Below are 60,948 nucleotides of genomic sequence, written 5' to 3'. Positions count from 1 at the left end.
GAAAAGATGCGTATTGACGTGTCCTAATGACGTAATTGGTCGAACAGGCGAGACAGTTCCACGCGTGTATGTCCACGTAGGTATCAAGTGCGATCAATCGTGCGCTTATGTCGCGGGATCCTGAAAGGTCGACGAGTAATAACGTCAAGATCGCCGGTATTGTAATGAGGCCGTGAAAAAAGTGTCGGTTGTCCATCGAGCAATGAAGTCGAACGTAGGTGTGCTGTTTCTGCTATTGTTCCTGGTGTCGTGTCTCCAGTCTAACGCGGAATTGGAGAGTACCGCGAAGAAGCGCGGTGACATTACGCAAAAGTCGAATTCCAACGATGAGACGGAGGAGGATGTCACCAACGAGGACATGGAAAATGCCTTCGAGCAGCTGCGCGAGCTCAGGGCACTGCGGGAAACTATACTGAAGCTTGTGCCAGCATCCGACTCGCTTATAAATGAAAAAGTTAACAACAAGCATAGGAAAGAGGATACGGATGGCAAGGTGGATAGTGTGAACAAAGAGCCTCTGGAGAGTTCAGGAACAAGCAATGTTTGGATGAAAACTATGATAGCTCAAACAAAGGACATGGATCCTTTGGATATCAATAGTAAGCAGTTGGATGAAGAGGATATGGAAGCCTGGGAAAATCATGAGCAGTATGAGACACTCGAAGAAGAGGTCCAAGAGCCATTGTCACTGGAACAACAGGCAGGTAAGTTATAAAATATTTTATTTTCAACATGTTATAGTATTAAGCTTTGTGACAATGCATATATTTAGCGCTCTAACTATTCACTGAGTACTCAGTGAGCTCTTGAGTTCAGTGTTTTATTGTGTTTCCAAATTTGACTGAGCTTTAAAAATACAGACTAATTATCCAAGAGCTTGCTGAATATTCAGCAGATGGTTAGATAGTTTTAGCAAATATTTTTTTATCTATGGAATTGAAATATCTTTCAGCCGAACAATTATTCAAGAATGCTCTGAACATTTTAAATGCAATGCGTGCCAACAAGTCTGCGGGTTACGAATTGCTAATGGAAGCAGCACAGTTGGGTCATCGAGAAGCCAGATCTCTGTTAGCTTGGGGAAGATTGCTTGGCTCTCGTTTAGATCCTGCATCTTCGAGAGTGTCTATCGATGACATACCCAGTATATTTGAGATATTCAAGGAACTTGCAGATACAGGACTTCCATCGGCCCATATGGTACATACATACATAGCTTAAGTATAGAAACTGATAAGAATAAGAATTCTGTAGATACTTGATTATCCCTTTTATTTAGGTTGTTAAGTATTAGGAATAATAGAATAAATATTGTATTCACACAGGGAATGGGATTTTTATATGCAACTGGTATTGGTGTTAATGCATCTCAAGCAAAAGCTCTACTTCATTACACTGTAGCTGCTCTTGGTGGCGATACTTGGGCGCAAATGGTAATGGGACACCGTCATTGGGTAGGCGTGGCGACAATACCCTCGTGCGAACGAGCATTAGACTATTATCGAAAAGTAGCGAAGAAAGTCGCAGAGGAAGTGTCATTCAGTGGTGGCCCAGTCGTTCAGCGAGTTAGGCTGTTGGACGAGCATGAGAATCCGGGATACAGTTCTGGAATCTTCGATCAGGATTTGATAGAGTACTATCAGCTGTTGGCCAAGAAGGGCGATACACAGGCACAAGTTGGACTTGGTCAACTGCATTATCAAGGAGGTAGAGGAGTTCCTTTAGATCACGAAAAGGCTGTACAATATTTCCAACATGCTGCTGACGCTGGCAATCCTGTAGCTATGGCCTTTCTTGGAAAGGTAAGAGTATAAACCTAAAACAACCTAGAAAAAATAATACAATAAAGCTATTACTCTTTTAGCAAAATTATTCTTTTGAATTAAAATCGCAATATTAATTTCAATAGAAAATATCCGATATAACTATGCCATATATGTTTCTTGTTTCTGACTTTGATATTTTTCTGGCTTTTTACATATATTTACAGATTTATTTAGAAGGAAGCGAGATTGTGAAACAAGACAATGAAACAGCATATAAATATTTTAAAAAAGCTGCTGAATTAGGCAATCCTGTGGGTCAAAGTGGTTTGGGCCTGATGTATTTATATGGAATGGGAGTGGAAAGAAATACTGGTAAAGCATGGCAATATTTCCATCACGCTGCAGAACAAGGCTGGGTCGATGGGCAACTGCAATTAGGCAATATGTATTTCAGTAAGTATTTGTATTTTTATATGTGACATTCATAGCAGTTCTTATAAGATATAAGACTGTTCTAATTTATCTCAAAATGTCAAATAAACTGTTTCATTGGTTGCAAAGCATCAGAAAATAAGTTAAAGAAAGATAATACCTTTGAAGATCGAAAAATCGGTCTATTGTTAAAATCTGCTAATTCAAGGACTGAACAAAACATTTGGAATTTTGAGATTTAGATTTTACTGTTTCATAATGAAGACGGTATAGAAATTATTCGTAGATATCAATTTTCTTGAATGTTATAAATAATCATAGTGACTGACATAATATTTTTACTTATGATGTGTATGTATTAAAATATTCACTACAAAAACTTAAAGAAAAAAAGAACAGATTAGCCACAAAGAGAGAGATATGCCTATAACGTGTCGGAAATAGAATTTGCAAAAACAAGTTTATTTTAATTTTATTTACAAAACTGTAAACTGTCGTATATTTTGTATAACATTAAAATCGTAACATTATTGAATAATGAAAAATATGTGTCATAACTGAATTGTATAGAAACAATAAAATATAAGATATTATTTGGTTTGAACATTTGATTTTGCATGTTTTGCACTTTATATCTTGACAAATGTTTCCAAGAGTGTAAAGAGTTAAAATTCTACAACTATGATTTTCAATACTATCATAGAGTTTTCGACGGAATAAAGCTGTCTGCACAACTGTAGCTCTATGCGCTTTTTTCAGCTGCTATTCGGGCAATTTTTGAAATTTTAAGATGTAACAAAATTTAAAATATATAGGGAAGATAGTTCTGTGCGATTATATGTATAAAAAAAATCAAAAATTTATTTTCTAAAAATTTTAAGGATACTGTCCCTTAAGACGATTTTAAATATGAGATTCAGTTATGAATACCAGTTTAATAAAATATGTCCGTGCTTTTTTACATTTATATCGCATTGCGATTTATATTAATTTACCGATCAGTGCTCATTGCTGACTTTTATAGATGATGTTAACTTCACTTTTTAGGTGGTATTGGTGTTAAACGAGATTACAAAATGGCAAATAAATATTTTAATCTAGCCAGCCAATCAGGTCATGTGTTAGCATACTATAATCTTGCTCAAATGCATGCCACTGGCACCGGCATGGTGCGAAGTTGTCCCCCGGCTGTGGAATTAATGAAGAATGTTGCCGAAAGAGGAAAATGGAGTGACCAGTTGATGATGGCGCATACCGATTACAGAGAAGGCAAAGTGAACGAAGCATTCCTAATTTATGCCTTATTTTCCGAGATGGGTTATGAGGTTGCGCAGAGTAACGCGGCGTTCATTCTAGACAGAGGAGAGACCGACGTTCTGTCGGAAGAGGAAAGCTTAGTCAGAGCTTTAGCACTGTGGACACGAGCTGCTACACAAGGATACTCTGCGGCACAGGTATATATAAAAATATTCTTTATTAATGAGAAAACAAAAAGTGAGAAAATTGTTTACTAAAAGTAATTCGTTAGCGTCACTCCGTTATTCTTTAAAGAAGAAGTAATAATATTATTAATGATCATTATTACTCACTTTGATAAATAACTCATTATCATTATTGTTACGCGGAAAGAAACTAACTGTTTTTACCTTTTGTAATTAAACGATTTTTTAGTTAAAAAGATCCTGTTTTTACGATTGGCTGCCGCCTATCCAATATATTGGGTTGTTCGGGAAGTAATTTCGGTTTTTTGCATGAAAATGAAAAACAATATTTTTAATAGAAAGAAAAGTTTTATTTTGTTAAATATTGACCATTTTATTCTAATATCTTTCACCATCTTTAAGGTAATACTATGATTCCACGCTCGTAGAACTTCTGATCCTTATTGGCAAAAAAACTGAATTAAGTGGTTTTTGATACCTTCATTTGAATCGAAACTTTTACTATCCAAAGAATTTCGCAGTAACCGAAATAAGTGATAATTGAATAATGTCAGATCAGATAAATATGGTGGATATAGTAGCAAATCCTATCTAAGTGCTAACAGCTTCTGGCGAGTCATTAAACTTATATGAGGTCTGGCATTATCATGATGAAACACAACACTTTTTCTGTTCGTCAATTCTGGTCTCTTTTGTTTGATGGAATCATTTTGGAATTTGTCCAATTGATGACAATACACATTCGAATCAATCGTTTGGTTGTTTGTGGTAACAGCTCCAAAAAATCATTCCTTTCCAATCCTACTAAGCAGAGAAACATCACTTTCTTTTGATGGATATCAGCTTTCAATATGCTTTGAGCTGATTCATCACGTCTATTCCATGATCTTTTGCGTTTAATATTGTTGTACACAATCCATTTTTCATCTCCAGTTACGAATCGCTCCAGAAATGAATCGTTTTCCTCACGTTTCAACAGCAAATCGCAGATGGTAATGCAACGAATCAAATATCTTTCTTTGAGAATGTGTGGAACCCAAATATCAAGCTTTGAAAAGAAACCAAGTTTCAGATGCTTATACACAGTCGAATTCGATAAATTCAATCTCAGCAATTTCGTGTTGTTAAATGACGATTTGCATCCACCAATGCTTCTGTTTGGTTTTCATCGGCTTCAATTGGCCTTTCAGAACGTGGTGCATCTTTGAGATCGAAATACCCAGAACGAAATTTCGAAAACCAACGTTTGACATTGGCGTTTAGTCAACACATCTTCATACACGGCACACAATTTTTTTCTTTCTTGCGTTGCATTTTGGCCTTTATGGTAATAAAAAAGCAAAATATGGCGAACATACTCATGTTGATTTTCCATTTTTGATGCAACGCCAAACAAAAATAACCTGAGAGATTTCAAAACAACTTTTTTTCAAATGAAGCTTGAAATGTGCGTAGTAAAAATGTAAAATAATTTTCTGGTTTAGAATAAGATTAACTGCTTAAAAAGACAACTAACACCATCTATTAAAAAAAAGCCAACTTATTTTCCTATACAGGGTATCCCATTTTAATGTCCAACCCCAAATAACTCTTCAGTATTGAAGTTTCAAGGAAAATTATCTGAATAAAAGTTGTAGGGATTTAAGTAAGCTACCTTATGATCACCTTGACTTTGACCTTGACCTCTATTTTCAAGGTCATTTGAAGGTCAACTTGCGTTTTTTAAATAGGAACCCTTATTTTTTATTACACTGTTTTCTTCTACTAATTAATTTGAACAACTTTTGTCTAAAACATTTTTCTATTTGTCTAGTATTTTCTGAGATATTTGAGGAAAACTTGATAACTTTTTCAATATTTAACTTATGATATCTCGCTAACTATTTGTCCGAAGGAAAAGTGATACTAGACTTTCTTGCTTTATTTAGTCTCAAGAAAATATTGTTACAATAATGCCTTGACTTATGTTAATTTATTGATTTTTGGAAATTTCAAAATCATCAAATTAACAAAATATACATAAAAAAAAATATACATATATATGTGTGTGTGCATGTGCGCGCGCGCGCGTGTGTGTGTGTGTGTGTACTTTTTTTGCATATGTGCAAAATAATGATAAAAATAATACTAATGAAAAAAAGTTGTAATTTGCAAAATACAGTTGCATAATAGTTACGATTATATAACTATTTACAATTTACTCTCCAACCTCACAAAGATATACAAAGCGATCCATATGAAGGGTTACTTAAGAACTAGACTGCCAGAAAATCCTAAAGAACCTTTGCCATATACAGCAGGGTGTCCCATTTTAAAGGACCTACTCAAATATCTCAGAAACACTGCGTTAAATCGTTTAAAAATGCTTAAGACAAAAGTTGTTTAGCTTGAAGGGGGACATAGGACAGCAATAGCATTTTGTTTATGGATGGCTCCATTTTCGAGATATTTATTGATTATCAATTTTCTTAAATGGAAACCCAAACTTTTATTATATTTTCTTTTCTACCAATTAATTTTAACAACTTTTGTCTGAAACATTTTTTTATTTGCTTAATATATTTTGAGATATTTAAGGAAAACTTGGTAACTTTTCCAACATTTACCTTACGATATCTCACTAACTATTCGTCAAAAGAAAAAATGGTATTAGACTCTTTTATTTTATTTATTATCAAGAATGTACTACTATAATAGCCTAACTTTTATTAATTTAATTTGAGATTTCCAAAGGTCGATAAGTTAATAAAAGTTAGAGCACTATTATAGTAATATATTCTTGATAGTAAATAAAGTAGAAAAGTCTAAGACTATTTTTTCTTTCGACGAATAGTTAGTGAGATATCGTAAGGTAAATGTTGGAAAAGTTACTAAGTTTTCCTTAAATATATCAAAATATATTAAGCAAATAAAAAAATGTTTCAGACAAAAGTTGTTTAAATTAATTGGTAGAAAAAGATGATATAATAAAAAACTGGGACTTCCATTTAAGAAAATTGAGTGAGTATCTCGAAAGTGGCGCCATCTATAAACAAAATGCTATCGCTGTCCTATGTCCTCCTTCACGCTAAACAACTTTTGTCTTAAGCATTTTTCGATTTAACGCAATGTTTCTGAGATATTTGAGTAGATCCTTTAAAATGGGACACCCTGTATATTTTTTACACAAGGTAACTTCTCAAATCATAAAATATATGTAAGAATTAGATTAATAATGATGTCATCTGCTAGAGTTTATCTGTTTGAAACTTTAAACTTATCTTTACTATACCCTTTAAGCGAGATGGATGAGGGCATAAGTTTGAACATAAATTTAAAGATACTTGGGATCTATGAAACATAAGACTAGATTAAAATTGATCGCTTAATTCTCGAGATACCAAGTTATTAAGACTTACGTGGATCATGTTGTATAAACAAATGAAATTTGTATTTGTATTTTTGCATCGGGAGTTAACGAGCTCTGTGTCGTTTCAGGTGAAACTTGGTGACGCGCATTACTATGGCAGAGGAACCAAAGTTGATTACGAGGCTGCTGCAGGTTACTATCGTTCGGCATCCGAGCAACAACAGAATGCTCAAGCTATGTTCAACTTGGGTTATATGCACGAGCGTGGCCTAGGTTTGGCAAAGGATCGTCATTTGGCCAAACGGTGCTACGATTTGGCCGCCCAAGTTAGCCCTGACGCGCAAATACCTGTAGCGCTGGCTCTGATCAAATTGTCCTTTCTCTTCAGTCTGGATTATCTGCAGGAATTCAGTTTGGTCGATCAGCTGGATAAGTGGGATCAGCTGCTCGGGCAGAACTGGGATCTTTATCTTATAGGTTTTCTCACGGGAATGCTTAGTCTTATTATATACTTCCGCAGACCGCAGCCACCTCCCCCACCAAGACCTCCTGTTAACTAAATTTTGTATCTTTATTCATTATTTCGTACATATATATATATATAAATATACATAGATTTTTCTAGACTAAGCTTGGAAAGAATTTTATAAGAGATTCGTCTAGCGGGAAATCATTTTTGATAACGTAATTCGTCTTTCCCAAAGTGACGCAGGCTGTATAATCTCGAGTTCGATATTATTTTGATTGCAATCAATCTAACGTAAATAACTTCTGGCCAGTATAGTGATAAAATTCATCAAAAGTTTTGTAGCGCTTTGGCGCGGCATACTCGATAATTATTGTTACCACCATTATTACAATTTTCTCTTACGCTTATTTAATTATCATCACATACAGACTCTGAGCTTAGTTCCTAGTTTGTAAAGTTCCATTATTATGCTCAATGTATGACATGTTTGTTGGAATATCGTCTACAAATTTTTATCGCAAGCAACTTTAGATTCCCCTTTCCGCAAAACAAATGCAGATGAAATTCATTCAGAGTTCACGATTCCACATATCGTATTATTTTTTTATAGGGATGCAAATTCAAACTGCAAATGAAGATATACTTTCAAGATGGTTATATAGCTTTCTTCAGTGACATGTTTGTAATTATGTTAGATTACACATAATATACATTAAGATACTACAAGACATTTCTGTAATATAAAATAAGAATTAAAAAGGTTGTTGATTATTTATCTAATAAAATTGTTTTATTGCCAAAGAATGTTACGATCTTGATATTATCGTGACATGTATGGTATTAATCTTGGCTGTGGAAGTAATTGTGAATATGCGCAGATGAACTTAATTGTTAACTGTATAAACCAGATGTAAACAATATCGTCGAATTGAAAATAGTATCACTTTGAAGTATCCTGTATATGTACACGAATGCTTCCTGCGTTTATTTAATATTTTTCGTTAACAATTTCCTGTGTTATTAATACCAATAAGTAATTATATAACAATTATGTTATTTTAATTGTGTTAATTATCGTGTTAAAATTTATGCGTCTCATGTACTCGTATGTTCATGCCTTTGAAGATGTGTATATGCTGAAAATACGGGCAGCGAACACCGATCCGAACAAACAGCGAATTCGGTAGATGTGTACTGGTAGCAGTTCACCGAGCGAACGAATATGTCAATCGGATGTAAGAACTTACTAAAAACTTAATGAGCGATCATATTACTGAATATATCCAATAGTATTCTGCCGAACTTGCTATCTCTTTTTCGTTGTTCGTTCGCTTAATGTGTCCATTTTTTTATGCACCTCTTCGTAGGTAAAACGGATCGAACGCTGGCAAACGTTTGTTACGGCGTGCATATTTACCGAATTCGCTGTTCATTGTTCGTTCGCTTAGTGTATGCGCACTTTTACGTATAATATATAATTATAAATATTTACTTATAGCGTATTTGAGTGGACCTGGATTAATCGACCAGAGGTCGATTACTGACGTCACAGGGCTCTACTAGCGCGCCAATTATAAAGCTTGCCCATGCATGTTCGACCCAAGAATCTGGGTTCGATTCCGGATTGATTAATCCAGATTTGCTCGAATACGCTGTTTATTGGCTCTCAGGGAATAAAATCAAAATAAGAAGGATTGGCAAATGAGAATTGTTTGCTAGTTATTGAGTGCGATAATTTAATGTAACAAGCAGGATAAAATTACTCAACAGTGTAATATGTACGTGTATATTAGATTGTGATATATACGATTTGTTATCCTTGTCATGGCAACGAAGATGGGCATATAACGAGTCCGAAGTTGCATTGACGTTTAGTATCGGGAAGACAATGCAGTAGCTTTCATCGAATTTATAAAGAGGATATTCCGGCTTAATCATGAAATTTCGTCGCGAGAACGTGTTTTTGATACAGTCTAAACAAAGCAGCGGTGAAGACAAAGAAAAGATAATAAATTTGCGTCTTACGTACAATTAATAACGAAGCGGATGATAAGATCAAGATGCTTAAAAAGAAGAAAGGCGGTAGCGAGAAGGTGCGGAAGAAGTGTTTGAACGAGAGAGAAACGGTGTCTTACGAACAGCAGATCCTAGACTACAATAGGCAGTTGTCACGGTTCGTCTATTATGAAAAATATCGATAATGACACTTTGCGAGAGTTCGTCCCATTTTTCACGCGAAACTCAATTTTCTTCCGCGCAATTCTACTTCAAGATTACGCAGTCGGAATGAAGAACTGGAAAACGAGGTGAAAGCCATCACGAAGAAATTCGAGCAGCTGAAGGAGGACCGATCCGACATCGTGGCGCATTTGAAGCGCAATTTGGAGGAGAAGACGGAAGAGGCGCGAGAGTTGAATGAGCGTTTGTCAGCTTTAGAAGAATTGAGGAAGCAGGAGCTGGCTGAATGCAAAGAGAAAGAGAGCGCAATGGAGTTCGAATACCGCACCATGGAAAACACTTTAAGTGCCGAAGTGAAACTCGCCGGTAATACGTCGAGTCGCAAATCTAATCGAGTTTGGGGAAGAGAGATTACAACACTTTCAATTAGTTTTGCAACTGTGTGCAGCAGAAGAATTCATCTCTTCGCGAGGACAAAGGTGGAAAGTCAATAAGGCCTGTTTTCGGCCCCCTCCAAAATTGGACCAAGATGAGTGGAATCATGACCCTTTGATGACTTTCTTAGACCCTGGGAAGTAATATTTAAGTTGCGTTCCGAAATTCACCAGTACTAAAAATACATAGTCACATATACTATAGATTTTCAGTGTTGACAGTGAATATCGGAATGCAGCCTCAGTTGATTCCAGCTTAAACGGAGGTATTTGGAGCTCTACCGGCATATATGTATGTATATAGATATATAACTGAATATACTCAATATAAAGGATGAAAAGACTTCAGAATCTGATTCAAAGTATATATATATATACTATTATAGGCACTATTATAGTAATATATTCTTGATAGTAAATAAAGTAAAAAAGTCTAATACTATTTTTTTCTTTCGACGAATAGTTAGTGAGATATCGTAAGGTAAATGTTGGAAAAGTTACCAAGTTTTCCTTAAATATCTCAAAATATATTAAGCAAATAAAAAAATGTTTCAGACAAAAGTTGTTCAAATTAATTGGTAGAAAAAGATGATATAATAAAAAACTGGGATTTCCATTTAAGAAAATTGATAATCAATGAATATTTTAAAAGTGGCGCCATCTATAAACAAAATGCTATCGCTGTCCTATGTCCTCCTTCACGCTAAACAACTTTTGTCTTAAGCATTTTTCGATTTAACGCAATGTTTCTGAGATATTTGAGTGGGTCCTTTAAAATGGAACACCCTGTATATATATGAACACATTACGGTGCTATTCTCTCTCCTCTTCCACCCCCTGACACGTATAAGCACGTAGATACGTGTAGTAAAATCGACGAAACTAGTGGAAGTGCATCATAGGGGGAGCCTTTAGAATGAATGACGATTTGTTTAGAATTTTTGGGGAAGATACATGTACTTTTCATGACAAAACAAATATATTTGGAACCACAATGGCGTATATATATAATCAATAAGAACAAATAATATGATTTCAATCACGGAGCTCCTTAAGGAACATTTATAAAAATCTATTATCTTTATATATATACGCTATTGTGGATCCAAGTATATCCGTTTCCGTCATGGAAAGTACATGTATCTTCCCCGAAAATCCTAAACAAATCGTTATTCATACTAAAGACCCCCTATGATGCATTTTCACTAGTTTCGTCGACTACGCATACCTACATGTAAGGGGACGAAAGAGGAGAGGAAGTAGCACCGTAGTGTGTCCGTATATGTATTTATATACTTTAAATCAGACTCTCAAGTCTTTTCATTCTTTATATTGAATATATTCAGATATATATCTATATACACATATATATGCCGGTAAAGCTCCAAATATTTCCGTTTAGGCTGGAATCGACTAAATATTACTTCCAAGGGTCTAAGAAAATGATTCCACACATTTTGGTCCAATTTTGGAGAGAACCGAAAATAGGCCTTATTGACCCACCTCCTTTTTCTATTGTATGCCGGATGCAATCTAAAGCTTATCTAGATAAAAAAAGTAGTAATCTTGTGACAACCTTGACCCCACTAGCTGCTCACACGGTAGGAGTGTGAGTAAACAGGAAACGAAATTACGTATCGTTTTAAATTTCCCATTAGCTGGCAAGCTGAACGCATTGGAAGACTGGAGATTAGCTCGTTTGGACCTGATGAATAAATTCGAAGTACAGGAGAAACGAATTGCGGAACAAGAGGAAGCGCACAAGACGGCGCTCTATGAAACTGAGAAATCTGTTATCATCACGAAGGCTAAGTAAATGACTCATTTCAATGGCACGAATGTCAAAGTAACACGCTCGGAAGAGAATCAATTAATATCCCTTTTTTTGGTTTACAAAGCGACTCCATATTGATTAAATATCTTGGAGTGAAGTCTCACTCAAAATGAGTGAATGAAAATTCACTCGGAACGATAGCGAAAATATTCTCAGAAAATACTACTCAGAATCGCAGGAGTGTTTCACTCCAATTTAGAACGGACATTTAAATCGATTAGAGTGAATTTGTTCCGGTGACGATCGAATATCAGATTTATTCCTCAATTCGGAGCAAAAATATTTATCAATGATTCAGAGTAGAAAATTCAATTTATACGAGTGGAAAATCATGCGAATTCGAGTAACTCGGATTCTATTTTTGCGATAGAATTTCACTCGAGGAAACTTAGAAAGAATAGAAGCTTAACCGATGAGTTTAAATCACGAAATATATGATAAATAAATGTAATTTGAGACATATTTTATATATATATTTATCTCATATTAGGGGGTTGCATTAATTTGTGCCGTCTTTTTACTTGAAATATTTATTATTTTTATATGTTACAATCAGACATCAATCAAACCAACTACTGCTTTCGACTTTTTGTCACCTTTCTAGTAAAAGCTGGATCCTTCATCGAAAGGACCTGCTTTTTAAGGCGGCTTATTATCGACCCATTTTCGAAATTCCTCGAGATTGGCGAATTGCGTGTGTTCCAAGACGTGTTGCATGGACTGGAATAAGTGAAAATTGAAAAGAGCAAGATCAAAGGAATATGCTAGGTGCGGGAGAACTTCCCACTTCAGGCCCATCAGCGTTTCTTTAACCGTTCTTGTTATGTGCGATCTAGCGTTGTCATGTTGGAGAATCACTTTCTGCCTATTACTGGTTACTGACGACTTTTTTGCATCAATTCGTCGTTCAATCGCTCCAGTTGGCGTTGATACGTGTGGCATTAACCGCTTCACTGGGATTCAAAAGTTCATACATTACGCCTTCCATATCCCAATGAATAGCATTATCTTCTTTCCGTGAATGTTCCGCTTTGGTGTCGATGTTGAAAGTTGACCAAAGTCCATCCAAGACTTCCTTCGTTTCAGATTTTCATAGTACATTCACTTTTCGTCCCCAATCACGATACACTACAAAAAATTCTTCCTATGTTTAACAAGCTAAAAAATGTAAATATTCAAGCAATTCAACTTTAAGCTTTGTGACAATTGATGAAGCACCCATTTTCCTTCTTTGTGCATTTTCTCTAGGTCATGTAGCCATTTCGAAACGGTTGATTTATCGACTCCGAGGATTGTTAACAATTCTTGGAGCCGGATTTCTGTGCCGGATTTTCATCTAATAACTCCTGCAGTTCCTTGTCAAATTTTTTCGGCTGTCTTGAGCGTTTCTTATCTCAAACTTCAATATTCTTCTTTGAAACGTTGCATCCATTTTCTATACGTTCTTTCAGAAGGAGCAGCTTCGCCATAAGTGTCCAGAAACAGTTGATAAACTTCAGCTGCACTTTTTCTCAAGTCAAAGTAGTGAAGAAGCACGTGTCGGAAAAACACTTTATCGCGTTCTATATTCGCTTCACTCTTTATCACCTTTCTCTGTACACAGAAACTACCTTTGATTGGATGTTGTTTATAAATGACGAGATATATAACCTCTAACATCTAGCGACTACGACATGAACTAAAATAATATCCAGAAATATCTGTTCCCAGCGGCACGAATTAATGCAACCTTCTAATATAGCATTACTTATATCATATATATTTTATTTCGTTTTATTGTCTCTATATTGCTGTACAACTAATTTCTCGAATGCAATTGATAATACTTTGTATGTAATACGTATACTTAATGAAATACAATAGTACTTTCTAAATTTCTTGAGATAAAATCTCACTCAAAACAAATAATTTTGCTTGAAATAATAATAAAAATATCGTCATTCGAATTGCGAGAATGAATCCTAGCACAAATGCCTAAAATTCGTTTTAAAAACTCATGAAAGATGTTTAAAACAAGTAAGACGTCTTTTAGATGTTAAAAATATCCTTTGAACATTTATGCTGTATCAGAATAAATTCTAATTTAGAAATGAATATTTTAATAGATTAATATATTCGTTCTAGTGACGACGATGTGCGTCAGACTCTTCAATTTCGAGCGAAAACATTCATTTGACGATTTAAAGTGGAAAGTTTACTTTATACAAGTAAAAGATTACTTCAATTTGAATCAGTCTGCTGTCACTCTACTTTCCGGATTAAGACGTGTGGAAATTCAATCGAAACGATCATGAAAATATAATTCATTTCGCGTGGAAACTAGACGATTCACGATGAACATTTCACTTTTTACAAATGAAAAGTAATTTAAATTCTAGTGACTCGCGACTGTCAATCTACTTTCCCACGAAATTCCGCTTCAAAAGGTTTAAAGAGTAGATTTGGACATTTTCATGTGACCAAATTATCGTCATTCTTCGCAATTCGACCTTTGACCTTTACCATTCACAAAGCATTATGTATTTCTTTCTCACTTTCATGCACGAACGCATTTACAGAATGCAGAAGGAGATGGAGGAACGCTTGAAGCAACTTGCTCAGGAGTTCAAGAAAGCGACGAACATCCGCATAGCGGATATGATGCATAACGTGATCAGGAGGAATATCACGCTCAATCACGAGCTGAACACGATGATGAAAGTTTGCCAAGACTTGGAGACGCAGAGCGCGGAATGCCAAAGCAACGACCGTATGCTTAGGTTGCAGTGTGAGTTATTCGAGGCGGAGGCGAAAATCGCGCTGAGCGATGCCATGAGACAGAAGCACGCGACGCACAAACTCGCGCACGAGCACATAGATCTGTTCCTCGAATACGGTCGATTGCAGCGAGAGAACGCGCGTTTCAGTAATTACGAACGAATAATGAACGAGTATAAGACGATATGCGCAACGTCGAAGGAGAAGGTGAAGGATCTCGAACTGCGCTTGCAGGAAATGAAGAAAGCCCGGGAAGACGTCTTAGTGGAAGTGCGAGAGAAATGCGCCGAATTTGATAGACTGAACGTCACCTTGAACGAAGCCAAACGTTGTGTGCTGGAGACTTTACAGGTATAATATCGCGCGTAGGTAGCTTGAAAATGAGTTAAGCAAAAAGATAAGATGAAATATATAAATTTCTGTTAGCACTTAGTCATGATTATATTAGATGAGTGCAAAAATTCGTCCGATCTCTCATTATAACTCTTTTATTAGGAGGTTGAATTAGTTTTGGTCCCTAGCAATAGATGGCTTTAGTTAATAACCAAGTTAATAGCCAAGTTAATATATGAATATTGAAATCCAGCAACACTGAAAGATTTGACATTTCTCTGTAATATATGAGTAGTTCGCGCACTATTGTTACTGCTAGTTTCATTGTTTACACGCGTCTAAAATGGATCGTAAAATTGCATTTTCGACATTTATTACTTTTTTTTATTACTTTTATTACTTTTTTTTTATTTGAAAAAATCGGTAACTGAAACTCATGAAATGCTTGTTACAAATTATAGTAATCAAGCTCCATCATGTTCTAACTGAAAATTTTGGTTTCAACAATTAAAATATGGTGATTTCGATTTGAGTGACAAAGAATGTACTGATCAACCAAACAAATTTGAAGATTCTGAATTGCAAGCATTATTGAATAAAAACACCGCTCAAACGGAAAAACAATTGGCTGAACAACTCAACGTCTATATGCCACGGGAAAAATTCAAAAGGAAGGCAAATGGATTTCACATGAATTGAATGAAAGTGCCATTGCAAGTCGTTTGAATATCGCCATGTCTTTGCTTGCTAGATAAAAAAGAGTTTTTCGTGACGAATTGTAACTGGAGAGGAAAAGTGAATTTATTTTGATAATCCAAAGTGAAAAAAATCATGAGTTGATCCAGATCAACCATCAACATTGACCAAAACGGAACATTCACTGAAGAAAGCAATGCTCTATATTTGGTGGGATATGGAAGGTGTGGTGTACTATGAACTTTTAAAACTGAATAAAACAGTTATGAGGGAGCGATACCAGCAACAATTGAACAAATTGAATAATGAATTGATGCAGAAAAGGTCAGCAATAGCCTGTAATACACGCAGTGATCTTTTGCATAATAATGCTCGTCCACATGTTGCTTCAATCGTTAAACAAACATTGTTAAAGCTCGAATGGGAAATTCTTTCGCACTCAGCGTACTCTCCAGACCTAGCACCATGTAATTACCATCTATTCCGATTGATGCAATACGTTTTGGCAGATACACACTTCAATAATTACGAGAATGTGCAAAAATTGATTGGATCTGGTCTGATTGGATTGCTTCGAAAGACAGATCATTCTATTATATTATCGCGAAATCACTACTAGTATGTTGCCAGAAAGATAGGAAAAAGTTGTAACTAATGACGGAAAATATTATTTTGATTGATATAAATTTAACCATTTCTTTAAAATAAAGATAAAAAATTGACAAAATAAGACCAGAATTAATTTAACCTCCTAATATTTAGTCGGCCAAACAAGGAATCTGCTACAGAAACTCGATTCGATTTGTTCATTTCAGTTAGCAAATGCGACATCACATATCAAACTTTAGAATATACTCAATTTCTATTTTGATGCCGAAATGCGACCGATCTGATGTTGAGTCTCTCAGCAACATTTTCTGCTGAAATTCGTAAATTATTTTGTACTAAATTGCGCATAATGTCATTATCTATGTCAGAAGGTCGGCTGAAGTGTAGCTGGTCGTCAAGATGGAAATTACCACTTCTAAATTTCGCAAACTGTATTTTAACAGTTTGAATTGCTGGTGCAGAATTGTAGAATGATACACAGCTTATACCAGCTTATAAAGCACAACACGCCACAACTGCATATTTTTTTCTCATTTCCAAAATCTTTTTCACAACAAATTCAATCAAAATACACAAGTCTTTCGCCCAAATGACAACTGAATATATCATTTTTTCAACGATGTATTTTATATACACATAACCATTGGTGCTACCATAAAATTTTTCTAATGACATATTGTATTAGGTGTACAACTTAATTCTCGGCCCCAAAATTCAATGACAGCTTCTATTCAAATTGAAATTTATTCCCGCCCTATGGTGGTCTGAAAGTACTAAGCCTCAGCTTTAGAATGCAATATAACAGATGGCAGCTCTGCTGATATAAGCTCAAAAAACAATAGTGAATGCAATGTCGTTCGAAAAGCAGCATTTGAGGCACTGCCTCTTTTTCGCTTTCCAATTTAAAAAAAATGCAGTTGAAGCACAGGAAATGGTTTGTTCGGCTTTGGACGAAAATGCTGTTTCCTACAGCACTTGCAAGAAGTGGTTTCAGAGGTTTCGAGAAGGAAATTTCGATCTTGAAGACGAACAACGACCGGGTCAGCCAAGAAAGGTTGTGTACTACGAATTGCTTGAACGCGGTCAAACGGTCAATGCTGAACGTTACAAGCAACAACTAATCAAAGTGAATGACGCACTGTGAATGAGCAAAAAAGATCATTTACTGGTAGTGGAACGAGGCAGATACTACTGCTGTATGATAACGCACGGTCACACACGGCAAAAGCGATCCTGGAAATCATCTCCAACTTGGCTAGGAAATCCTTCCTCACACGGCGTATTCTCCAGACCTCGCCCCATCAGATTATCAGCTGTTCCGATCGCTACAGCATCACCTAGTTGATTCGCACTTCCGAACTTCTGAAAAAGTCAGAAGAAGTATCGATGACTTCATTGAATCCAAACCACTATCGTTTTTCCGAAGTGGAATTCGAAAGTTGCCTGAAAAATGGCAGAAATGTGTAGAAAGTGAGGGAGATTACTTTTGAGATTAGGTAAATATTTTTTTTTTTAAACTGAGCATTGAAGTTGAGCAAAAAAGGCCGAGAATTAAATTGTACACCTAATATATTGAAATTGAGCACGAACTTTTGCACTTGTCCAGTAAATGGAATCCAATGCAATCTCAGTCTCGATATTATCTAATAGATGCAGTATTATCATAAACATCTACGGTGTGAAAACAAATATTTCAATATTTTATTATTTCCAGCAATGTAAAGAAATTGAATTATCTATGAATGTTGTCTTAGATAATTTTATAAAGGTAACACACGTTTCAATTGAAGATGAAAATATATATTTATCTTACCCAGATAGAGATAAATTGGCAAGCCAGAACTTTATCTGGATGATCATGTATATTATTTTATTGAGATAAGAGGTAATACACTTCTCTTAAGCTAATAGAACCAAATCAGCAGAATCAAATCGGACGTTATCGATTATTTAGTACTTATTTTGCACTAATTTTTATCACCAACAAAAATCAGGTGCTGTTTTGGAAAAAAACGGCACTGCTAGCTCAATATTAAGATAGCAGGACCATATTAAGAAAAAAAAGAGAAAAACGAAAACAAGGATAGAAATGGAAAGAGCTGATTTTGTACTAATTTGTACCATTAACAAAATTAATTTTAGTTCACACACACACACACATTTTATTATATCAATATGTGTCGAGAGTGGTTTTCCAAGGAAAGGCAAGAATACAAAATCTCAGACTTCATATTTATGAGGTACAAATTATTGCGCATCTAGTGTATAAACCGATTAATTCTGCTCACAGGAAAAAATACTTTGCTCTAGAGCTGATTAGAAATCGGGGGTGGTTTTCCAAGGAAGAGTGAGAGTACCAAATCTCAAACTTTATATTTGAGAGGTACAAATTATTACACTTCTGCTGTGTGAATACCGATTAATTTTGCTCACAGGAAAAGGTACTTTACTTTCGAACTGATTAAGGGTCGGGAGTAGTTTTCCAAGGAAGGGCGAGGGTACGAAATCTCAAACTCCATATTTGGGAGGTACAAATTATTGCGCTTTTGATGTGCAAGTACCGATTGATTCTACTCGTGATAAAGGATAGTTTATTTTTAAGTTTATTATAGATGATTTCATTCTGGGGTTTCAACCGAAATGGTTTAATATATTAAATTTTTGTTTTCATTTCTATCCTTGTTTTTGTTTTTCTCTTTTTTTTTTAACTGTGATCCTACTAGTTTAATATTAAGCTAGCAACGCCAGTTTTTTTCAAAACGGCACATGGTACAAAATTTTTGTTGATGGTACAAAATAAGTATTAAATAAACGAAAGTCCGGTTTGATTCTGCTGATTTGGTCCTACTAGTTTAAGAAAGATAACTAATACTACTTAAGTATTCTCAAAATTGGGAAAATTGCAAGGACTTGTTAGTTTTTAAGTAACGATAATGGTGATGAGTTATTGCTCAAAATGAATTCACGACAACGTAAATTTTTTTCAATAAACAACTTTTACTAGAATCATTTTTCTTTATTATTTCAACTATTAATCAAGAAAAATTGAAAAAAAATTTTAAATGCCTTAACATATCCTTGTTTTTTAGATTAAATGTTCAGATTGCCTTTCATTGACATTTAAACAACACTCTATTTCCAAATAAAATAGGTAGTACAGGTATTCTGATAGACCATTTGTATAACTGTTAATTTTATCGTTACTTTACACACGCAGAATATTTACATACATATAGAATAAGCAAAGTATGAAATACTAAAAGAAAAAGAAAGTTTTCAAAACTTGGTGAGGAAAAAGAATAGAAATTCTAACGACTTATCTTTCAAGTAACAATAACAGTGAATTACTTTTTTCAATGGGCTAAAGTAACGATAATTAGTTATTTTTAAATAAATAACGAAATTTTCCCAATCCTGCTCATTATACATTGGAAAAAGTAGCTCGTTATCGTTATTGTTATTATTAGATGTAAAATAAGTTCGGTACCTTTACATTTGACGTTTTGTAATTATGGTCCAAATTTACAATTTTTCCTGTCCTATAGTGATTTAAAAATATCAACAATAAGTTTTAAGAAAAGCTAAGTTAGCAGTCCTATCGATATAACTTCCAAAAACAACAATGAACACGATGTTATCCGAAACGGAGCATATGAGGCATTGCATTTTTCTTTTGCTTTTCAATTAATTTGAAGAAAAATGTTACTCAGGCTGCTAAAATGATTTGTTCGGGTGAGAGTGTTGTGACTAATAAAACTTATAAAAAGTGGTTCCAGAAGTTCCGAAATGGAAATTTTGCTCTTACTGACGGAGAACACAGTGGAGTGCCAAAAAAGTTGAAGACGAAGAATTGAAACAACTATTGAACGAAAATCCTTATCAGGTGCAACAGGAACTTGTTAAAAAACTTGATGTAACCGAACCAGCTATTTCTATATGCTTAAAGAAGTTTGGAAGAGTTGCAAGGCAAACCGTTGAATTCCACATGCACTTACCCCGGAAAATGAGACGCTGTGAGACGGCAATGTCTCTACTGTCATAATTCAAACAAAAGGACTTTCTTCATAAGATTGTAATTGGGCATGAAAAATGGGTATTGTATGCTAATCCCAAACGACGAAAATCGTGGTTTCATCCAAGTGAGCCATCAACAAGTACTGTGAAATCGAATATTTACGCTAAAAGAGTATTGTGTATTTGGTGGGATTTTAAAGGCATTATTTATTAAGAGTTGCACAAATCCGATAAAACTGTTACTTCTGAACATTATCAACAGCAACTCATTAACTTAAATGGCGAAATCGAGCGCAAAAAACCATTTACCGGCAGTGAAACCTAGCATGGTGATTCTGCTGCGCGGCTACACATGGAAAAAATGATCCTGAAACTTATTTCTTTAGGCTAAGAAATTGTCCCATATATGCGGCTTATTCTTCAACTTGCCTTTACGGATTATTACTTGTTCCGGCCGCTTTAGTATCACTTAGATTCCCACTTTCAATCTCCCGAAGAAGTAAAAAAAAGCATCGATGATTTGATTGAATCAAGACTACCATCTTCTTATCGAACCGGGATTCGCCAGTTACTTGAAAGATAGTAAAAGTATATGGAAAATGATGAGGACCTCGAAGATTAATAGGTTATTCGTTCTCTTTTGGGGGGGGGAGATAAACATTAAAATCATACTAAAAGGCACCAAACTTATTTATACATCTAATATTAAATAATTTAAAAAGAAATAGCTCAAAATAAGTTGCAATTTATATTATTCATTGCAATTTTTATTATTCCTTTTAAGACAATTTTCAAGACTTTTTTTATTACATAAATGATTTGTACATAGTCAATCCACTGTGTGTGTATGTATTATATTATATATACAGGATGTTCCAAAAGTAACGGACCATCCTAATAACTCTTCAGTATTGAAGTTTCAAGGAAAATGATCTGAATAAAAGTTGTAGGGATTTAAGTGAGCTACCTTATAATGTCCTTGACTTTGACCTTGACCTCTATTTTCAAGGTCATTTGAAAGACAACTTGTGTTTTTCAAATGGAAACTCCTATTTTTTACTCCGGATTCTGGAAGAGCGCAAAATTTTACGTTCAGATATGTATCTTTACAGGGGGTCGAAATGAACTGTAGAAGTCATTTGAAGGTCAAATATGTTACTGGTACGAAATAACTGGTAGATCGTGGTTTTTATGAAATATGATCCGAATAAAAGTTGTTGGGATCAAAGAGGGCCATAAGCTGGTGACCTTGACTTTGACGTTGACCTCCATTTTCAATGTCATTTAAAGATAAACTCGTGTTTTTTAAATAGGAACCCCTATTTTTTACCCCGGATTCTGAAGAGCGCGTTCAGGTTGTTGAGCATTCAGGTTGTTGTAGGAGTCAAGGCAAACGTTGTGGGTCATTCAAAGGACAAATAATGATTTGACCTTGAAAGCACCGTGCAGTAACGGAATACGTTGCCAATGTTCACTTGATTGAATAAAATATTAGGTAACTATTGCCTGCGTAGCAGGCTAGATTTTCAGATCCTATGTGATCCAGCTACTGAAGGCAAGATCGTAATGATCCAAGGTCTAAGTAGCTTCCGAAATTAGAACATCGTCGAAAAAAATCGTTTTTAATGTAATTTCTAAATTCATCAGAATTATTCGGACTTGTCTGATAGACTGTACAGTTCAGATAGCCTCGCAAAAAATATTCAAGCTTTTAAATCGTGTGATCAACTGAGCCGATTTTACTACTTCTCCTATGGGCTTCTAGTATTACCTAATCCAAGTTTAATGGATCAAAAGGGAAGTTCGAGCTGTTCCATTGAGTGTGACTGGGATAAATCCAAAGTAATATAAATTTCGTGTCAGAATCAAAATTGTAATATGGATTAATGTTGGAAAATAAAGGCTTATTCATGTTGTCATTAGTAAATTATGAATGAAGTTGACTATACTCACCCGACGTTGTTCTGATGCAACTACGTATTTCTTTACAGAGCATGTCATTACAAAAAGTTTCTCTCGAATTAAACAGTCTTTTTTGGAAATCTTCAAAAATTTTTTTCTTGTTTTTTGTGTTGTCAATTTCTACCTCTAAACTAAACTATGGCGTATGTACGACTTAGTGAGCAGGAACGATTGTCACTATTAATGATGCGAGGTTGGGGTGACCTTCAACGTTCTTACTCGCAAACTCGAACAATATTTAATCAAATGTTCCGAGATAATGGTCAGCCGTTAATTTCCAGATCTACAGTCATTCAAACTGTGGAACGATATGAAACTACTGGTGGGGTGAAAGATCATCAGAAATCTGGACGGCTTAAATCAGCTACAAATGAGGAGAATCAGATGGAAGTTGCATAAGCAACTTCCATCTGACTTGTAAAAAACTCTCACCTTTCTATTCGCAACGCAGCTGAACAGCATGGAAACACTCGAGCGTCCGTTCATAGAATCTTGGAGTTAATCAAATTTCATCATAAAGTTCACTTAGTTCAGGAACTCAATGAAGACGATCATCGAATAGAATTTTGTGAATTAATGATGGATTTGAACGACAGGGACCAGGATTTTTCTTATAATATAGTATTTTCTGATGAATGTATTGGGTCTATGCATAATTCCGTAGCGAAAATCGAATAAATTTCAAACGCAAAATATTAGGTTGTCTAAAAAGTATTGAGCCTTTGGAGGTCAAAATTGAGAATACATTTATTGTTATTTGAAAATAACATTATGAAACCACATATGTACCATTTTGTTCGATGACCTTCTGTCATTTTTCCGGCAACACCATAATCCCGTCGCTATAGAACTTCTGTGGTTTCCGGTCAAAAAATTGGGACATGTGGTTTTCACAGGTCTCTTTTGAAACTAACTTAACACCATTCAAGGAGTTCTGCAGAGACCAAAACAAATGATAGTCTGGCGGTGCCAGGTCCGGGCTATACGGTGGGTGCATTAAAACCTCCCAGCCAAATTCTCTCAATTTCTGACGGGTCGTTAAAGATGTTTGCGGTCTGGCATTGTCAGCGTGGTATACGACACCCTTTCTGTTGACCAGTTCTGGCCGTTTCTTTTGAATTGCTAGGTGCAATCGCGCTAATTGTCGACAATACAGGTCCAAGTCTATCGTTCTGCCTGGCGGCAGCAGCTCATGATGCATGATGCCCTTCCAATCCCACCAAACACACAGCATAATCTTCCTGGGCGTCAGTGTGGGCTTTGCCACAGACTGTGGAGTTTCTCCTCGCTTCAACCACGATCTTTTCGCACATTGTTGTCGTAGGTTATCCACTTTTCATCACTCGTGATCAACCGCTTCAGAAATGGCTTGATTTCGTTATGTTTCAGTAGAGATTCGCAGATAGAAATTCGATCGAGTAAATTTTTTTGAGTCAGATCATGTGGCACCCAAACATCGAGCTTCTTTTTGTAGCCAGCTTTCTCCAAATAATTTAACACTGTTTGGTGGTGGATGTTTAGGTCATTGGCGATGTCATGACTGCTTACATGCCGGTCTTGCTCGACTTTTGCCAGAATATCATCCACTTTTTCTGTGATTGATCGCCCACTGCGAGGAGCATCTTGGACATCGAAATTTCCAACAACGAAAGTGACTGAACCATCTTTTGGCTGTTGCTTTTGATAACGTATCTTGCCCATAAACAGCACAAATTTCTTCACGGGCCTGCGCAGCATTTGTGCTTTTATCGAAATAAAATTATAAAATGTAGCGCAGTTTTGCGGAAAGTTCACTTATCTTCACGGCGCAATATCTTACGTCTGATTATAAGAATTCCAACACTTTTTGTACGTCTACTAGCTTCAACTGTCAGCTGTCAAATGATGTTAGGCCTGCTGACCTGTTGCGACTCATATACCCTGAGATTTGGGACACTAACGCTATTTCGTGCGCAAAAGGTACAATATTTTTTAGATAACCTGATATTTAGCAAAGAAAGCGATTTTAATCAACTAGATATGTTCCATTCTGTTCAATGACATTCTGCCATCTCTCCACAAACTTCATAATCCCTCTTTCATAGAAGTCCTGAGATCTTTGGACAAAGAAGTCATCCAAGTGATTTTTTAGGACGTCCAGGAAACTGAAGGTTTTATTATTCAAATTGTTCTGTAGCGCCTCGAATAAGTGATAGTCTAAAGGTGCAAGGCCCGGACTATACGGTGGGTGTACCAAAACATCCCACCCAAGCAGCAATAACTTTTGCCGGGTCATCAGAGAAACGTGTGGTCAAGCGTTGTCCTGGTGGAAGACAACGTCTTTTCTGTTCGCCAATTCGCTTCGCCAATTCGGGCCACTTCTGATCGATTGCTCGCTTTAATTTAGTCAGTTGTGAGCAATACTTGGTCGAATCAATCGTTTTGTTGGGTGGCAGCAGCTCATAATGGACGATTCCTTTCCAATCCCACCGGATACAGAGCATGACCTTCTTCGGGTGTAATCCAGCCTTTGCGACCGTCTGAGCAGCCTCCCCGCGCTTCGATCATAATCTTTTTCGACTGATATTGTTATAGACAATCCACTTTTCATCGCCAGTGATCATCCGCTTTAAAAATGGTTCGTTTTGATAGCGTTTGAGCAGCAAATCGCAAGCTGAAATTCGCTCTATTAAATTCTTTTCACTCAGTTCGTGCGGCACCCAAACATCAAGATTGTTTACCATTCCAAGCTTTCGTAAATGTCTTGAAACAGTTGATTGGTCAATGTTGAGGTTATGTAGTCGTCAAATGCTGGTCAGAGTCGATTAAAGCCTTGATTTGATCGACATCAGTAGTGATTGGCCGACCAGAGCGAGGAGCATCTTGAAGATCAAAATCTCCGTAACGAAATTTCGCAAACCACTTCCAACACACACTTTCGCTTACGGCATTCTCTCTGTACGACGCATATCTTTTTATGAGTTTGCGACGCGTTTTTGCCTTTTCGGAAATAAAAAAGCGAAATGCACCGAAAATACACGTTTTTTCCTTCCATGTTCAAAATATAATTAAACTTCGTATACGTCACGGATCTCGATGAATACTTTCTTAAAATGTCGGCATAAATTTCAGCTTTCACTTAATGTACGACACTTCATATGTTTGATACATGTGCGAGCGGAAAAATAACTGTGAACGACATCTATCGGAATTTCGCTACGGAATTATGCATAGACCCAATAACTTCCACATTAAAGGGCGAAGTGAATAGACACAACTGCAGATATTGGAGTGACACTAATCCACGCTGCATGCAAGAATCTCGTACTCAATACCCACAGAAAGTGAATGTTTGGGCAGGTATTTTGAATAACTTAATAGTAGGTCCTTTTTTATTGATGGTGATTTGAACGCCGCAAAATATCTGGATATGTTAAAGAATCAAATAATACCAAGAATAAGAGAGATTGCAGGTGATAATTTTGAACAAACTTGATTTCAACAAGATGGAACAAGACTTTACTATGCCATAATTGTTCGTGACTTTCGTAATAATCAGTTTCATCGTCGATGGATTGGAAGAAGAGATGAAATCGAATAGCCTCCTCGATTCCCAGATCTATCACCACTTGACTATTTCCTGTGCGGTTATCTGAAGAGTAGAATCTATGAAACAAAGCCAAATAATTTATATGAACTCCGAAATCGTATTATCCGAGAGTGTACCTCGATGGACCAAGATATGATAAGAATATCTGTCTCTGATTTTTATCAACGCATGGCATATTGTCAAGAAGTTGGAGGCCTTCAATTTGAACATTTAATCCATTAGTTTTCCATTCACACATAAGTGAGGATCCAATCCCAGAAGCGACCTCCATCTTGCATCCATTGGTCGAATGACTTAGATCTTGCTTTCAGTGGCTGGATCATTACGATCTTGCCTTCAATGGTTGAATCACATGGGGTCTGAAAATCCAGCCTGCTACGCAGGCAATAGTTACCTAATATTTTATTCAATCAAGTGAATACTGGCAACGTATTCCGTTACTGCATGGTGCTCTCAAGGTCAAATCATTATTTGTCCTTTGAATGACCCACAACGTTTGCCTTGACTCCTACAACAACCTGAATGCTCAACAACCTGAACGCGCTCTTCAGAATCCGGGGTAAAAAATAGGGGTTCCTATTTAAAAAACACGAGTTTATCTTTAAATGACATTGAAAATGGAGGTCAACGTCAAAGTCAAGGTCACCAGCTTATGGCCCTCTTTGTTCCCAACAACTTTTATTCGGGTCATATTTCATAAAAACCACGATTTACCAGTTATTTCGTACCAGTAATATATTTGACCTTCAAATGACTTCTACAGTTCATTTCGACCCCCCGTAAAGATACATATTTGAACGTAAAATTTTGCGCTCTTTCAGAATCCGAAGTAAAAAATAGGGGTTTCCATTTGAAAAACACAAGTTGACTTTCAAATGACCTTGAAAGTAGAGGTCAAGTTCAAAGTCAAGGTCATTATAAGGTAGCTCACTTAAATCCCTACAACTTTTATTCAGATCATTTTCCTTGAAACTTCAATACTGAAGAGTTATTAGGATGGTCCGTTACTTTTGGGATACCTTGTATATATAAAGTAGTAATCCATTATTGTTAGCAAAAAGATATAATTATCGTTATCATTACTAACGAAAACAAGATAGAAATAATGTCGCTACTAGATAATTATTGAAAAAAGACAACTTACGGCAATAACGACGTTACAAATTATTTTCAGTCCTGAATATAATTCTGCAAAAATGTCCTTGCACAAAAATACTCCGATTTCGAGTGTGTATGATTATCACTAATGATAATAATTATCTTCAGTTGCAGAAACAGGATATTCGTACGAGTGATATCTGTACTTCATGTTGCGCCGATCAAAAACAAAAGATTATTCATTCATTGCAAGATATCCTGGAGAAAAGCAGTATTTCCAATATGGAACACAATGATTCACAGGTAAATTATCGCGATAGCGTAAGATAATCTCTTTTTGTTGTCGCTCTGGCCTTAATACCTGAGATATATGTGTGTGTATGTGTATGTGTGTATACATAGAGGAAGGTTGCTTATATTGGACTAGTTTTCAATTTTTTTATTTTTAATTTACAAATGCTAATAAAAATGAGATAAAGATTAAATAGAAAGTTATCCTTAATTTATTTATGACACTCTATATATTTTTAGATTTTTTGCACAACAATATCACCTACAAATAAATCTTTTTTAAAATCTTTGTAAGTTATACAATTTAGGCAACAAGTTGCCTAAATTGTACTACGTTTTCTAAATTATATCTTGTTTCCTTTATCGTACTGACGTAACTAATTTAAAAATTAGTTAATTTAAAAACTGTGTAAAAAAATAATATATAAATTTAAATAAATATGTTTTATTGAACAACTTGTATAAAACATTTTTAATTTTTAATTTTATACAAATTACAATTTGTATAAAAAACAAACTAAACAAAAATTTTTAATTAAAAAAATAAATGTTAAAATTACAAAAATAAAATATTTTTGTTTTTAATAATTTGACTAAGAAATTAATTAAAATCACTTACTTCGTATAAAAAACTAAGAAAACATTTCTTAATTATAAAAATCAATTTAAATTACTTATTAAAACGATTATAAAAATGATATCCATCTTTATACGAGGTTTGTTTTATATAAAAGTTGACTTTTTATATTCATGAAATCATTCTTTGACCACGTAACTAAAACCACGTAAAAATTGCAGAATTTATTTATTACATCCTCGAAATTAAAACTACAGAAATAAAAGTTCTCGTTTTCAGAAACTAATTTAGAAAATAAACAACTATTAAGCAAGAATCGGTTTCTCGTTAAAACAAGAAATAAATATAAATAACACAAAAAAATAAACTACTTCTTACAAACTTTAAGAATAATCACAATCACAAGTCACAGATGCAGTTTTCCTTGGAAATTGTATTATCAGTACAAAATAGGGACAATCAATAATGATGGTTTGATTAAAAAACCTAGTCGTGTTTTTCAAATTATAGCAGTAAAGTACTGCTATAAATTATAGCAGTAAAGTACTGCTATAAAGTATTATAAAGTAAAGCTGTGTCCGAACTGTGCCATGCAAATATGTTAATTTTAATGTAGTATGAAAATGATAAGCAGCTAAATTAATACACCTTTTAAAACTTACTAAATGCCTTACGTAAAGACGAGTAAAGCTTATTTCTAAGATTAAGAAACCTGTGGTTGCTTTCTTTAATAAAACACTCTCGTGCATAAACACTCACTTCTTTCTATTACGTATGTATGATCGATAGATGAATCGTGCATAATATGTAGCATTAGGCCTTCAGATTTCATAAAATATAAAGATCGTGCAATTTAGAAGCCGGTATAATATCGGCAACTTTCCTCTATAATAAAATAAATTTTCAACAAATACATGTATCTCAGTATCCATACGTCATCAAAAGTTGCAGCAACATTGTAACATTGTTGCAATATTGAAACAATGTTGCTGCAACTTTTTGTGCTGTATGGATACGTATCACTTTTCTTCATATATAATTCATAAATGAATGGGCTTTAAAAATGATATACATAATTTCGATGTACAATATATATGTATAATATACTGTAACTTTTAAAGTATCTCAGATAGATAGACATGTTAGCAGTAGCATGCGTGCATTCATTTTTTATTTTATGATATTATTGAAGCAGCATAACATGTTCGTAATATGCTTGCTGTAAGAAATACGTATTTATTATTCCATGATATTATTCTGCAGCAAAATATCAGTTTGTTTAGATTGCTGATTAATTGCGTCCTCTTGCCGATACAATTGTGGCATGTGCCGCAATTTTCATGGCATTAGATTGTTTCTTTTACATGCTGCTACAATGTTTCTTGTATGAAGACGCATCTTTATGTACTTATGCTGCTATTTTAATTCTCGAATTCAATCTCTATGCAATCTGCCGAAATTTGTCTATCTGGAGTGTTTTTCTTAGCAAATGGTATATCAAAAGTACTTTCAGGTGGATGAAGATGAATTTTAACAACGGAATGTGACAAGAAGAAGCACACAAAGAATTCCCAATCGAGCTTCAAGCGAAAGAAAAAGCTTGCACACATTCGCGGAAAGAAATATCGGCTCGTTCCTTGATCGATACGCATTGCACGCGTAATAAACGATGAGCCCAATTGCGGTTGCGATCCGCGTCAGAAAACTTTACATATGTAGTCAGTACGTTCGTAAATTGATCACACGATAAAATGCCAATCTGGCTTTGCGTATGCGCAAAACGGAGAGCGCGCATCGCATCATCTGTTTCGGGGAATCTCAAAAATCTTCTTTATTCCCGATTATTCGCGATCATCGCTGGTTCACACACGCTGGTAGAGTCTCGCTCTCTGGCGGCGCCACATTCCCATTTTTCCGCTATTCCGCGACGATCAGCGAGGCTTCTCACCGAGGTCTACAATATCCGCGGCCGGCGGAGCGTAGCGAGGTTACGCGTTGCTCTCCTCACTGAATGCGCCTCGCAGCTGCATTAACGCGGCGCACTCGGCCTGAAATCATCGTGGGAAAGCACATGAATAACAATAAAGCGCTGACGAGACCGTGGTAGCGCGTCATTTGCGTCGCGGCCGGCTGACACCTGCGACCGCGTGCGTCGCTGCGAGTCGCGCTTCGGGAGCAACCTCGTGACCAGATTCGAATCGGTCTGTATATCGGCCCGCGTATACGATGTGATCGGAACAGCGACCGCCGGAGATCCGAACACCATGGAGGGCAGAGCAGAAGAAGGTAACATCGCCAGAATGCCGAGCAGCGCGGGTGTCGCGGTTTTGAACGACGATCTGGAGTTCTGGATGACACGGTTTCCCGCTGCGCTCAAGAACATACCCATAATATACCTGGCGATACCCGGTATGTTCGAATCTTTCTGCTTTACGCAATGTCATGTTTCTGTCTGAGGCAACGAATGTTCAAAATATATAATCCTTCTACCTTAAGCTTCATTCACGTCTAACCAGCGACGCTCATTAAATACCAAGAATAATAGGAAATTATAGATAATCTGGAAAAAAAGATAGGTGTCTGATGATACATATAAATCTCTCGTGAACATGTAGATTAGGTCAAACCAAATAGTTCATGTACATATAGATCACACATACACTACTCAGAAGTTGGTACCATTTTACGAATACACGTAGATTTTCAAGGTTCTTCTTAGCTGAACTAGTTTGTACTTTTTGTCATTTAACGTGAAATAAATATCATATATAAATTTACGATGAAGAGAAAAGGAACGAAGTTTCAGTGTAGTACTAGTTCAGTTAAAAAGGACAGACTTTAATTGTTAACTAAGGATATTGATATATACGTATGTGATATATACGATATGATCTTCTTTAATTAATAATTAAAAATCTACATGGTTATTCGCTAAATAGTGCAGGATTCTTTCGTCCAATTTGATCTAATCTGCACATACACAAGATATTTATATGTTCTTGTGAGACACCCTATATAAATTTTGCTTCTATGTAGCCATATACAGGAAGACTTAAAACTTGATACTCAAAAGAAAACTACACGATTAATTTTAATCGTTCCGGACGATTCCCTAGATCCAGGGGCCTTTAAATCTGTGCAAGATTTACCCTTATTCAGCCTTTTGAAAGATCATAACAGAGGAATTTGAATAATAATTTCTGATATCACTATTAGTTTAACATTTTTCGTGTCACATATACTTGGATGGTATAGGAAATTCGTCTATGCAAAATATGTAGTCATATATGTTTTAAAACTCTTAGAATTCTCTGGCAATTTAATGGTTAATTCATACAGCACAAAAATTGCATTACATTGTTGCAACGTTGCATGTTGCTGCAACTTTCTGTGCTATATGGGTAAATTTTACATCGGCCTGTATAATTATACGTAATTATATATCAGAGATATCGATATCGGTAACTATACTTATTATATAATTGAAGTAGATGTTTATATTTACGGTAAAAGTATAATGTCGATTGTTAATTGAATAAAACCATTTTCTTCTTCATTGAACAGAACTTTTCCTGTAGAGACATATATAATTGTATATAATTATATATGTGACTATATAAAAACTAAATTCATATATAAATCATGTATAATTACACATAAAAAAACATATTTTTTTTTATATAGTTTTATATAATCATACATAATCATTTTCCTGAAAATTTTTCTTTACCATTCGATCAGTGAGCAAAAATCTTAATAAGTATAAAATAACAATGTGACATTACATTCATATTGTAATTTTGTGCTCACTAATATATGACATAACACATATCAACATACATAATAGTTACATTGTCGAATGAGAATTTATAACATTGATATAATGTTATTGTTGATTAATGTTCACTTAAAGCTTATAACACTCTTATCTCGATGAGTATCATGACGCATCCCGCATTCAATAGGAAAATTTGTTCTTTTTCATAAATTTCTAGTAGAAGATATATTTTCTTACTAGACACAGAATACGATGCGAAACTCGAAGTAAAAAGTATTACAACTTTCTGTCCCCTGATCTATCCATGATCGAAAGCTGAAGAGAATTAATTATTGAAATTTAAAAGATGTGTGTGAGACAATTTTCTAAAAATTCATAATACCGAAATCCGAACACCGAGTAGTCTCCTGAAATATTGTAACAGTTGTACAATCGAGTGCATTAATCTTATTATTATTATTATTTTATTATTATTTTATTTATCTTTTTTATTATCTCTATTTATTTTTGTATTTTTATATTTTTTATATTTTTGGTTATATTTATTTTATTATATTATTTTATGTTATATTTATTCGTATTTATCTTAATGTTTTTATTATCTTCTCATTTGAATGCAGGAAGAATAGCATAAAGCAATCAGTAACTACAGCAAGTATTCACAGAGTGTATTCACATGAGTAGATATTAATATTGTTGTGTGTGTACTGTTTTTAGAGTAATAAATCCTTGAAACGATTCCTCAACACGAAATCCTTGAAACAATTATACAAAGATTGCACTTCGGGAAAATTGCCTTCCGGATTTTGGTATTATGACTCTCGAATTGTTGCAATTTCTAAATTCCGAAATTGCTTCGAAGTGCTCGGTCCGGTTTCCAAGTTGGAGTCTTCACATTTTTGTTTCTAACGTTTCGTGAGCACTTCGGTTCACTCGATGACAAGAAGAGAAGTAACTCGATATACTGAGTCGCTCCTCAGTAGCCATTCCTTCATAAATGTAGACAGTTTCGTTCGACGTAGTTTCCTCCAAGTGTGGTAAAATGGGTGTAAACACAATGACTCAATAATCCATATTTAGCAGCAGATCGAGAGCGATTATAAAAAGAAATAATTTCCAACAGGTTCCCACGACACCATGACTTATACGATCGAGAGGCGCAACGACGTGGGGCCGGACGAACCTACCGTCATCCGAACGCTCGGTCGTTACTGCTCGTTCGTTGCCAAGCCTATTATCTTAAATTGGTCTATTACACAACGTGACGATGTCAAGCAACAGCTCAATGGCGGAATCCGATATTTGGATTTGCGCGTCGCGACGAAGCCGAGAACCAAAGATATATACTTCCTGCATGGCTTGTACGGCTCAGAGATCAGCAAGCCACTGATGGAGGTCGCCGACTGGCTCACCTCGCATGCCAACGAGATCGTTATCCTGGATTTTCAGCACTTCTACGCCTTCACCGACGAGGATCACCATCGTTTCATAGAAAGGATCAATCAGATCTTCCGCGGGAAACTATGTCCGGTCTCGTCTAGGTTCGACCACATCACGCTACAGTGGCTAATTCTCAAGCGGTACCAAGTGTTCGTCATTTATAGAAATGTTTACGCGCACAACTACACGGGTCTGTGGCCGTCTGGTCTCTGGCGCACCATCTGGCCCAACACCGTCCGCGTAGACGAGCTGATTGACTTCCTGAACGTTGAACTGCAAAACAGATCGTTAGATATCGCCTTCGTGTCGCAATGCCTCCTTACACCGGACACGCCCTACGTTTTAAAGCACCTGTGCGGCACCTTGCAAAGGGATCTGGTGCCGCTCTGCCGGAAGGCGATTCTCTCTTGGATCAGTCAGAAACGACCAGGCCGCGGCGGGCTGAATATTGTCATAGCGGACTTCGTATCGGACAACAACTTTCTGTTTTCCAAAACGGTCATTCAGAACAACACGAAGCTGCTGCACAATCACCCGGAAGCGTTCTAGATACGCTTCGTCGCGCTTCCGCTTATTTAAGAGTACAAACGCAACAACAGCCTTGAACTTAGAGGTTTTCACCGGTGCATCATTCAAGATATCTCTATGACATGTTAATTCCGTGCCGATGAATTATCACACGAAGGATCAATTGCTCAGCACGCAACAAATGCTTTTAGCGATATAAATCAACACAATATTCCTTTGTTATTCATTCAATGTGGAACAAGGATAAAAAGATATTTCTGCCAATTGTGCTAAATGGAAAGCATCCAATAAAATGGTGTCGATATTTTAAAATTTAACATGTATTATTAGTTATTGATGAATGTATATTATATTATTTAAAGTTTTCGGTCTATCGTAGTCAATTATACATGTCTGCAGTGTAATGTCTTCAATACTCGATGACTCGATTAAAAATTATTGTTTAGCACGTTGTTTGGAAACTAGACGTGTTTATAATTATAATTATATATAGAGTGCATAAAAAGTATCCAGATGGTATCCAGATATCTCGAAAACTATTTAGCATTTTAGAAAAAAAATGTTTTAGACAAAAGTTGTAAGTAAAGTTGTTTGACAAAAGTTGGTTTCAAGGGGGACATAAAAAGACTACATCATTTTATTTACAGATGGCGCCACTTTCGAGATATCTACTGATCATTATTCTTTTCATAAATGGACAAAACCTAATTTTTTATTATATCTTTATTATATATTTTTACATCTATTTATACCAATCTATCTATATCTATTTCTACTAATTAATTTGAACAATGTTTGTCTGAAACAGTTTTTTTATTTACCTAATATTTTTTGAGATATTTAAAGAAAACTTGGTAACTTTCTTAACATTTAACTTACAATATCACACTATTTGTCGAACAAAAAAATAGTGCTAGACTTTTTTACTCTATTTAGTCTTAAGAATATATTGTTATAACAGTGACCTGACTTTTGTTAATTTGATGATTTTGAAATTTCCAAAGGTCAATAAGTTAACAAAAGTTGGAGCGCTATTGTAACAATATATTTTTGAGACCAAATAGAGTAAAAAAGTTTCATGTCACTTTTTCTTCCGACAAATAGCAAGATATCGTAAGTTAAATATTTAAATATACAGAAAAAGTTATCAAGTTTTTCTTAAATATCTCAAAAAATATTAGACAAGCAAAAAAATGTTTCAGACAAAAGTTGTTAAAATTAATTGGTAGAAAAAAATGATATAATAAAAAATTGGGATTTCCATTTATGAAAATTAATGGTCAGTGAATATCTTGAAAATGGTACCATCTATAAACAAAATGATATAGATGTTTTATGTTCCCCTTGAAACCATACAACTTTTGTCTGAAACATTTTTTTCTAAAATGCTTAGTTTTCGAGATATTTCACCGTCCCGGTACTTTTTATATACTCTGTATATACAGGGTGTTTAGAAAAAAAGGTTCAAGACAAGGGCAAATAGTACTTACAAAATGGAGGAAAAAAGTCCTAACAAACATGGATTGAAAAATTAATATTGTCAGAATTATGAACAATTATTTATTTTAATTAAAGCAAGTGACTTACTCGCTTCTAGTGCTCACAAAATCCATAGAAGATTTCCTATATGTTCCCTTATTTCTACATATACTTCATATCTTCACATTACAAAACTGCAAATTTTCAAAAATCCACGGCTTTGTTGTAACTATTTGTTAGATATTTATTTTCCGATGTAATTCGTCTGTCATTTATCGGTGAAGAATACATCATGAAATTCCCATAAAAGAAAGTCCAGGAGATTTAATCAGGAGAAGGAAACAATGGGACTGGTTTATTCCGTCCAATCTATTTTTCACTGAAGGACTTATTTAAATATAAAACGAATTATATAAAAAAATACAAGATACTTATCAAATAATCAGGCCGAAATTTTTGAAAGAATTCGCAATTCCATGGTATGAAATTGTGAGGTATGTTGCAAAAATAGGAGAACATGTAGAAAATCTGTACACTTTGCAAGCACCAGAAGCGAGTAGTCACTTGCTTTAATTAAAATACATAATTGTCCATAATTCTGACAATATTCATTTTTCGATCCATATTTATTAGGTCGATTTTCTACCATTTTATGAGTACTATCTGCCTTTAAAGTCCTAAACCCTTTTTTTAAACACACGCTATATATATAATCATTTATTCTCAACTTTGCACTCTCTAGGATAAGCTTAAGTCTAACTTTTTATACAGTTCCACTTACAATGGATATAATAACAATGAGAGCACTAAATACGTTTGATAAATATATTATTAAGTTGGAATAATATTCTTAAATAATATAAATTGTTAAACTGGGACGATAGATTCATGTCGAGTATAGAAAGTTTCTTGGAATGTTAGTATGAATCTTTTTTTAAATGCGAATGCTTTAGATGCGTCGCCCTCAGGACGATAATTTCAGAAAGCAATAATTTCATCGCTACTTTTTGTTGATCGATTCATTGGTACGTCCATGTAGTATCAAGAAAAGGCATGAATATTATTACTACGTACATATATGTACATATAGTATACGCTAGAGTTTATTACATTTCTCGTTTTCAACATGAAATATCTATGATATTTAAGTATACAAGCTGGCAGTAGGGCAAACAAAGTATACATTATACAATAAATTACAGGATATTCTCGTTCGCACAGTCGTTTGTACTTTCTTCGATAAGTTCGATACTTCGCGCGAGAATGTCGAGTGAATAGGAGATAATCTGACGAAGGATACAAGTTTGACTTTATATCTTGTGAGTAATTTGAATGAAGTATATTTTTTCAATGTATCTATGAAATTTCTTCTAGAGTATTTCAACGATAATGATGAACTCATGGCTCTCTAGAATTCGCACTGCACTCGCTAATCTCGGTCGTACCTGGTCATAAGGCTTTCACCTTGAGCTGCTTCATTCTAGGAGCGCGCTTCTTCGCCAACCTACGTTGTTCCTTCTCCTCCCATTTACGCTGCTTTTCGGGATCTTCCTCTTGAAGGATCCTTTCCTTTTCGGCTCTGCGACGTTCCTCTCGCTTTTGCGCCGCCGCTTCGGCTCTCGCCGCGTGCGTCGTCTTCAAGAAAGCTTCCTCCACTCTGAGTCGATTTTTATCAGCCTTGTTTTTGCCCTGCAAATTTGTTATTCAAAAATGCAAAATCTCACGAATGTTCCCCATTATGAAGACTCTTATTTTCTCGTTCCAATAATTAATAAGTCAGCCATAAAATTGACAAGACATAGTCTGCTTTTTATCTAGGTGATTTTGTCACATTATTTTGTTTTATATATTTGCTCAAACAAATATAATACAATTATCATTGCATGAATGTCTACTTATTCTTTTGCTTATGACATCATTAATCGAGAGAACGCGACGAGCGAGCAGGAACCTTGAAGCGAAAAGATACAAACCTCCTTAGACAATTTGAAACGTCGTAGCTTATCGAGCAAATAAAAAGTGAAATGAAGTAATATCTTAAGTTTCTGTCGAGTCTCCACGTCATAAGTGCGGCCTTTAAGACTTATATTCAGGCCTACCATCAGCACCCTCCTCACCTCAGGCATTGTCAATTGAGCAGTGTCTCTGGAATAAAATTGAAATATTAACATTTTGCACTTCGAGCGAACTAAATAATGGAGCTATCTAAAATCTTTTATGAAACCCGACTGAAAAAATCACAGTAACATTTGGCGAATTTAGATCTAAATGTATAAACTAGTCATTACTTTAATTGAAAAGCATATTTCGCGACAATTTTTGAATTTTATAAAAAAGTTTAGATATAACACAGCACTTTTAGAGTGCAAATGATTAACACACAAAGGATAATCATGAATTTTCTTTTGTAACATATAATAATTATTAGCACAGCCAATTTCATGTAATGAGAAAACAAAAAATCTCGTAACCAATCTTTTGCATTTGAGATTTGAGAAACAAGAAATCTCCCAACTCATCTTCTGTGTTAAAAGAAGTAAATGTTATAAGCATTGATCAAATAATCAAATATTTAGAAGAATAATCAGATATTTATATTTACTCTTATTAGTTTCTATTTGAGTAGTATATAAATAGTATTTTCTCAGCCTACTATCTATAAAATATTCAAATCCTTATAACAATTAAAAATTAAAAATTATCTATATAACAAAAAATTATTTACATAAAAATTAAAAATTAAAAAAGTAAAAGTTTTATCTATAGATCTTTAAGCGTTCCATTAAAAAAAAATTTATTTCTTATAAGTACTGATATAATCGCAATGCAATATAAATAATATGATCAATAAATCTTCACTTACTCTTGTTGCTTGCGTCCACTAAATTGATCACTAATGTGAATATAATCTATGTGAGGTGCAAACTTTGAGAAGATATACTGAACCCTAGTGTCCAGAATAGCCGATGCCGCTTCTGCGATTTCGGACATCACGCAAAAACCCGATGGAAGACCGAACTTCTCTGCCGGCCGTTTCTCTGGACAATACATACTGATATCAGCCATATCACGTACCAGATGCATTGCTGTTCGCTTTGAGGCAACTGCCAGTACAAAATTATCTGTCTCATCTTTTGAGATCTCTACATGTATATGAGCTTGATCATTTTGCGGGCGTACCAGCTGAGCTAACACAGCGACTAAATCTTGTCGTTTGATTAATTTCAACTCAACGAGCATCGAATCACACCCGACACGTCCAGAACAATACAAACTATACTGGGATTCACTCTCTTTCATCAAACCGTTGTCGTTTGCATTGTCACTTGATCTACCTGTATGGCCAATCAAAGAGAAATTCTCATTCAATACTTGCTGCTGATCCATCAGCCATTGCTCAGCTATACGAGCATTTCTGGAACGTCCTACCATGTAATTGATAAAATACACTAACAGTCCAGTGATCATCAGTATTTCTAGATAAAAACTATCCCATCTGTCCCGCAGATGTAATGGAACTTTTGTGATAGTTAACGTGGAAGGCTCATCAGTTTTTGGACCAGAGTTACCAGTTGTAACATCCAGTCCCTCAAACTCTTCCTCATCTTGAAAGTGATCAAATTCACTGTCTCCGTCTGCAACCAGGACATCGTCTTCCTCAAAGTCCTGATTCAAATTGCTTTCTTGAGCTGAATCTACTACACGTTCATTGTGTATATTCAACTTCTCTTCTTCAAAGTCTTCAAATTCTGCAAACTCATTGTCTTCAGGTATTTCCTCATGGAAATGAGCTGTGACCCATAGATTAGTAGCAACTAATATGATATGCACTATCACAATCCACAATTTCATGTTATCTGGAATAGTAAAGAATAAACTCTATATACCTATATATACATAACTGCAAAATTATATGTAAAAGAACTGTATAGTATTTTATATTTTGCCTTAAAATTATGATCAATATATATTTCACTAACAATTCCACTTTGAATTTCTTGTTGAATTTTATTGAAGAAATACATGATTATAAAAATATTTACTATAATAATACAACTAATGTAAAATTTAGCTAGTAATTGCATATGCAATAAGTAATCAGTATATTTCATTCCGTGATATTTTGAAGTGTGTGACAACACTGAGATAGAATGAAATGTTCAGAATTGAAATACAATGCCGAGTCCCATTTAATTAACCTAACATGTATCATCGGACTTACGCTACTAGTGATATATATCTTATTAATAGATAAAAAAGAATTTATATGAAGAGACGACTATTTTTCGTCATTGATCTCGATTATGAAGTAAAAGAAGCGAACTATAATGAACACTATGACAATACTACACCAATGAAATGTAAATGACTTGCGTCGACTGCATGCCACGAAGTCACCATCAGACTGTACGTACCGACGTCATTTCCTCAAAGGAATTTTATAATTTCAAATTTCTTATTGTTTTTCTTCGTTCATATGTTAAGTACGAAATTTGCATGATATATAGGTTATTTATTTATTTATATTTTTACTAGTATTCCTGTAGATAAAACATATGAAACAATACTCTTTTGGAAAACCTGCTTCATTAATCCATAAAAAGTGATAGAATAACAGTGACAAAAATAAATGTTCTTCATAAATCTACATAGTGACTGAAACACACTTTTTAATATGTATTCTGGTTACATGAGATACATATTTATTTAGACTAATTCAAATATATTTTTGTTTTCGTAATATCTTATCAGTATCATCAGAAGAAAGAACAAAACTGCCTTTCTCATGAACTACGTTTACACGGCAAGGTTAATCCGGATTAGTAACAACCGTAGTTAGTGAATTCTTTGATTCGATTGGTATATTCTTTTAGATCTAAAAATATACTCTAATCGGATTCGAGACTGCACTAACTACGGTAGTTACTAAGGTTGTGTTCCAATATTCACTGCCAGCACTGAAAATCTATAATATACGTGACACAAACTATGTATTTTCAGTACTGGCAGTGAATTTTGGAACACAGCCTACGTCGAAGTTAGAAGCCGTGTAAACATAGTCTATTACACATGGGCCGGGGGGTTGGGGAGGGAATACGGGAGTAGTTCCCCCGACTCCCCTCCTCACGGTCCGACAGGTAGACATCCCGCAGGGGTTTTAGTCGGTAAGAGTCCGACATAACCCCCTTCCCCTCCAAGGGGAGGGGGTATCCATGATGGATTTCCCCTGCGTGACCAAAAAAAAAAAAGTCTATTACACATAAGAGAATAAACCAATTAGTTTTCTTTATTTCCCTCCTCAGGACAGAAATGAAGAACTCTGATTGGTTGATTCTGTTATGCGTTGTGTATTATGCGTTATGCAGAAGTCTGTGCTCTGGCCCTATATCTAGAATGCGTTCCGTTTCACGCATATGCGCTCATTTATCTATAGTTCATGTCACGTATAATATAAAAAATGCGCGCATATGGGTGAAACGGAACGCACTCTTTGGGCCAGAGCACAGACTTCTACCAGAGAGAAGCCTGTGCTGAGGATGAAATCAGATGGACGCGGAAAGCGGAGAGCGGAATAGAGAGGCGTAAAAAGGCAGCCAATCAAAATAAGTCCGCTCGCCGAATAAATATGCGTGTGAAAACGCGCGTGAACTGACGAACGGAATGCACACTCAACAATCAGTAGATCGCGGGTTAGATAACTTTAAATCTACTTATTTTTTATTTTATATTTGAAAAATGGATTCAAAAGATACTAGAAATCAAGTAAGTTTGTATATAATTAAAATACTATCAATAATTTTTTTATTTCGTTAACAAATATAAGTATATATATATGTATGTATAAATATATATATAATTTTTACAGTATTACCGTTGTAATTATTGTAAATTTCGATTGCCTACACAAAATTATAACCTTCTAGATCATAGTTGTTTTGCAAATATGGATGTAGAAAAGGAAACATTGTATCTCAATGAAAAAAATATTTTATATAAAGGTATGATTATAGCCTTATGATAGTAAAATATTAAAATGGTTTAATATTCTAATTAATAAATAATTATTTAATATAGGGCCAAGTGTAGAGAAAGAATGCACTGAACAGACTCGTAATACAGATTCTTGTGATATTAACTATAATAATAATGAAGAAATGTTGCATGATGAAACACTTACTGCTGGCAAAAAAAAGAAAGGAATAGGTAAAGAAAATAATGTTTGGAAAGATTTAGATGAAAAATTAATTCAAGCGGTTCAAGAAAGACCATGTTTATGGAATCATCAGTTACAAGTTAAATGTCGAGGTATTTATAATGTAAAAGAGTTGTGGGCACAAGTGAAAAAGGATTTAAGGGTCTACAGGAGCCAGAGACAAATCCAGCGTTGACTTTGGAGGCCTCGTGCGGTGAGATCGCGAACCAACACCGTGCGCGCGAGCGCAAGAGCAGGGAGGTTGGGTCAAGTCAGTTTGACAAGGACGAACAATCGATCGCACTGTCCTTGTCTTACTCACTCGGGCATTTCGCCGGCCGATACACGGCGAGAAAATGCTTTGCAGACTTTTGGGTGAATGAGCTAAGCGTCGCAGCGACTTACGTGCAATACCATTTTACAAATTGACGTATTTTGTCTAGCTGACATTATATATCACCGCCAAATTATTATAGCATGTTCCTTATATTATTCCCGAGATCTCCACAAAGCCAGATTTTGCAATCCGGCCGTCCAAAATTTATGAAAAATAAATGAAGCGTCCGCCGTACCAAGCATCGCAGCGAATCACTCCAAAAATTATTTTACAAGATGCAAAATTTCGCCTCGTTGAAGATACGTATAATTGCTAAACTGTTACAGCATCTTCCTTGAACTATCCCTGAGGACCTTATACAGCCAGATTTTACAATTCGGCCGTTCAAAATTTATAATATATAAATAAAATATCAACCGTACTAGGAATTGCAGCGAGTTAGGTGGAATATCATTTTACAAGAAGCAATATTTTGCCTTATTGACGTAATGATCATGAACTTGTTATAGTTACTTGTTATATCTTCCTACAACTATTTCCGAGATCTCTACAGAGTTAGATTTTACAAACAGGCCGTCAACAATTTATTATACATAATTAAAGCGTCAGCTGTACCAAATATCGCAGCGAATCAGGCGGAATACAATTTTACAAGAACAAATATATTGCCTCGTTGACAATATATATAACCACCAAATTATTATGGTATCTTCCTTGAACTATCCCTGAGAACCCTACAGAGCCAGATTTTGCAATCCGGCCGTCAAAAATTTATCATACATTAATAAAGCGTTCGCTGTACCAAGCGTCGCCGCGAGTCACTCGAAATATCATTTCACGAGATGCAAAATTTCGTCTCTTTGACGATACGTATTATTACCAAATTGTTGCAGCATCTTCTTCGTACTATTCCCAAGATCGGTACAAAGCCGGATTTTGCAATCCGGTCGTCAAAAATTTATAATATATAAATAAAGCGCCCGTCGTACCAGGCGTTGGAGCGAGTCAGGTGAAAAATCATTGTAGGAGATGCAAAATTTCACCTCGTTGACGATATGTTTCACTGCCATATTGTTATAGCATCTTTTTTTAACTATCCCCGAGAAACCTACAGAGCCAGATTTTGCAGTGAGGCTGTGAAAAATATATCGACACCGAAGGAACGACACCGCCACAGAGGACGTAATCAACGTAGAACGGCATCCGGCCCAAAGATATAGTGCGACTTATGGAGTGACGAGCGTGCAGACGAGGAAGAGGAGCAGGCCCAGCAAGACCCGACATAAGGTATATAGCACTGTTGAATAAACACGCAATATTTACAAGATATTGTGAAAATATAGATGTTGAATATTTCGTAAATATTCTAATGTCCGACATTTTCAGGCATGAAAAGGGTATGATAAATATCTAAACATATATGTCATACGTATGGTTTTAAAAAGAATTCCGATTTATAAAAGATGTATGAACAATATCATAAATATTTTTAGATATTTATCATATTTTTTCCATAGTTGAAAATCTCAGACATTAGAATATTTATAATATATCCAACATCTATGTTTTTAAAATATCTTGTAAATATTGTGTGGTATCTGAATAGTGAGGAGTGATACATCTGCTGGAAATATTTAGCTGAATTTCTCCCTCATATATGACACAATTTCAATATTATTTCGTTAATGGCTGCGTTCAGCAGAACAAAGTGATCAGTGAACGCTTAGTGATTATTTTGTCTGTGACTAGAGTATTCTTTTATATTTTTCATAGGCCCAGAAGTATTTGCCAATCAGGAGCGAGAATCACTAACCGTTCACTGATCATTTTGTTCTTCTGAACGCAGCCAATGTATACAGTTTTCTGTAATATTCAATGCATTTCACGGTATGTTGTTTAATATGTATTGAATATCACTGAAAAATGCCTACATTCATGAAATAATACAGAAATAGGGTCATGTAAGAGAGAAATGTAGCAAAGCATTTACAGCAGGGATCATTCCTCACTGATTACTGGTAGTAAAGTTATATGTTCTTCAATTTTTCATTTTCGTTCCCTGTATTTTATTTGACCTCATCTATTAATCGCGTCCGTCATATATATTAAAAAATATAAATAATTTCTAAATTTACAGATGCATGGGACGAGGATGAGGTCGAAGACAACACTCACGGTCGCAGGAGGTCGAGAGAGAGAGAGAGAGAGAGAGAGAGAGAGAGAGAGAGAGAGAGAGATGCAGGAATAATAATTACTTAACTGATATTAACTGCCGTAATTTTAATATTCACTAAATCTGATCATAACCCAGCAAACACAATATAACTGTTATATAACATATGTGTTATATAACAGTTATATTGTTAAATAGAAAATTACAACTAACATGCACGTTACATGTAATATTGTGTTTGCTGGGGATTTAATGATATTTCGTACAGTTAAGACTGCATATATATTTGCGCAAAAAGAATAAGCTATTCAAAGCAAATGTCATTAAATATTTTATTACCTGCGCCAATGTTTATTTGTTGCGCTATGTTTTATAGCATTGCTGTTATAAAAATGTATGCATAGCAGATTAATCTGTATATGACACATCTAAGATTTATATAATTTTTATTGTAAGAAATTATTAGGAGCGCAAAAAAGTTCTGAGCCTTTTTTTGCAAAATTCAAAATTTATTTAAAAACAAACAAAACTATATTAATCAACGAAATATTCCCCGTTTGCATCGATGACCTTTTGCCATCTTTCGGGCAGCTTGCGAATTCCCTGATGGTAGAAGCTCACCGGCTTCGAGGCGATAAAGTCATCAATGCATTTTCGCATCTCTTCAAGTGTCACAAAATGTGTATCAGCCAAGAAATGCTGCAGAGACCGGAATAGGTAGTAATCGGAAGGCGCCATGTCTGGGCTATACGCCGCGTGCAGGAGAAGTTCCCAGCCTAACGCAAAGATATGGTCCTGAGTCACTTTCGCAACATGTGGTCGGGCATTGTCATGAAGCAGTATCACTTTACGACGTCCTTTGCCAGTAAATGGCCTCTTTTCTTCAAACGCATCGCTCAAATTGCTCAATTGTTGCTGATAGCGATCTGCCGTTACTGTTTCACCCGGCTGTAACAACTCGTAATACAATACACCTTTCCAATCCCACCATATGCAAAGCAAAACCTTCTTGGCGTGGATATTGGTCTTTGGCGTCGATGTCGAAGGTTGACCAGGGTCAACCCATGATTTTTACGCTTCGGATTATCATAAAGTATCCACTTTTCATCACTTGTAATGATTTGGTGCAGAAAATCCTTTTTCCGGAACCTTGAAAGCAAAGTGAGTGCCGTGTCACGCCGTCGATTTTTGTTGTCTTCGGACAGTGCATGCGGAATCCATCTGCCTTCCTTTTGAACTTTTTCCATTGCACGTGTAAACGTGTGGAAATGGCTTGTCACGTAACGCCAAGTTGCTCTGCAAGCTCCTTTTCAGTTTGTGCAGAGTCTATATCCAACAATGCTTGCAGTTCGTCCGTTTCAATCTTTTGAGAGCGTCCAGCACGCGGTTCATCTTCAAGACTGAAATCTCCTTGGCGAAATTTTTGATACCACCTTTTACACGTAGCATAACTTACAGCGTTCTCTCCATATGCAACACAGATCATTTCAGTGGCTTCAGCAGCATTTTTCTTCAGATGAAACACGAAGTGGATGGAAAATCGAATATGCTCTTTTGTTATTGCCATCGTGAACACTGCTGATTTTAAGGTTATGTGCATCAAACGCCAAATCGCACAATGTTTCGAAAGACCAAATGTCACTGCTTTAAAACCGCAAGAGGGCGGGAAAATTAATGCAATTTAAATTGTGGTTTCAGTAGTATGAAATCTAGGGCTCAGAACTTTTTTGCGCTCCTAATATATTATTTTATATTGTTTTTAAGTAAATACATCCATCCCAGATTCTTTTCTACATTACGCATAACATTTACATTTATTTATATACGTTGGATTAGTATTACATATGTTGAAATTCGTAAACATCACAATACAGGTTGCGTGAAAAGTTCGCGGAGCGGCATCTATAAGTAAACGGTAGAATTATAAATTGTAGTCGGTTACATAGAATCACTCTTCACATGAACCTAGGTTAGGTTTCATTTCCATCTGTCAATTTTTTCTGTGTTTACAAGCCAATTGAAGTTGACGTGTCAGTATATTTGTTTGCAATCGAAAATTTGAAACAGCGTGCAGTGATTGAGTTCTTTGTTAAAAAAGGTTTAAAGGCAATGGAAATTCATTCCGAGATGGTAAATGTGTTAAGGGAATCTGCTCCTTCAAAAACAATGGTTTGTAAATGGGTACTTGAGTTTCAACGTGATCGTACAAGCATTGAAGATGATCCACGCAGTGGACATCCAAAAAGCACATCAACACCAGAAATCATTGATTGAAATATATGTTATTGTTTCTGAAGATCCAAGTGTGACTACGCGTGAAATTGCTCATACCATAGACATTTCAGATGAACAGGTACGGTATATTTTGCATAAAGAATTACAAATGAAAAAGGTGTTTGGAAAAGTGGTGCCGCATACGTTAACAATTCAACAAAAACTCGCTCGAAAGCAAATTTCTCAGCGTCATTTGGATCGTTTTAAGAAGAATAAAACCGATTTTGTGCGTCGTTTTATAACTATGGATGAGACTTGGATCTATCACCATGATCCTAAATTGAAACAGGAACGTTTACAGTCGACTGAAGCTGGATGTTCAACTGCAAAGCAAACAAAGCATGAAAACTCGGCAAAAAAAGTTTTGGCATCAGTTTTTTGGGATGCTGAAGGGATTTTGTTAATTGACTATCTGGAAAAAGGTAAAACAATTAACTCTGAATATTATTGTAACCTTTTGGATCAATTGGACGCAAAAATTCGTAAGAAAAGACCTGGTTTGCAGCACAAACAAATCATTTTTCACCAAGACAACGCACCTGCTCACACAAGTGTTTTGTCAGTGTCTAAATTCAATGAATTGAAGTACAAATTGCTTGATCATCTATCGTATTTGTCAGATTTGGCACCCAGCGACTTCTATCTGTTCCGAAACCTGAAATAATTCCTCCGTGGAAAGCATTTTTTATCGAATAAAGAAGCTATAGAAGCCATAGAGGCATATTTCGTAGACCTTCCAGAAACACACTTCCGCGATGGAATAAAATTATTGGAGAGCCATTGGGCCAAGTGTATTGAAGTTAATGGAGACTATATTGAAGAATAAAATCATTTTTAGAATTTGGTATTCTTTATTTCAGTTTCGCTCCGCGAACTTTTCACGCAACTGTATATCAATAAGATATTTCTCAGATGTCAGTCGATTTCTAACTTACGGAATGTCCCATTAATTCCGAATAATTCATCCGCATTTATTACGTGATCAGTTCGTAGAGATTCGTTGCTCTTAACTTTTTCTTGCTCCAGTAACCATTCCCTTCGTTCCAACAATTTCGCATGCCACATATCTGGAATAAGATAACATCAAAATAAGGTCATAAAATTTCAAGCTATCTTCCTATGTTCAAATAATGATTATTTCAATTTTTTAGTCTATAAATATTAATGGATTTATATATTATGAAGGAATGAATAATTATTGTTATTAGATATCGAAGAAGGGCAGACATGATTTTTCATAAAAAGGAAAACTGAATGGAAAGTACTATACTTTTGATCTGCGCGATCTGACTCTTTTATACACATTTAAGTTGAAATTATAAAATTATTAAGAAATTTATGTATTCGTAATATCGATCTATGCAGTACCTGTTAGAGCTTCCAATGACGGTTCCTCACCGCCATAATCCGCGGGTAAATTAGATTTTGATATTATTTCATATATTGATTCTATTCCGGATTCGAAAACTTTCACCTAAAAATGTCACCGTTGGTCAAAATCTCACAATTTGATTTAAAAACTAAATGTTTGCATAATGACAATTAGCATAATCACAATTACAGATTTGAATTTTTTGAATATTTGTATTATCATTTTGTACTTACTCTCTCATAAATTTTTGGACTCATAAACGCTTTTATTAACTGTAAGAATCTACCGATATAAGATGGTGCGTTTATTATTTATATAAATTTCTTTGTACCTCAAACCGTATGCTTCCTGAACAGTTTGAACAAATCACAAATTAATTTGACCAAGACATTATATAGTGTATGTGAGGTGCGGTTACTTACCAGGCAAAGGTTATACTTTCTTATAAGGCTTGGTGTGTGTTTAAGCAAATGATTAAAAGTAAAATAAGCAAAATCAACTATTATAATATCAGAATTTACCATGTCTTCCTCTATACGTATGTCTGTTAACATGCATGTGTATCTGTAACGTGAAGAAACAATACAATACATATCTTTCATCGATTTTATTTTATTTTTTCATTTTCAATGAATTTGTATATTCTATGGACTTGTCTTACGTTCGTAAAATCGCAACGAGAAAATCTATTTAATTTTTACGCTGACCTAATTTTTATTATAATTGATAATTCGAAAAAAATACAATCAATAGAGATGTACATTCTTTATAATTCTTTATAACCTTCTTTATAATTCTTTCTGTCAGAAACAAATGTTATTCGTTAAATTCGTGACATGATTTGTCCTGAGTTTTTTATGTTATTCGAAACTGCGGATAAACAAAAGCATGCGCGATAAATTCTACGATTTAAATAGCTTCGCGAATTTCTCGCGTTTTCCCTTCTCATATCGTTTCGCCAAAGTCACCGATTTCAGTTTTCCTCTCAATATGCATCGCTAGGTAGAGTGTAACTGTAGCGGTAAAGAGAGATGATAAGTGTGGAAGTATCTTGTTTCTATCTCATTATCGATAATAGCAGATGAGCGGGAATGAGGAGGGGCGGGAGGAAGACAGACAAAGGAGATTGCGTGTTTAGTTTTACGGAAATAGGAAAGGAGATTAGAAGGAAAGACAAGCAGAGGAAAGAAGAGAGTAGGTTCCAAAGACTGCGTAGAGGAAGGTAACGAGATTGATCCGCTGTGATTGTGTCGGCCAAATGGCGTCCCGTGAAAACGCTTGACAATTATTCACGAGTGCGTAATAACGATGGCGTTAAATAATAATTTCGTCGGCATCGAGCGCGAGCACCGCGTGGATTTCGATAGTATGGAATGTTTATAAGGTCGCATCAAGCTCCGCCAGATTTTGTTTTCTTTTTGTTCTTCTTTCTTTTATCATTGTTACCCGCTACCGTTGTTTCTTTTGTAGCTTCAAGCGATGACATATACATTGTCGGCCGGGTGGTAAATGCAGCGTGTATTTAAGCTCACTTTTATCTGGGGACTTACTAAGAGTGATAGTAACTCTTATGTTGTATGACGGTATATCTTTGGGACCGGAAAGGTGCGATATATTTGCGAGATAAAACTTCAATGTCTCTAAGATATCGATAATACATATGTACTTGTTTTTATAATTTGTTTCTACATACTTTATTACATCCGCGAGATGAAAGATAGAAGCGTCTTCGCTTATAAATCGGAAAAAACTGATTCGATTTTTTTCCGGCGTCAGCTTTGGTAGAATTACCCATTGTCTGCAAGAAATTATGTATTTATGAAGACACGTTCAATACAAACAAAAGGAATTGATTTTTCAAAGATAATAAATTTGCAATTATTTTTCATTTTTTTTATTAAATAGTTTTTTTCACCTACTCTTGCACTTTGTTTTATAAAAAAGAAATATTCCTAGTTATTTCATAAAATATACAGTTGCAACTTGTAGTGGTGAGAGGTAAGAGAATATTTTTTTCAAAAAGAAATAGAGATCATTTTGAAATTTTTAAATGATGCTATGCACTCTTTTTTTACATAATATATCACGTTTGTGATAGTGCATTAAATTCATTTTCGATTCATTTCGATCCTTTACAATATTATGAATATATTATAAAGAAGAAAACATGGTATCATTTTCTTGGCAGATTCACAGTGACCTTGATTTCCTTATGAAAAAGATATTTTTTATCTTTTGTCATTGCAAACTGTAATTTACATAAAATGGTCCAAAATTTGTCTTGCAACCGTTTCTTTAAACCGTCGAAAATATTTAAAAAATCGTACGAACTATTATACAGAACATCCAGTATGAATAATATAATTCACTTTGAAGAGTAAGAAAATTCAGTTTTAGATAAAAATTATCCGAAGCGAACGCGTTAGTGTTCATTTATAAATATAAATATTAAATATTTCTGATTTATTTTTCAATATACATTTTCAATATTACGTCAAATTTTAATTAGTGTTTTTGTTAGATCAGTGTCTCTGATACTACTTTCGTACGTAAAATTTTGTTAAAATCACTATAAAAAATATAGTACGTAGGCTGCTGGAAAAGTTTCTGCAAACGAAGTAGAATAGTAAGGCCGGTTCTAACTGAGGAGTGCTAAGGGGGACGCGGGGAAGCGAGGAACTCAAGGCGCGGGGTATGACATCGCGCGGTGAAGGGGAACTCATGGTGGGACGTCATGCAAGATGGCGACCGTGACGTCACGCGAAAAAAAATGTATTGGGATGTAGGTAGGACACGAACCCGGGCCCTCGGCGGTTACTACCCAATGCTCCAAAGCTCCTAGAACACCGTTGCCTATTACTATTAGACGTCTAGTAAAGGTTCTTAGAGTGGGCATGATGACTTCACGAGAGAAAAAACTGTTGGGATGCTGCTAGACTCGAACCTGGGCCCTCGTGGTTACTACCCAATGCTCCAAAGCTCCTAGACCACCGTCGTTTGTTGCTAGTAGGCATCTAGTAAAGGTTCTTAGATTGGGTATGATGACGTCACGAGAGGAAAAATAAGTCGAAACTAGGTCAGACTCAAACCCCAGGCCCTTCGTTTACTGCGCCATATCGAACGTCTATCGAACGTCTATCGAACATCTATTGAACGTCAATCGAACATCTCTCGAACGTCTAATAAACATCATATCGCAAATAAAGAAGTATTTTTATCAACACAATTACCATATAAAATCCTAAGAAAGGGGATAAGGGAAAATTGGAAGAAACATCTGTACATTTGAAATAATGATTTATTATATAGCGTCGTACAATTTTCTTCGAGACCACCAATTGAAAATATTTAGTACATTCTGTAATGCGCAATTTTTCATATGATTATTACATCGAAAAGTATTATTCAATTTTTGCAAGGAAGGCATATTGTCGTAATCGGTGTCCATGGTCTTAATCATCACGCTGCTTCTCGCATTGTCATCCAGAAGTTGTAACAGCCATTCCCGCTTCTCATGTCCCTTCACATACACAAATTGAGATGCATCGTCTTCAAGCTCGTCATACATATCACCCGCCACAGCTGCAGTAACCAGACGTTTAGCTCTGCAGTATTTGACGGTTCCATCTTCCCATCGGAATCCATGATGATTAGCAGTTAACCAGTAGGCCCTCGATTTGTCCGATCTTGTGAGCAGATGCCATGGCATCGGACTCGTGAAGATGTAGTGCGAAAGAATAGTTCCGTTCTTCAGTATCGCCGCTTCTTTTACAATAAATCTCTTTCCAACCATGAATCCTTGTAAGTCGACAAATGTCGGAACATCCATGGTGAAATATTCTTCGACACGCCCAGGAGAGAAATGCCGTTTATAGCACTTTCGTGTATTATTCTTTTCTCATATATACTTTCTAATATTGAGTTGAGTTTGCGCACTATGTCGGTTAGCGGGCTACTACTCATTCAACTACACGATCATGCAGGATGAGACAGTACGCAGTAGTATTCGCCGGTATATTCTCCTTACACTCAAATTCTATCCGCACATCCACAGTAGTACTCTTGACGGACTCATATTGACGCGAACAATCGATCACCATGAAAAGACCTAGCCACAGAAAATCGGTAGTTGTGAACCATACCTCAGCACTGTCGCATCCATAATACGATTTACGAAAATGTCTATACATATCGTAAAGTATTGCGTATTTATTTTTTGCAAAGTCCAAATTCATGTCATCGTACGGATAACACTGAATTCAGATAGAGCTTCGTGTTGATCAATTTGCAGTCATCGTAACAAGTTATATTTTCTGACATGACATTCTTTCGGCCAGTCTGCAACGCAAAGATAACGTATCGAGGTTTTTCTAAATTAGTAGCAGTTTTGACGGTCCACTGGTGTTTGGTCGTGCTTTGCAGTAGAGGAAATTCATACAGATCCCACGAGCGGAAACTCATACTCAAGTATTGTCCGTTCTCCAAAGTTTTCAGCATGGAAAGTTTATTGATATCGTTCAAAATTACGTGAGGCATTCGCCATTGTATCTTGAATAGCTCAATCTTAGAATCCAACGCTGGAGATCCTAGTAGACTGTTGTTGTCGCTGCGCGATCGTAATAGAATCAATTCGTGACGCGCGTTAATCACTATACGTTTGTAGTCTTCACAGAATCCTAGCAAAACGTTGAGCGGTACGCAAAAGTTGAAGTACCCGTATCCGGCGAAATAGTGTCAGTCGTATCCCACGCGGCATTTTTCATGATGACATTTTTGTCTGAAGATATCGATACATAGTTTTTGAGCGTTGAAGTTATTATTAAGGTCAAACCGGACTTCTTCAGGGCTGAAAATCCATACTTTTGACCTAAAAGTGTCAAGATTGAAAAATTTTACGTTCGAATATGACGTTCTCAACCTTGACCTTGTTCTCAAAATTATACATTTTACGTTATTTCACTGATCGTGAAGTCTACTGAAAGTAAAGCGTCTCGGAACCCGACCACTGAAGGCAAGGTGTCCCAAACCCGACCACTGAAGGCAAGGTATCTCAAACCCGGTCACTTAAGGCAAGGTGTCTCAAACCCGATTACTGAAGGCAAGGTGTCTCAAACCCGACCACTGAAGGCAAGGTGTCCCAAACTCGACCACTGAAGGCAAGGTGTCTCAAATCTGACCACCGAAGGCAAGGTGTCTCAAACCCGGCCACTTAAGGCAAGGTGTCTCAAACCCGACCACTGAAGGTAAGGTGTCTCAAACCCGACCACTAAAGGCAAGGTTCAGTTAGTCCCGGCCACCGAAGGCAAAACATTTTGTAACTCGGCCTGAGATTACAAGAGATGTTCAAAATGTTCCCCATTGACCGTTTGACAGTGTGCTAAGCGGATGTACAAATTGTCAGTCGCACTCCTTATCATTTCTGGTGGTATTGCAGCACATTCGTCTATGATCCGTTGTTGAAGCTCATCCAGGTTACGAGATTTAATGAAATAAACTTTATTTTTTATATAGCCCCAAAGAAAGAAATCAAGTGGTGCAATGTCGGGCGATCTCGGTGGCCATTCGATTGTTCCTCTTCTACCTATCCATCGATTAGGGAAAATATCGTTTAAATAGTTCCGAACAATGCGTCCATAATGTGGCGGTGCCTCACATCTTGCTGGAACTAAACATCATCAAAATTATCACCAACAATCTCCTGTATTGATGGAACAATTTGGTCTGTTAGAAGCTGCAGATAGGTGTCTGAGTTCAAATTCCCATTTATAAAAAAGGCCCAACCACTTGATTATCATAAAGACCTGCCCAAATATTCAATTTTTGAGGTCGCTGCGTATATGCTTCAAGCATCCAATGAGGATTTTCGTTGTCCCAATATTTAAAATTATAACGGTTTACCTTACTAGTAATTTCAAAAGACGCTTCGTCTGAAAAAACAATATTATGCAAAAAGTTCGGTTGCTGATCAATTCTTTGCATCATAACTTCTGAAAATTGTACCCTGCGGTCAAAATCATCCTCATTCAACTCATGGTGGAGATGAATTTTGTAGGGGTGGAACTTAATGGTCTTTAAATTTTTGGAAATTGACAATACACTCATTTGAAGCTGTTGAGATGCTTTTCTAATTGACAATCTGGGATTTTCAACAAATGATTGGGCTACTTCAAATTGTCGCTCTTCTGTCGTTTGGGACCTTGGCCTCCCAGATTTTTGGCTTTTGGTTTTTATTACTCCCAGTTTCTACAAATCGTCTGATGATGCGAGATACAGTCGATATTGAAATACCTTCGCCTTCATTACGAAAGTTTTCATTGAACAGCAATCTCACTTCACTGTATCACCTTTGTCTATCCCCCCATCCTCTCATCATCAATAGCGAAATTCTCTCATGCTCTGTAAGAGAAGCCATTTGGAATTGAAAACAAAAAATTTGCAAAAATTTGGTATAAAAAATTCGGTTTCTTTACCTTTAAATAAAAATAATAAGTAATGTACCATTGATCGTTAATAATAATATGATAATAAGTCAAAACGGACTAGAATGACATCAAAACTTGTTAAATCGATGAAATCTCAAAAACAATCTATTATCTGTTTGACACTGATAGAATCGAGACAAATAAAAACCTTGAAGCATACACTTTATCGATAGCGAATAAATTTTTCGGATACCGATCCTGGGATTTTTGAGCTCGCTAAAACCGAATCCGACGTCGGATTTTGCAAATTCAAGATGGCCGATTCAAGATAGCGGCCGATATTTAAGAATAACAAAAATTGAATCTCGTTTAAGCAGTTTTTGAAGTCGTTTCTGAAATCGAATCCGACGTTGGATTTTACAAATTCAAGATGACCAATCCAAAATGGCGCCCGATATTGAGGAATTACCAACAATTGGAGTGTGACCTTGTACGTAACGTAAAATCTCACTCTTCACATTAGGGGGGGTAAAATTATATGTTTCCAGCCTAAAAAAATTAATTGACCTTGATATAACTGACACATAATCTTAAGAACAAGGTCAAGGTTGAAAACGTCATATCCGAACGTAAAATTTTTCAATCCTGATACTTTTAGGTCAAAAGTATGGATTTTCAGTCCTAAAAAAGTCCGGTTTGACCTTAATAATAATCTTAATTCATTACCTTAAGAATAAGAGCAAGGTCACGGCTGAATGTCCCTCGTTGACCTCTACATTCTTATTCTTATGTGTAACATTGCTCCCTAGCAGGTGCATTTCCGAAGATATCGCGTTTTCAGCCTAAAACAAGCTTAGACCTTTATGTGACCTTCAGAGGTCAAATTTGGCAGTGTTCAAGGTCACATCCGAACGTAAAATTTTACGCTCTTCTCATTTCTGGTGTCAAAAGTATGGGGTCCTATTTAAAAAATTTGACCTAACCTTGGAATAACCTTCAAGGTCATCGTCAAAGTCAAATCCAACGTAACCGTCAGATAGCCAGGAAAAAATCATAAAAACTTAATACTTCGCATTTTTTCTAGGACTCATATTTTTCTAGTTATTCTGCTCTTCCGGGACTTTTATAACACCCTGTATATGAGGTGTGTGAGAAAAGTAATGAGACTGACAACACTGCGAGCGATCTGGCAACGCTGTGTTGTTCTACTTGTGTAGACCGGTGTGTTCATTCCTTCCAGATGCTCAGTCCGAGTTTCAGCTCCGTACAGCCATCACGTGATTTTTTAGAGCGCCATCAGTGAAGTTGTGTTTTTATTGTGTGTTACGAAAATGGAACAGCGGAATTTAGAGCAACGTTATGCCATCAAATTTTGTGTTAAACTTGGGGAATCCGCGAGTGTGACTTTTGAAAAGTTGAAACAGGCCTATGGGGAACATTCCTTATCAAGAGCACAAGTTTTTCGCTAGCACAAATCATTTTTGGAAGGCCGAGAACACGTTGAAGATGAACCTCGCTCAGGGAGACCTTCAACTTCAAAAACCGACGAGGCATTCCTCTTGTTCCACAGCCCCCATATTCACCTGATCTGAGTCCTTGTGACTTTTTTCTTTTCCCGAAATTGTAAAATGTCTTAAAAGGACGTCATTTTGGGACTCTGGAGAACATTCAAAAAAATGTGACCGACATGTTAAAGGCCCTACCAGTTGAAGCCTTTCAGCGCTGCTACCAAGACTGGGAACTACGACTCTGCTGGTGTATAGCTGCCGAAGGGAACTACTTTGAAGGGGACAATATTGTTGTTTGAAAAAAATAAAAACTTTGGTAGATAAAAAATCAGTCTCATTACTTTTCTCACACACCTCGTATATACTGCGTAATTGTAATTCGTTATCATTAAAATATACCGTATCGTTTGTTAGCTTAATACATTTATTTATTCGACTTATTTTTCTCGCCTAATTGATTTTAAAATCACCTGCCTACCCTATATTCCTCAACTGTCACTCATGGTCCTATCCCCGGTAAAGGGATTCGCGTCCATGACCGAAAAACGGACCGCTCGTCGTAAGTCAGAGACCGAGTAAAGGGATCTGTCGGGTTCCTGACCCGTTCCCTGGCACGCGTGTACGATCAAGTCTCGCCTTTCCGGCGGACAGAGAAGTTGCGCTTCTCCTCTAGGACGTAACAGATGTATTGTTTAATTTCTTTATTTATATATTTAATATATCTTTTTTTCATACTATAAATAATGATAGTAATTACAATAGAGCAACAGAACACCAGTAATATTAATAATTAAAACGTGAACGTTGAGACGCTCTCATAAACTCATCGTCGTATCGTTTCGACATCAAATTTTCGACTAACTCTCAGGGAACGTATAACTTGTCTCTTAAAAGTTACGATCAAAATTTTACAAACGTTGTTTGTAAAATACTGTAGAAGTGTTATGTAAAAATACATATTTATAACATATTTGTTTCAAGTTCTTCAAGTTCTTACATTATTCATTGGAATAAAATATATATAGTCTACATATCGAACGTTCGGATTTACTTATTGAATGGCAATATTTTATTACTTTTTTCTTTTTCCTTTTCTTTTTTATTCCTTCCTTATTTGTTTAGCAACTGGCTCGTCGACCGGTTACATTGAATGATTTATTGACAATTTACCAAACGTAACTTCATTTAGGTTAATTTTATCCTAATGATTATTTAATCACATAAATATAACGTACATGTCAGGGATTAAATCACATTAAGTCACTGAATATAAATCCGATGTCAAAATTGATAAATTGTAATGAAAAATAGTGTAGATACAACACGACAGACACATATTTACTAGGTGCGCAACTAAGTTTCCAGGTTTTTTTGATCAATGAAAAATAGAAAATTTCAAGAGAAATACAAAAAATGATTTATTCAAAGTATCGTCCCTCGCTAGCTACACATTTTTGCTATCTCTCTAGCAATACATGAATACCGCGGCGATAAAACGACGCGTCTTTGGACTGAAACCATTCATCCAACCAATTTTACACTTCTTCGAATTTGGCCAAGTGTTGCCCAGCCATGTCATGCGCCATCGACCGGAACAAGTGATAATTGGAAGAGGCCAGGTCTGGCGAATACGGCGGGTGCGGTAGCAGATCCCATTTCAGCGTTTTGATGGTGTCCTGGACGATGGACGATGGAAGTGCGATGGCACGGAGCGTTGTCATGCTGCAATATCACTCGTTCGTGTCTCGTGTCCCATTCTGGCCGTTTTTCGAGCAATGCATGGTTCAAATTGATCAGTTGTTGTCGGTAGCGATGCCCATTGACAGTTTCGCCCGGTTTCAGCAGCTCATAGTACACGATTCCTTTCTAGTCCCACCAAACGCAGAGCATTGTCTTCTTACCGAAGCGATTTGGCCGTGCCGTCGATGTTGATGCTTCGCCAGATGAAAGCCACGATTTTTTGCGTTTGGGATTCTCGAAATATATCCACTTCTCATCGCCAGTAACAATTCGATGCAGGAAATTTTCTTTCTTTCTTTCATGCCGCAAAAGCAAAATTTCGGAAGTGGCTCTTCGATTTTCCATCTGTCTCTTAGTCAACTCATGCGGCATCTATTTTCCTTCCTTTTGAATTTTTCCCATGGCATGTAAACGTTTGGAAATACCTTCACGAGTCATGTTTAATGCCTCCGTAAGTTGATCTTGTACTTGCATATCATTTTCATCCAATAACGCTTGCAGATCGACGTCCTCAATTGTTTCTGGAGCGCTTCCGGAGCGCTCCTTGTCCTCAGTGTCGAAATCGCCACTTCTGAAGCGTTTAAACCAATCTTCACAGGTAGTTTTCGATGGTGCATGTTCACTGTAGGCCTCCTCAAGCAAACGACGTGCTTCAGCTGCACTTTTTTTCAAGTTAAAGCAGAAAAGGAAAGCTTCCCGCAAATGCTGTTTATTTGGCACAAAACTCGACATCTTCGTTGTTAGAAAAAATATTTTTGCGTTGCGATATGTGTTGGTATTACGACTGGTTATTATTAACAGATGTCCAAGCTATAAAAAAACACAACTTCAAACATGTATGTCGACTACATGTGTCGTTAGCGCCATCCATGTGTGAAACCCGGAAACTTAGTTGCGAACCTAGTAAGTGATGTATGAAACGATGATATAAGTCACGTAATAGTATCAGGTGTAGTAAAAAGAAATCCATTATTTTTGCATGAAATTGAAGACTTTAATTACCATAGTTAGAATGATCCGATTTAGGTCAAATATGCGCCGTTTTGTTCGATAACTTATTGCCAGTTTGAAGGTAATTTCATTATGCCTCTCTCATAGAAGCCCTCGTCCCTATTGACAAAAAATTGAGATAGTCGATTTTCACAAGCCTCTCTTGAAGCGAATTTTTCACCAGCAAAATTGTTCGCCATGGACAGGAACAGATGGTAATCACTTGGTGCCAGGTCCGGACTATAAAGTGGATGCATAAGAACCTCCCAACCAAGCACCCGGAGCTTCTGGCGAGTCACTATCGATATGTGTGGCCTGGCGTTGTCCTGATGGAACACAATTCCTCTCCTATTGGCCAAAGTTGGCCGCTTCTGGGCGATTGCTTTCTTCAGACGGTCCAATTGTTGACAGTACAGTTCCGAGTTAAGAGTTTTGCCGTAGGGGAGCAGCTCATAGTAGATAATTCCCTGCCAACCCCACCAAACACACAGCAAAATTTTCCTGGCCGTCAATCCTAGCTTGGCCACCGTTTCCGCTTACTCACCGCGATTCGACCACGACCGTTTTCGCTTGACGATGTCGTAAGTGATCCACTTTTCATCACTAGTGACCAACCGCTTCAGAAATGGGTCGATTTTGTTGCGATTCAGCAGCGATTCGCAGATGGAAATTCGGTCCATGAGGTTTTTTTTCATTAACTCGTGTGGCACCCATACATCGAGCTTCTTTTTGTATCCAGCCTTATTCAAATGGTTCCAAACGGCTTTTTTTGTGCAATCTTTAGCTCTTGGGCAATCGAAACAGTGCTTACATGACGGTCGGACTCGACAATGTCCATGATTTTATCGATATTTTCGACAATTGGCCTTCCAGTGCGTGGTGCATCTTTGACATCGAAATTACCGGAACGGAATCGACGAAACTAAAATTGCGCGTGATTGGCTGTTACAGTATCAGGACCATAAACACTATTCACATTTTCAGCCACCTGGCTTGCGTTTTCGCCTTTATCGAAGAAAAACTGTAAAATATAGCGTATTTCCTCTTTGCTAGTGCCCATCTTTGACGCGCGTTCAAACAAAACTGAGTCAACTAATCACAAAACTGTCACAAAAGTTTTTTAGTACGGAATTTCATCTTTCTAACGCCATCTAGTGGAACCCGATCGGACTTATACAACGCGAGATACGGATAACTAAAGTCATCTATTGGAAAGCCATCTATTGGAAAAATAATGGATTTCTTTTTACTACACCTGATATATATATATGTATGATATATATATATATATATATGAAAGGGCAGTTTTCAGGACTGAAAAAAATTATCCAATTTTATTATATAGATATTGAATTCAGCTCTAATCTAAGTAGAAACCGTTTGCTGATTTAGAAAATATTGGTTATTTTTCGAAATATAAGGTTTAATATATCGAAGGGTAGTTTTGAGGACCAATATATTTTTTAAACTTTTCTTTAAATTACATTGTTATTAATATATATTTCTATTAGATATATTGAATATAAATAATGAAATGGCTTATTTAGGTCTAGCTAAAATATAATTTGATAAAAATAGTTGAATTTCTTCTGACCTGAGAAGTACCTTTTCGTAATTTAATATGTTCATAGTCAGGTAGTTTTCAGGTCTCTCAGTTTTCTGTTTAAAATATGAATCTTTTCACTATTTTATATATCTATCAGCCGGAGGATAAAGTAATAAGACTGATAATGTTACTTTATATTATTAAATATTAATAAATAGGTAAAAAGTATAAATTATAGACTAAAGCCAGCAGCACACGGTACTTATTTTCGTGCTGGATTGCTTGCTGGATGAAAATATTGCGTTGTGATTGGTACATTTCCGAAGATGGATGGAAATGCACCAATCAGAACGCAGTAATTTCATCCAGCAAGCAATTCAGCACGAAAACAAGCACCGTGTGCCACTGGCTTAATACTTGATGACTTGATAACTACCATTTAATCATAAATGTTATCAGAAGCTGGGCAGAAATCAGATCCCTCGATTTCATGATGTTAATTATGTATTGGTCATATAAAAGGATGGTGGTTTGTATTAAACAAGAGTTATTTTATTGTCGCTTGTTATGGTCTCTTATCGCTAGTCATTGGTCACTTCAAATGCAGATTCGTACCTAATAGTTAATAATTTTTCCCTAAGCTTTTGCTAATTATATCGACTTGCGCTTTTCAATACATAATATCGTCGTCATGTAGTTCAGATTTATTATTTTAGTCTATCTCTCAATTGCTTCTCACTATATGCTGTAATCTATATCTTGTCCTTAACTTTTATCGTAACAGAAATTTTAAAATCTTTATGAATTTTTATTTTTGAACTGAGACTGTCTAAATACTCGAGCTTTTCTAGGCATAAAATCATTGTAATTTAATTCTAATTTATTATTTTTCTGTTATATATTTCTAATTTATTATTTTAGTTGACCTCTCAATAGCTATTCAACATATGTTGTCTCCTTATCATAAATTTCATTCTAGTAGAAATTTCTCAATCTTCAATAATTTTTCCTCAGTTCTCGTTAACTATATAGACTTATTCTTTTCGATGCATAATATTATTGACTTTGATAACAGGAAACATCTGAGAGACAAACTAAATTAATAAATTAGAGCTTCACTACAACAGTAATATACATAGAAAAGCGCGAGCTTATACAGTTAACAGGAGTTTAGGAAAAAAATTATTAGAAATTAAGATATCTTGACAACTATGAAAATCAGCGACAAGTTATAACAGAAAAGACATCTTAAAAAGTGGTCCACAAGTGAAATAAAATAATAAATTAGAATTATATCACAATGATATTATGCGTAGAAAAGCGCGAGTCGCTGGATGA

At 35.7% G+C, this 60,948-nt stretch overlaps 6 protein-coding genes and 1 long non-coding RNA gene across 8 annotated transcripts; 4 read left to right on the top strand and 3 right to left on the bottom strand.

The window, feature by feature from the left end:
- The first annotated feature begins 202 nt into the window (after nt 1–202).
- Nucleotides 203–8,945, top strand: Hrd3 (HMG-coA reductase degradation 3). The gene is made up of 6 exons (XM_011141899.3): nt 203–704; nt 953–1,200; nt 1,326–1,802; nt 1,991–2,219; nt 3,246–3,652; nt 7,118–8,945. The coding sequence occupies exons 1-6, from the start codon at nt 203–205 to the stop codon at nt 7,547–7,549; spliced, it is 2,295 nt and encodes a 764-aa protein (XP_011140201.1). The 3' UTR covers nt 7,550–8,945.
- A 178-nt stretch (nt 8,946–9,123) lies between these two features.
- LOC105183629 (cilia- and flagella-associated protein 157) lies at nt 9,124–29,674 on the top strand. The gene is made up of 6 exons (XM_011141901.3): nt 9,124–9,631; nt 9,731–10,002; nt 11,729–11,882; nt 14,463–15,012; nt 27,131–27,265; nt 29,344–29,674. The coding sequence occupies exons 1-6, from the start codon at nt 9,519–9,521 to the stop codon at nt 29,362–29,364; spliced, it is 1,245 nt and encodes a 414-aa protein (XP_011140203.1). The 5' UTR covers nt 9,124–9,518; the 3' UTR covers nt 29,365–29,674.
- LOC109503910 (uncharacterized) lies at nt 24,333–26,742 on the bottom strand. The gene is made up of 2 exons (XM_019841664.2): nt 25,981–26,742; nt 24,333–25,906 (listed from the first exon to the last, which is right to left on the bottom strand). The coding sequence occupies exons 1-2, from the start codon at nt 26,072–26,074 to the stop codon at nt 25,647–25,649; spliced, it is 354 nt and encodes a 117-aa protein (XP_019697223.1). The 5' UTR covers nt 26,075–26,742; the 3' UTR covers nt 24,333–25,646.
- A 223-nt stretch (nt 29,675–29,897) lies between the features above and the next one.
- Nucleotides 29,898–34,298, top strand: LOC105183630 (PI-PLC X domain-containing protein 3). Its single transcript, XM_011141902.3, has 2 exons — nt 29,898–30,239; nt 32,732–34,298. The coding sequence occupies exons 1-2, from the start codon at nt 30,095–30,097 to the stop codon at nt 33,595–33,597; spliced, it is 1,011 nt and encodes a 336-aa protein (XP_011140204.1). The 5' UTR covers nt 29,898–30,094; the 3' UTR covers nt 33,598–34,298.
- Nucleotides 34,299–36,145: 1,847 nt separating this feature from the next.
- Nucleotides 36,146–39,473, bottom strand: LOC105183631 (coiled-coil domain-containing protein 47). Of its 2 annotated transcripts, none has more exons than XM_011141904.3 (4): nt 39,408–39,473; nt 37,919–38,912; nt 37,029–37,200; nt 36,146–36,744 (listed from the first exon to the last, which is right to left on the bottom strand). In XM_011141904.3, the coding sequence occupies exons 1-4, from the start codon at nt 39,454–39,456 to the stop codon at nt 36,505–36,507; spliced, it is 1,455 nt and encodes a 484-aa protein (XP_011140206.2). In that variant the 5' UTR covers nt 39,457–39,473; the 3' UTR covers nt 36,146–36,504. The 2 variants fall into 2 exon arrangements, with proteins under 2 accessions (XP_011140206.2, XP_011140205.1); XM_011141903.3 differs by having other exon boundaries at nt 39,278–39,437.
- A 3,254-nt stretch (nt 39,474–42,727) lies between these two features.
- Nucleotides 42,728–43,788, top strand: LOC112588694 (uncharacterized). The gene is made up of 2 exons (XR_003113000.1): nt 42,728–42,872; nt 43,723–43,788. It is a non-coding gene; the product is annotated as an uncharacterized LOC112588694 (long non-coding RNA).
- A 3,159-nt stretch (nt 43,789–46,947) lies between these two features.
- On the bottom strand, nt 46,948–47,712 carry LOC112588692 (uncharacterized). The gene is made up of 3 exons (XM_025299378.1): nt 47,638–47,712; nt 47,401–47,506; nt 46,948–47,099 (listed from the first exon to the last, which is right to left on the bottom strand). The coding sequence occupies exons 1-3, from the start codon at nt 47,659–47,661 to the stop codon at nt 46,948–46,950; spliced, it is 282 nt and encodes a 93-aa protein (XP_025155163.1). The 5' UTR covers nt 47,662–47,712.
- Nucleotides 47,713–60,948: the final 13,236 nt, after the last annotated feature.

The sequence above is a fragment of the Harpegnathos saltator genome, unplaced genomic scaffold (genome assembly GCF_003227715.2).
Source record: "Harpegnathos saltator strain DR-91 unplaced genomic scaffold, Hsal_v8.6 scaffold27, whole genome shotgun sequence".
Classification (NCBI taxonomy): domain Eukaryota; kingdom Metazoa; phylum Arthropoda; class Insecta; order Hymenoptera; family Formicidae; genus Harpegnathos; species Harpegnathos saltator.
This window is presented reverse-complemented; position numbering and strand designations above follow the sequence as displayed.

What these genes read in the sequence shown, in the direction of transcription:
- Hrd3 (XM_011141899.3), top strand. Translation starts at nt 203, where the DNA reads ATGAAGTCGAACGTAGGTGTGCTGTTTCTGCTATTGTTCCTGGTGTCG. An exon ending in ATTAGGCAATATGTATTTCA is followed by an intron (nt 2,220 to 3,245) that starts GTAAGTATTTGT and finishes TTCACTTTTTAG; the next exon opens with GTGGTATTGGTGTTAAACGA. An exon ending in AAGGATACTCTGCGGCACAG is followed by an intron (nt 3,653 to 7,117) that starts GTATATATAAAA and finishes GTGTCGTTTCAG; the next exon opens with GTGAAACTTGGTGACGCGCA.
- LOC105183629 (XM_011141901.3), top strand. Translation starts at nt 9,519, where the DNA reads ATGCTTAAAAAGAAGAAAGGCGGTAGCGAGAAGGTGCGGAAGAAGTGT. An exon ending in TGCCGAAGTGAAACTCGCCG is followed by an intron (nt 10,003 to 11,728) that starts GTAATACGTCGA and finishes ATTTCCCATTAG; the next exon opens with CTGGCAAGCTGAACGCATTG. An exon ending in GTTATCATCACGAAGGCTAA is followed by an intron (nt 11,883 to 14,462) that starts GTAAATGACTCA and finishes ACGCATTTACAG; the next exon opens with AATGCAGAAGGAGATGGAGG.
- LOC109503910 (XM_019841664.2), bottom strand. Translation starts at nt 26,074, where the DNA reads ATGTTCAAATTGAAGGCCTCCAACTTCTTGACAATATGCCATGCGTTG. An exon ending in TCATATCTTGGTCCATCGAG is followed by an intron (nt 25,907 to 25,980) that starts GTACACTCTCGG and finishes TCTACTCTTCAG; the next exon opens with ATAACCGCACAGGAAATAGT.
- LOC105183630 (XM_011141902.3), top strand. Translation starts at nt 30,095, where the DNA reads ATGGAGGGCAGAGCAGAAGAAGGTAACATCGCCAGAATGCCGAGCAGC. An exon ending in AATATACCTGGCGATACCCG is followed by an intron (nt 30,240 to 32,731) that starts GTATGTTCGAAT and finishes AATTTCCAACAG; the next exon opens with GTTCCCACGACACCATGACT.
- LOC105183631 (XM_011141904.3), bottom strand. Translation starts at nt 39,456, where the DNA reads ATGGTGACTTCGTGGCATGCAGTCGACGCAAGTCATTTACATTTCATT. An exon ending in AGTGGACGCAAGCAACAAGA is followed by an intron (nt 37,201 to 37,918) that starts GTAAGTGAAGAT and finishes ATTTTATTCCAG; the next exon opens with AGACACTGCTCAATTGACAA. An exon ending in GTTTCAAATTGTCTAAGGAG is followed by an intron (nt 36,745 to 37,028) that starts GTTTGTATCTTT and finishes ACAAATTTGCAG; the next exon opens with GGCAAAAACAAGGCTGATAA.
- LOC112588692 (XM_025299378.1), bottom strand. Translation starts at nt 47,661, where the DNA reads ATGAGTCCAAAAATTTATGAGAGA. An exon ending in GTCCAAAAATTTATGAGAGA is followed by an intron (nt 47,507 to 47,637) that starts GTAAGTACAAAA and finishes TGACATTTTTAG; the next exon opens with GTGAAAGTTTTCGAATCCGG. An exon ending in GTCATTGGAAGCTCTAACAG is followed by an intron (nt 47,100 to 47,400) that starts GTACTGCATAGA and finishes ATCTTATTCCAG; the next exon opens with ATATGTGGCATGCGAAATTG.